This window comes from Trachypithecus francoisi, unplaced genomic scaffold, assembly GCF_009764315.1.
Source record: "Trachypithecus francoisi isolate TF-2019V2 unplaced genomic scaffold, Tfra_2.0 Lachesis_group6, whole genome shotgun sequence".
NCBI classification, from domain to species: Eukaryota; Metazoa; Chordata; class Mammalia; order Primates; family Cercopithecidae; genus Trachypithecus; species Trachypithecus francoisi.
Window position 1 is genome coordinate 61,304,560 of NW_022681471.1, and position 72,089 is coordinate 61,376,648.

A 72,089-nucleotide genomic window follows, 5' to 3' on the forward strand; every position below is an offset into this window, starting at 1 on the left:
GGTACTATAACCACCCAAATATCACTGAAATTTAAAATAACACTCTGCCTCTTATCAACAGGAGAGTATAGTTTTCACCCTTATTAGGTAGCTAACAACACTATGTAAAACAATTCACAACTTGTTGATCTTTGGCACATGGATATCATTCATAAAAGATGAGTCAATAAATAATTTTCAATACTTGGGAAAGCAGGTTTATCTGTTGAAACATGACTTTTGTCTCCGTTGCCTTTTATCTGAGTAAAAGCAAAAAAATAAAATAAAACATGGCTTTTTAACTACTGTTTCAATTCTGGTCACAATTTGGCATTGAACAGAAATTTATATCATGAAGTACTTTATGCAAAAGGTACAAGGAGTCTATCTATTTAATTTCAAAACAACAGATTTGCTGATTTGTAGCTATGAAGCACAGATGAATTAAAATTATATTTTAAAATTTATTCATTCTTACAGTGAATAAGTTATTTATTCCATATTTTCACTATAAGATTATTATTAAAAGCCAGACATTTGAATTACAGGAAATATGTACTTTTTACAGTATTTATTATTCTTTTTTTGAGTGAGCAGGTATTACTTTTGAAAACCACCCTTTAAATTGAAGCATACATTTTTAAAGTCTTATAGGAGGTGTAATTTCAGCCAAATAAGTATATAGGCATAAATATGTACATTTGTATCTCCACAGAAGGGAAATTAGCTTCCCAATAATAAAAATGTTTGTCACTGAACCTAAACCTAAAATTCCGTCTAATGACAAAGATCATTAATGTACTTCTCTCTAATTACCACTTTCTTTTGTTAATGGTAATAAATAATATGAATCCATATTTTAAAATTTATTTGTTAGAATATCCTTTCTGATGGATACATTATTTTATTGAGTATAATTCCTATGGTTTTCAAAATGTGTATCTTTTCAGGTGTATATTTCCGTATGTTGTCTTTTAATTCCCTTATTTTTATTTCTTACTATAGAAAGAAAACAAATAGTATGAAATTTACAATTTTAACCATTTTAAAATGTATAAATACTGTTAAGTACACGAATATTGCTATGCAACAACTTTGTATTCTTTATCTTGAAAACAAAAGGTCTAAACCCATTTAAAAAACTTATCATTTCCTCCTCTTCCCAGCCCCTAGAAACCACTATACTATTTTCTTTTCGAAAATTTGACATTAACTGTTTCATATAAGTTGAATTATAGATTGTATTTTGTGATTGGTTTATTTTATTTAACATAGTGTCTTTAAGGTTCATGCATGTTGTAGCACGTGACAAGATTTCCGCTTTGTCAAGACTGAATGATATTCCATTGTATGTATATAGCAAATTGTGCTTATCCATTTATTGGTCAAAGGATAGTGTAATTGTTTCTACTTCTTGAATATCGTGAATAATGCTAAAAAGGGTGGATGAATATATCATTGAGACTCTGCTATCAATTTTTTAGATATATATCCACAGTGGAATTGCTGGATTATATGGTGATTCTAATTTTAATTTTTTTGAACAACCTCCATATTGTATGCCACACACCCTGCACTGCATACATTCCCTGAAACACCATACAAGGGTTCCAATTCCTTCACATTTTCTATACAATTTCTGCATTGGTTATTTTCTTTATTGTTTTTAAGTCATTAGTTATTTTTAATTTAATGTTATTTCTGCATTTTTGTCATTTTTATTGATACATAAAAATTGTGCGTATTTATGGGGTATGTGTGATATTTTCATATATACATACAAACACAATAGGTACTAATCAAATCAAGGTATTTAGGATATGCATCACCTCAAACACTTATAATTTCTTTGTGTTGGGAACATTACTAATCTCCTAGAGTTATTTTGAAATATGCAATATATTGTTGTTAACTGTCACCTTACTATGCTACGAAACACTAGAATGTATTCCTTCTCTCTAACTGTATGTTTATACCAATTAACCAAATCGTCTTCATCCCCCCTACCCTTTCTAGACTCTGGCAATTATCTTTATACTCTCTTTCTCTAAGTGATCAAACTTTTTAGTTCCCATATATAAGTAAAAACATCCAATATTTTTCTTTCTGTGCGTCATTTATTCCTCTTAAGATAATTCCCAGGGCGGAGCAAGATGGCCGAATAGGAACAGCTCCAGTCTCCAACTCCCAGCGCGAGTAACACAGAAGACCGGTGATTTCTGCATTTTCAACTGAGGTACTGGGGTCATTTCTCTAGGGAGTTCCGGACAATCGGTGCTGGTCAGCTGCTGCAGCCTGACCAGCGTGAGCTGAAGCAGGGCGAGGCATCGCCTCACCTGGAAGCGCAAGGGGGAAGGGAATCCGTTTTCCTAGCCAGGGGAACTGAGACACACAACACCTGGAAAATCGGGTAACTCCCACCCCAATACTGCGCTTTAAGGGAACAGGCACACCAGGAGAATATATCCCACACCTGGCCGGGAGGGTCCCTCACTGCTAACACAGCCGTCTGCGGCGATCTATCCGCAAGGCAGCAGCGAGGCTGGGGGAGGGATGCCCGCCATTGCTGAGGCTTAAGTAGGTAAACAAAGCCGCTGGGAAGCTCGAACTGGGTGGAGCTCACAGCAGCTCAAGGAAGCCTGCCTGTCTCTGTAGACTCTACCTCTGCGGACAGCGCACAGCTGCAGTCCAACAGGGGAAAGAGCCGGGGCGGTGCAGACGCGAACGACTCTGTCTGACAGCTTTGGGGGAGCCGTGGATCTCCTAACGCGGAGGTTGAGATCTGAGAACGGACAGACTGCCTGCTCAGGTGGGTCCCTGACCCCTGAGTAGCCTAGCTGGGAGACATCCCCCACTAGGGGCAGTCTGACACCCCACACCTCACAGGGTGGAGTCACCCCTGAGAGGAAACTTCCAAAGAAAGAATCAGACAGGTACACTCGCTGTTCAGCAATATTCTATCTTCGGCAACCTCTGCTGCTGATACCCAGAAAACAGGGTCTGGAGTGGACCTCAAGCAATCTCCAACAGACCAACAGACAGTCCTTCTGACTGTCAGACGGAAAACTATCAAACAGGAAGGACACCTATACCAAAACCCCATCAGTACGTCACCATCATCAAAGACCAGAGACAGATAAAACACAAAGATGGGGAAGAAGCAGGGCAGAAAAGCTGGAAATTCAAAAAATAAGAGCGCATCTCCCCCTGCAAAGGAGCGCAGCCCATCGCCAGCAACGGATCAAAGCTGGTCAGAGAATGACTTTGACGAGATGAGAGAAGAAGGCTTCAGTCCATCAAACCTCTCAGAGCTAAAGGAGGAATTACGTACCCAGCGCAAAGAAACTAAAAATCTTGAAAAAAAAGTGGAAGAATTGACAGCTAGACTAATTAATGCAGAGAAGATCATAAACGAAATGACAGAGATGAAAACCATGACACGAGAAATACGTGACAAATGCACAAGCTTCAGTAACCGACTCGATCAACTGGAAGAAAGAGTATCAGCGATTGAGGATCAAATGAATGAAATGAAGTGAGAAGAGAAACCAAAAGAAAAAAGAAGAAAAAGAAATGAACAAAGCCTGCAAGAAGTATGGGATTATGTAAAAAGACCAAATCTACATCTGATTGGGGTGCCTGAAAGTGAGGGGGAAAATGGAACCAAGTTGGAAAACACTCTTCAGGATACATCCAGGAGAACTTCCCCAACCTAGTAGGGCAGGCCAACATTCAAATTCAGGAAATACAGAGAACGCACAAAGATACTCCTCGAGAAGAGCAACTCCAAGACACATAATTGCCAGATTCACAAAGTTGAAATGAAGGAAAAAATCTTAAGGGCAGCCAGAGAGAAAGGTCGGGTTACCCACAAAGGGAAGCCCATCAGACTAACAGCAGATCTCTGGCAGAAACTCTACAAGCCAGAAGAGAGTGGGGGCCAATATTCAACGTTCTTAAAGAAAAGAATTTTCAACCCAGAATTTCATATCCAGCCAAACTAAGTTTCATCAGTGAAGGAGAAATAAAATCCTTTACAGATAAGCAAATGCTTAGAGATTTTGTCACCACCAGGCCTGCCTTACAAGAGACCTGAAGGAAGCCCTAAACATGGAAAGGAACAACCGGTACCAGCCATTGCAAAAACATGCCAAAATGTAAAGACCATCGAGGCTAGGAAGAAACTGCATCAACTAACGAGCAAAATAACCAGTTAATATCATAATGACAGGATCAAGTTCACACATAACAATATTAACCTTCAATGTAAATGGACTAAATGCTCCAATTAAAAGACACAGACTGGCAAACTGGATAAAGAGTCAAGAGCCATCAGTCTGCTGTATTCAGGAGACCATCTCACATGCAGAGACATACATAGGCTCAAAATAAAGGGATGGAGGAAGATCTACCAAGCAAATGGAGAACAAAAAAAAGCAGGGGTTGCAATCCTAGTCTCTGATAAAACAGACTTTAAACCATCAAAGATCAAAAGAGACAAAGAAGGCCATTACATCATGGTAAAGGGATCAATTCAACAGGAAGAGCTAACTCTCCTAAATATATATGCACCCAATACAGGAGCACCCAGATTCATAAAGCAAGTCCTTAGAGACCTACAAAGAGACTTAGACTCCCATACAATAATAATGGGAGACTTCAACACTCCACTGTCAACATTAGACAGATCAACGAGACAGAAAGTTAACAAGGATATCCAGGAATTGAACTCATCTCTGCACCAAGCGGACCTAATAGACATCTTTAGAACTCTCCACCCCAAATCAACAGAATATACATTCTCTCAGCACCACATCGCACTTATTCCAAAATTGACCACATAATTGGAAGTAAAGCACTCCTCAGCAAATGTACAAGAACAGAAATTATAACAAACTGTCTCTCAGACCACAGTGCAATCAAACTAGAACTCAGGACTAAGAAGAAACTCAATCAAAACCGCTCAACACATGGAAACTGAACAACCTGCTCCTGAATGACTACTGGGTACATAACGAAATGAAAGCAGAGAAATAAAGATGTTCTTTGAAACCAATGAGAACAAAGATACAACATACCAGAATCTCTGGGACACATTTAAAGCAGTGTGTAGAGGGAAATTTATAGCACTAAATGCCCCAAGAGAAAGCAGGAGAGATCTAAAATCGACACTCTAACATCACAATTAAAAGAACTAGAGAGGCAAGAGCAAACACATTCAAAAGCTAGCAGAAGGCAAGAAATAACTAAGATCAGAGCAGAACTGAAGGAGATAGAGACAAAAAAACCCTCCAAAAAATCAATGAATCCAGGAGTTGGTTTTTGAAAAGATCAAAAAATTGACAGACCGCTAGCTAGACTAATAAAGAAGAAAACAGAGAGGAATCAAATAGACGCAATAAAAAATGATAAAGGGGATACCACCGACCCCACAGAAATACAAACAACCATCAGAGAATACTATAAATGCCTCTACGCAAATCAACTAGAAAATCTAGAAGAAATGGATAATTTCCTGGACACTTACACTCTCCCAAGACTAAACAGGAAGAAGTTGAATCCCTGAATAGACCAATAGCAGGCTCTGAAATTGAGGCAACAATTAATAGCCTACCCACCAAAAAAAAGTCCAGGACCAGATGGATTCACAGCTGAATTCTACCAGAGGTACAAGGAGGAGCTGGTACCATTCCTTCTGAAACTATTTCAATCAATAGAAAAAGAGGGAATCCTCCCTAACTCTTTTATGTGGCCACATCATCCTGATACCAAAGCCTGCAGCAGAGACACAACAAAAAAAGAGAATTTTAGACCAATATCCTGATGAACATGATGCAAAAATCCTCAATAAAATTATGGCAAACCGGATTCAGCAGCACATCAAAAGCTTATCCACCATGATCAAGTGGGCTTCATCCCTGGGATGCAAGGCTTGTTCAACATTCGCAAATCATAAAAACGTAATCCAGCATATAAACAGAACCAAGGACAAGAACCACATGATTATCTCAATAGATGCAGAAAAGGCTTTTGACAAAATTCAACAGCCCTTTATGCTAAAAACGCTCAATAAATTCGGTATTGATGGAACGTACCTCAAAATAATAAGAGCTATTTATGACAAACCCACAGCTAATATCATACTGAATGGGCAAAAACTGGAAAAATTCCCTTTGAAAACTGGCACAAGACAGGGATGCCTCTCTCACCACTCCTATTCAACATAGTGTTGGAAGTTCTGGCTAGGGCAATCAGGCAAGAGAAAGAAATCAAGGGTATCCAGTTAGGAAAAGAAGAAGTCAAATTGTCCCTGTTTGCAGATGACATGATTGTATATTTAGAAAACCCCATTGTCTCAGCCCAAAATCTCCTTAAGCTGATAAGCAACTTCAGAAAAGTCTCAGGATACAAAATTAATGTGCAAAAATCACAAGCATTCTTATACACCAGTAACAGACAAGCAGAGAGCCAAATCAGGAATGAACTTCCATTCACAATTGCTTCAAAGAGAATAAAAACCTAGGAATCCAGCTTACAAGGGATGTAAAGGACCTCTTCAAGGAGAACTACAAACCACTGCTCAGTGAAATCAAAGAGGACACAACAAATGGAAGAACATACCATGCTCATGGATAGGAAGAATCAATATTGTGAAAATGGCCATACTGCCCAAGGTGATTTATAGATTCAATGCCATCCCCATCAAGTACCAATGACTTTCTTCACAGAATTGGAAAAAACGGCTTTAAAGTTCATATGGAACCAAAAAAGAGCCCGCATTGCCAAGACAATCCTAAGTCAAAAGGACAAAGCTGGAGGCGTCACGCTACCTGACTTCAAACTATACTACAAGGCTACAGTAACCAAAACAGCATGGTACTGGTACCACAACAGAGATATAGACCAATGGAACAGAACAGAGTCCTCAGAAATAATACACACATCTACAGCCCTCTGATCTTTGACAAACCTGAGAAACAAGAAATGGGGAAAGGATTCCCTATTTAATAAATGGTGCTGGGAAAATTGGCTAGCCATAAGTAGAAAGCTGAAACTGGATCCTTTCCTTACCCCTTATACGAAAATTAATTCAAGATGGATTAGAGACTTAAATGTTAGACCTAATACCATAAAACCCTAGAAGAAAATCTAGGTAGTACCATTCAGGACATAGGCATGGGCAAGGACTTCATGTCTAAAACACCAAAAGCAACGGCAGCAAAAGCAAAAATTGACACATGGGATCTAATTAAACTAAAGAGCTTTTGCACAGCAAAAGAAACTACCATCAGAGTGAACAGGCAACCTACAGAATGGGAGAACATTTTTGCAACCTACTCATCTGACAAAGGGCTAATATCCAGAATCTACAAAGAACTCAAACAAATATACAAGAAAAAAAAAAACAACCCCATCAAAAAGGGCAAAGGATATGAACAGACATTTCTCAAAAGAAGACATCCATACCCAACAGACACATGAAAAAATGCTCATCATCACTGGCCATCAGAGAAATGCAAATCAAAACCACAATGAGATACCATCTCACACCAGTTAGAATGGCAATCATTAAGAAGTCAGGAAACAACAGGTGTTGGAGAGGATGTGGAGAAATAGGAACACTTTTACACTGTTGGTGGGATTGTAAACTAGTTCAACCATTATGGAAAACAGTATGGCGATTCCTCAAGGATCTAGAACTAGATGTACCATATGACCCAGCCATCCCACTACTGGGTATATACCCAAAGGATTATAAATTACTCTACTACAAAGACACATGCACACGTATGTTTATTGCGGCACTATTCACAATAGCAAAGACTTGGAATCAACCCAAATGTCCATCTGTGACAGACTGGATTAAGAAAATGTGGCACATATACACCATGGAATACTATGCAGCCATCAAAAAGGATGAGTTTGTGTCCTTTGTAGGGACATGGATGCAGCTGGAAACCATCATTCTTAGCAAACTATCACAAGAAGAGAAAACCAAACACCGCATGTTCTCACTCATAGGTGGGAACTGAACAATGAGATCACTTGGACTCGGGAAGGGGAACATCACACACTGGGGCCTATCATGGGGAGGGGGGAGGAGGAGGGATTGCATTGGGGAGTTATACATGATATAAACGTCATGCACATGTACCCTAGAACTTAAAGTATAATTAAAAAAAAAAAAAGATAATTCCCTCCAATCCCTTCAATGTTGATGCACATGACAAAATTTCATTCTTTTTTGTGTGAATAGTATTCCATTTTGCCTATATACTATGTTTTCTTCATTCATTCATCCTTACATGCACACTTAAGTTGATTCTATACCTGGGCTATTGTGAATAGTATTTAAAAAAACATGAAAAACCATCATTCTTAGCAAACTATCACAAGAAGAGAAAACCAAACACCGCATGTTCTCATCATAGGTGGGAACTGAACAATGAGATCACTTGGACTCGGGAAGGGGAAATCACACACTGGGGCCTATCATGGGGAGCGGGAGGAGGAGGGATTGCATGGGGAGTTATACATGATATAAATGATGAATTGATGGGTGCTGACGAGTTGATGGTGCAGCACACCAACATGGCACAAGATACATATGTAACAAACCTGCACATTATGCACATACCCTAGAACTTAAAGTATAATAATAATAAAAAAAAGAATAAACCCTAAACCCTAATGTAAAAAAAATTAAAAAAAATAAAAAACATGAAAATACTGGTATCCCTTTAATGTAATGTTTTTTTTTGGTTTTTTTTTTGTTTTTTTTTAAGATGCAGTCTCACTCTGTTGCCCAGGCTCTCACTCTGTGCAGTGGCACAATCTTGGCTCACTGTAACCTTCACTTCCCGGGTTCAAGCAATTCTCCTGCCTCTGCCTCTGCCTCTGGAGCAGCTGGGATTACAGGCGCATGCCACCACTCACAGCTAACATATATATATATATATTTTTTTTTTAGTAGAGTCGGGGGCTCACCATGTTGGCCAAGCTGGTCTCAAACTCTTGACCTCAAATGATCTTCCTACCTTGGCCTCCCAAAGTGCTGGGATTACAGGCATGAGCCACCATGCCCAGCCTAGTGTAATGATTTTCTTTCCTGTGAATAAGTACTCAGCGGCGAGATAATTGGATGGCATGACAATTCTCTTTCTGGCTTTCTGAAAACTTCCATATTACTTTCCAAAATAACTGTGCTAATTTACAATCCCAACAATTGTGTATAAAAATTCTGTGTCCTCTGCATCCTTGTCAACATTTGTTATTTTTTGTCTTTTTGATAATAGCTATTCTAACTGGGGTAAGATGAAATCTCGTTGTGGCTTTGATTTACATTTTTCTGATGATTAGTGATATTGAATACTTTTTCATATATCTCTTGGCCATTCATATGTGTTATTTTGAGAAATATCTATTGATATCCTTTGCCCACTTTCTAATGGGATCATTATTAGTAGTTATTATTTTGATATTGAATTGTTTAACTTTTTTGTGTATTCTTGGGTATTAGACCAGAATGTCACATGAGTTACCTGCAAATATTTTCTGCTATTCTACAGGTTTTTTCTTCATTCTGTTGATTGTTTTCTTTGCTATGCAAACTCTTTTTTACTTTAATACGGTACCATTTTCCTATTTTTGTTTTTGTTGTCTGTACATTTTAGGTCTTAGTTGTGAAATCTGACTATATCAATGCCCTTACCAACTTCCCTAATGTTTTCTTCTATAGTTCTATAGATTTGGATCTTAATTTTATGTATTTAATTTATTTTCAGTTCATTTTTGTATATGAGTGTAGGATACTTGTTTCATTTTTCTGCATATGAATTCCAGTTTCTCCAGCATGATTTATTGAAGAGGGTGTCCTTTCCTTGGTGTATGTTCTTGACACCAATGTCAAGAATTACTTGGTTATTAAGTACATGAATTTATTTCCAAGTTCTCTATTTTATTAGTCTATGTTTCTGTTTTTTTGTCAATATCATTTAGGTTTTGTTAAGATACTTTCTAGTATATTTGAAGGCAGCTAGTGTGATGCCTCCAGCTCTGCTCTTTTTTTCTATTACTCATGATTACATTCAGGCTTTTTTTTTTTTTTTTTTTTTTTTGGTTCCATATGAATTGTAAGATTGCTTTCACTATTTCTGTGAAAAATGACATTAGTATTTTGACAGAGGTTGCATTTAAGCTATAGACTGCTTTGTGTGGTATGGTCATTTTAACAATGTTAATTATTTCAGTCTATGAGCAGGGGATAATTTGCCATTTGTTTGTGTCCTCTTTAATTTTTTTCATCAGTATTTTGTAATTTTCCTTACAGAGGTGTTTCATCTTCTTTTAAAATTTTATTCCTAGATATTTTAGGTTTTAGTAGCTATTGTAAATGGAATTGCTTTTTTGATTTGTTTCTCAGCCCGTTTGTTATCAATGTACTGAATTTGTTTGTCAGTTCTAAGATTATTTGTGAAGTCTTTAAGTATGTGTGTATGTATGTGTGTTTGTGTATATATGTATATGTGTATATATGTGCGTGAGGGAAAATTTTACTTTCTCTTTTCCAATATAGGAGCCTTTTATTTCTGTTTGCTTGATTGCTGCAAGATTTCTTGTGTTGTGTTTAAAAAGGGTGGTAAAAGTAATCCTCCTTATCTTGCTACAGCTCTTAGAAGATCTTCAGTTTTCTCCATTTCATAAAATATTATTCATGGGTTTGTCACATATGGCCTCTATTATGTAAAGGTATGTTTCTTCTATGCCTAGTTTGCTGTGTGTTTTTATTATGAAATGATGTTGAATTTTATCAAATGTTGTTTCTGTACCTATTCATACAATCATATGATTTTTAGTCTGTATTTTGTTGATGTCATGTATCATATATATTAATTTACACATATTTAGTTACTTTTTGACTCTGGAATAAGTCCCACTAAATCATAATGTATTATCTCTTTGATATGTTGTTGAATTTGGTTGGCTAGTATTTTATTAAAGATTTTTGTGTTTGTGTCAATCATGGATACTGACCTGTAGTTTTCTTTTTTTGTTTGTTGAGTCTTTGTCTACCTCTGGCATCAGGGTAATGCTGGCCTTATAGAATATGTCAGGAAGAGTTCCTTCCTCTTCACATTTTTAAACTCATTTGAGTAAAATTGCTGTTAGGTCTTCCTTACAAATTTGGTAGAATCCAGCATTACAGTTATCTAGTCCTGGGCTTTTCTTTGTTGAGAAGATTTCTACCACTGATTCTATCTCATTATTTGTTATTGATCTATTCAGATTTTCTACTTCTTCCTAATTCAATTTTGGTACCTGCCCAGGAATTTATCAATTTCTCTAGGTTTTCCAGTTTGTTAGTGAGTGTTTGTTCATACTACTCTCTAATAATCCTTTGTCTTTCTGTGGTATCTGTTTTATTGTCACCTTGCGCATTTGTGATATTATTTGTGTGAATATTTTCTCTTTTTTCTTGTTTAGTCTAGCTAGTGGTTTATCAATTTTATCATTTCAAAAGAATAACTTTTCATTTTGTTGAGCTTTCATATTGCTTTTTTAAGTTTTATTTATTTAGTTCTGCTCTGATTTTTATTGTCCCTTTCCTTCTATTAATTTTGAGTTTGGTTGGTTCTTGATTTCCTAGTTTTTTGAGGTGCACCATTACATTATTTATTGAAACTTTTCTACTTTTTATGTAGGCATTTATTGCTACAAACTTTCCTCTTACCACTGTTTGTGCCATATGCCATAGATTTTAGTATGTTGTGTTTTCATTTTTATTTTTCTTGATTTTTTTTCATTGACTCAATGGTTGTTCAGGAGCATGTTGTTTAATTTCTATATATTTTTACACTTTTAAACATTTCTGTTGTATTGATATTTAGTTTTATTCCACTTTGGTCTGAGAAGAATCTTGATATAATTTTGATTTTTAAAAATTCCTTTTGAAGCATAGCAAAGGGCCTATTTGAGTAATTGCTCTATGTACTAATATAAAGAATGTGTATTCTGAAGCTATTGTATAAAATATTCTGTAAACGTTTATTGTTCATTTGGTCTAAAATTCAGTTTAGATTCAATGTATCTCCATTAATTGATGAAATCTGACGATTTTTTGTATAAGGATCTATCTAATGCTGAGAGTATGGTGTTGAGGTTCCCAACTATTACTGTATTCAAGGCTATCTCTCCCTTTGGATCAAGCAATATTTGCATTTTATATCTGAGTACTCCAGTATTTAATGCATATATATTTAGAATTGTAATATCCTGTTACTGAATTGATTCATTTATCATTAATGACCTTCTTTGTCTCTTTTTGTAGGTTTTGACCTAAAGCCTGTTTTATCTGATATAAGTATAGCTACTCCTACTACCTTTTGGTTTCCATTTGCATAGAATATCTTTCTCCATTCCTTCCCTTTCAGTCTATACATAAGTGACTCATCTCACTATACAGATGAGATGAGTTTCTTGTAGGCAGCATATAATAGGGTCATGTAATTTATTTAATTATTTCAGCCAGTCTATATATTTTGATAGGCAATTTAATGAATTTACATTCAATTTTGTTATTTATAGGTGAGGACTTATCCTATAATTTGGTTAGTTTTTGTCTAGCACTTTTCATGTTCTTTGTCCCTTTCTTTCTCTTTTATTGTTTATCTTTGCATTTTGGTGATTTTTTTTTTTTTTTTGTGAGACAGGGTCTCACTCTGTCGCCCAGACTGCAGTGCAATGGTACGATCTCAGCTCGCCGCAGCCTCCACCTCCTGGGCTCAAGCAATTCTCCTGCCTCAGCCTCCCAAGTAACTGGGATTACAGGCACCTGCCACCATGCCCAGCTAATTTTTGTACTTTTCATAGAGACAGGGTTTCACCATGTTGGCCAGGCTGTTCTCAAACTCCTGACCTCAGGTGATCCACCCACCTCGGCCTCCCAAAGTTCTGGGATTACAGGCATGAGCCACCCACCACACCCGGCCTACACTTTGGTGACTTTTTAGAGTGATCATATTTTATTTTTTACTCTTGCTGATTTGCCTCTACTGTACCACTGAGTTTTACACTTTTTTTTCATGATGGTAGATATCATTCCTTCATTCTCAGTTATAAGGCTCCCTTAAGCATTTCTTGCAGGTCTTTTATGATGGTGATGAATTCACTCAGTTTAGCTTATGTAAGAAAGGTTTTATTTCTCCTTAATTTCTTAAGAATATTTTTGCTGGGTATGTTATAAATGGCTGGCGTGTTATTTTAGTTTTTTTTTTTATTCAGTACTTTGAATGCACGCCCCCACTCTCTCCTTATCTATAAATTTTCTGCTGAGAAATATACTGTGAGTGTAATGAGGATTTTTTTATGTGTGACATATTTTTTCTTGCTGTTTTTAGAGATCTTTTTCTTTCTTTTTTTTACTTTTGACAGACTATAATATCCCTAAGTGAAAAACATTGTGGGTTTAATCTATGTTGGAATATCTAAACCTCCTTATCTGGATGTTCATTTTCTATACTTTTTCCCATTTCTTCTTCTGGGATGCCCAAAATTTGAATATTTGATCACCTTATCATATCCTTTATATCATGTTGGTTTTCTTCATTTTTATAAATTATTTTTTTCCTTTTTCTCTGTCTGGATTCTTTCAAAAGACCAGTCTTCAAGTTCAGAATTCTTTTCCTCCTGTTTGACCTAGCTTATTGTTCAAAACTTTTGATCGTATTTTATATTTTATGAGTTCTTAGCTTTAGAATTGACTTTTTTTATGAAATCTCTTTAACTTCTCACTCAGATCATGAACCATTCTGAGCTTCTTTAATATCATTATTTTGAATTCTTTTTCAGACATTTAGTAGATTTATTTTTCATTGGAACCTGTTGCTGGAGAATTATTATGTTTCTTTGAAGTTATGTATCCTTGCTTTTTAATTTTTCTTCTGTCCTTATATTGATATTTGTACATCGATTATAATGATGACTTTTTCCAATTTTATGGTTTGGCTTTCATGAGAAAAAACATTTTCCTAAATATGTATCAATAGTTTTGGTTGAATAGCGTACTTCATCTTTAATTCTTGGTGGGCACAGTAGTTTAGTCTCCACATAGTTTATTCAGCTCCAATCAGTATCAGTGGTGTTTGTGAGTTTCTTAGTGGCTTAGGCTGTGGTTCTTAGTAGAGGCTGTGGTGAGGCTTTGTTGAGGATAGGAATACAATGTGGGCAAGTTCTCACGTACCAGTGGTGGCAAAGGCTGGTTTTTGGGTCACTGGGTGGCATACATGGGCACCAACAGTAGTGTTTTCATGTGGTCCAATCATCATGTCTCCAGGCAATGTATACAGGTGCTAGCAGTGGCAGTGCAGGACTGGGTAGATGGGCAGATTTTTAAGCCCCTGGGTAGCACGCATGGTGTAAGTGATGGTGGTAACAGTAGCAAAGCAGCCCTTGGGTTCCTAGAAAGCACATACTTGTGTTACCAGTGGTTACAACAGGTTGAGTGGGCCAATCCCAAGACACCTAGTTGGTGCATTTGAGTGAGTGATAGTTATAGTAGCAGCAGGCTGAGTGGGTTCATTTTCAGGTTGCCAGAAAGCATGCATGGGTGGTGGTTGTAGTGGGCAGGATGGATCAATTTCTAGGTCCCCAGGCAATGTGCACAGTTGCAGGCAAAATAAATAGTCATATCCTCAAGCCTCTGAAAGCCATGTACAGTTGCTGGTAGTGGAAGATGGAGTAGATTGGTTGCCAGGCCTCTGGATGATGCATATGGGTACAGAGACAGCACAAGGCAGGGAAGAGTTGTTCTAAGGCTCCCCAATGGTGTTCAAGGGTGTAGGCTGTGTTGAGAAGGACCATTTGAACCCCAGGCCCCCAGACAACATGCATGGGAACAAGCAGGCTGAGTTGGCTTGTGCTCAGGATCCTAGAAAATATTCGCAAGTACTGGTGGCAGTGGGTGACATGGGTCAATCTCCATTTTTCTGAACAGCACACTCAGGCACAGATGATAGTGGCAGCGCATGATGCAAGCCTGCCCTCATGCTCCTCCACACCAAATTTATGAAGGTGCAGGCTGCAGTGTGTGATACAAGTTGATCCCCAGGCCCCCAAGCAGCATGCTCAAACACAGTGAGAGGGATAAGCATGCCTCAAGTCAAAGAATTGCATGCATGGGTGTTGGCATTGGGTACAGCATACCGGTTGTCAGGCTTCTCAGTGGTACATGCAGACAGCAGCTGTGGCAAGTAGGATGGGTTAGTCCCCTGTTCCCTTGATGCACACTCAGGTATTAGAGGTAGTATTGGTGGGTAAGGTGGGCCTGTCTTCAAGTTCCTCAATGCTACCTGTGAGCACCAGCAACAGAGGGCAGGGCAGGCCAGTCCCCTGCCTCTTGGACGTGGTGGACCTGTCTTCATGCCTCCGGATGGTGTGTACAAGTACCAACTCTGGTGAGTGGGATGCATCAATCCCCAGTTACCCATATAATGTGCTAATTCAGTGTCTGCAGTGTTAGTTAGCAGGGTAGCCCTGTCATCAGTTTATGAGGCAGTATCAAAGTGGGCTGGCCTCCAGTCTCCTTGAAGGCATGTATAGTTGCATGGGGGCACTACTGCTTGGGCCAGAGGGTGCTGTCATTGGCAGTGGCTCCAAACAGGCAGCTTTCAGTTTCCAGGGAGCATGTGCTTTGGCTCCCTTTCTCTTGAAAGCAGCATCCCTAGAGCACTGCTTAATTAGGTTATTAGTTTGATTCTTGTTTCTGAGTTGTAAGACATCTCTATATATATATATATTCTGTATATTAACCACTTAACAAATACATAACTTTCAAATATTCCATCCCATAGTTATCATTTTCCTCTATTGGTTGTGTTCTTTGATGCACAGAAAATTTTCAAATTGATGTACCGTCATTTTTCTCTTTTTGGATTTGTTGCATGTGATTTTGGTGTCATATGTGTGAAACCATTGCCAAATTAATGTAATGAAGCTTTCCCCCATGCTTCCTTCTAAGTTTACACATTTTTAGGTATTACATTTAGCTCATTAATTCATTTTGAGTTACTTTTTGTATATTGTATAAGGTAAGCATCTAATGTTGTTATTTTGCATGAAAATTTCCAGTTTTCCCAATACCACTTTCTGAAGAGATTGTCCTTTCACTACTGAATGGTCGTAGTATCCTCGTTAAAAATTATTAGAGGGGGGCGGAGCAAGATGGCCGAATAGGAACAGCTCCAGTCTCCAACTCCCAGCGCGAGCGACACAGAAGACCAGGGATTTCTGCATTTTCAACTGAGGTACTGGGGTCATCTCACTAGGGAGTGCCGGACAATCGGTGCTGGTCAGCTGCTGCAGCCTGACCAGCGAGAGCTGAAGCAGGGCGAGGCATCGCCTCACCTGGAAGCGCACGGGGGAAGGAAATCCGTATTCCTAGCCAGGGGAAATGAGACACAACACCTGGGAAATCGGGTAACTCCCACCCCAATACTGCGCTTTAAGGAAACAGGCACCCAGGAGATATATCCCACACCTGGCCGGGAGGGTCCATGCTCACGGAGCCTCCCTCACTGCTAACTCAGCAGTCTGCAGCGATCTATCCGCAAGGCAGCAGCGAGGCTGGGGGAGGGGAGCCCGCCATTGCTAAGGCTTAAGTAGGTAAACAAAGCCACTGGGAAGCTCGAACGGGTGGAGCTCACAGCAGCTCAAGGAAGCCTGCCTGTCTCTGTAGACTCCACCTCGGGGACAGCCCACAGCTGAAGTCCAATAGGGGAAGCAGCGGGGGCCGGTGCAGACGTGACCGACTCTGTCTGACAGCTTTGGGGAGAGCCGTGGATCTCCAACGCGGACGTTGAGATCCGAGAACGGACAGACTGCCTGCTCAGGTGGGTCCCTGACCCCTGAGTAGCCTAGCTGGGAGACATCCCCCACTAGGGGCAGTCTGACACCCCACACCTCACAGGGTGGAGTAGCACCCCTGAGAGGAAACTTCCAAAGAAAGAATCAGAGAGGTACACTCGCTGTTCAGCAATATTCTATCTTCAGCAACCTCTGCTGCTGATACCCAGACAAACAGGGTCTGGAGTGGACCTCAAGCAATCTCCAACAGACCAACAGACAGTCCTTCTGACTGTCAGATGGAAAACTATCAAACAGGAAGGACACCTATACCAAAACCCCATCAGTACGTCACCATCATCAAAGACCAGAGACAGATAAAACCACAAAGATGGGGAAGAAAGCAGGGCAGAAAAGCTGGAAATTCAAAAAATAAGAGTGCATCTCCCCCTGCAAAGGAGAGCAGTCCATCGCCAGCAAGGATCAAAGCTGGTCAGAGAATGACTTTGACGAGATGAGAGAAGAAGGCTTCAGTCCATCAAACTTCTCAGAGCTAAAGGAGGAATTACGTACCCAGTGCAAAGAAACTAAAATCTTGAAAAAAGAGTGGAAGAATTGACAGCTAGATTAATTAATGCAGAGAAGATCATAAACTAAATGAAAGAGATGAAAACCATGACACGAGCAATACGTGACAAATGCACAAGCTTCAGTAACCGACTCGATCAAATGGAAGAAAGAGTATCAGCGATTGAGGATCAAATGAATGAAATGAAGTGAGAAGAGAAAACCAAAGAAAAAAGAAGAAAAAGAAATGAACAAGCCTGCAAGAAGTATGGGATTATGTAAAAAGACCAAATCTACGTCTGATTGGGTGCCTGAAAGTGAGGGGGAAAATGGAACCAAGTTGGAAAACACTCTTCAGGATATCATCCAGGAGAACTTCCCCAACCTAGTAGGGCAGGCCAACATTCAAATTCAGGAAATACAGAGAACGCCACAAAGATACTCCTCCAGAAGAGCACCTCCAAGACAATAATTGCCAGATTCACCAAAGTTGAAATGACGGAAAAAATCTTAAGGGCAGCCAGAAAGAAAGGTCGGGTTACACACAAAGGGAAGCCCATCAGACTAACAGCAGATCTCTCGGCAGAAACTCTACAAGCCAGAAGAGAGTGGGGGCCACTATTCAACATTCTTAAAGAAAAGAATTTTCAACCCAGAATTTCATATCCAGCCAAACTAGTTTCATCAGTGAAGGAGAAATAAAATCCTTTACAGATAAGCAAATGCTTAGAGATTTTGTCACCACCAGGCCTGCCTTACAAGAGACCCTGAAGGAAGCCCTAAACATGGAAAGGAGCAACCGGTACCAGCCATTGCAAAAACATGCCAAAATGTAAAGACCATCGAGGCTAGGAAGAAACTGCATCAACTAACGAGCAAAATAACCAGTTAATATCATAAGGACAGGATGAAGTTCACACATAACAATATTAACCTTCAATGTAAATGGACTAAATGCTCCATTAAAAGACACAGACTGGCAAACTGGATAAAGAGTCAAGAGCCATCAGTCTGCTGTATTCAGGAGACCCATCTCACATGCAGAGACATACATAGGCTCAAATAAAGGGATGGAGGAAGATCTACCAAGCAAATGGAGAACAAAAAAAAGCAGGGGTTGCAATCCTAGTCTCTGATAAAACAGACTTTAAACCATCAAAGATCAAAAGAGACAAAGAAGGCCATTACATAATGGTAAAGGGATCAATTCAACAGGAAGAGCTAACTCTCCTAAATATATATGCACCCATACAGGAGCACCCAGATTCATAAAGCAAGTCCTTAGAGACCTACAAAGAGACTTAGACTCCCATACAATATTAATGGGAGACTTCAACACTCCACTGTCAACATTAGACAGATCAACGAGACAGAAAGTTAACAAGGATATCCAGGAATTGAACTCATCTCTGCACCAAGCGGACCTAATAGACAATATATAGACTCTCCTCCCCAAATCAACAGAATATACATTCTTCTCAGCACCACATCGCACTTATTCCAAAATTGACCACATAATTGGAAGTAAAGCACTCCTCAGTAAATGTAAAAGAGCAGAAATTACAACAAACTGTCTCTCAGTCCACAGTGCAATCAAACTAGAACTCAGGTCTAAGAAACTCAATCAAAACCGCTCAACTACATAGAAACTGAACAACCTGCTCCTAAGTGACTACGGGGTACATAACGAAATGAAAACAGAAATAAAGATGTTATTTGAAACCAATGAGAACAAAGATACAACATACCAGAATCTCTGGGACACATTTAAAGCACTGTGTAGAGGGAAATTTATAGCACTAAATACCCACAAGAGAAAGCAGGAAAGATCTAAAATTGACACTAACATCACAATTAAAAGAACTAGAGAGGCAAGAGCAAACACATCAAAAGCTAGCAGAAGCAAGAAATAACTAAGATCAGAGCAGAACTGAAGGAGATAGAGACACAAAAACCCTCCAAAAATCAATGAATCCAGGAGTTGGTTTCTTGAAAAGATCAACAAAATGACAGAACGCTAGCAAGACTAATAAAGAAGAAAAGAGAGAGGAATCAAATAGATGCAATAAAAAATGATAAAGGGGATATCACCACGGACCCCACAGAAATACAAACAACCATCAGAGAATACTATAAATGCCTCTATGCAAATCAACTAGAAAATCTAGAAGAAATGGATAATTCCTGGACACTTACACTCTCCCAAGACTAAACCAGGAGAAGTTGAATCCCTGAATAGACCAATAGCAGGCTCTGAAATTGAGGCAACAATTAATAGCCTACCCACGAAAAAAAGTCCAGGACCAGATGGATTCACAGCTGAATTCTACCAGAGGTACAAGGAGGAGCTGATACCATTCCTTCTGAAACTATTCCAATCAATTGAAAAGAGGGAATCCTCCCTAACTCATTTTATGATGCCAACATCATCCTGATACCAAAGCCTGGCAGAGACACAACAAATAAAGAGAATTTTAGACCAATATCCCTGATGAACATCGATGCAAAAATTCTCAATTAAATACTGGCAAACCGGATTCAGCAGCACATCAAAAAGCTTATCCACCATGATCAAGTAGGCTTCATCCCTGGGTTGCAAGGCTGGTTCAACATTTGCAAATCAATAAACGTAATCCAGCATATAAACAGAACCAAAGACAAGAACCACATGATTATCTCAATAGATGCAGAAAAGGTTTTTGACAAATTCAACAGCCCTTCATGCTAAAAACGCTCAATAAATTCGGTATTGATGGAACGTACCTCAAAATAATAAGAGCTATTTATGACAAACCCACAGCTAATATCATACTGAATGGGCAAAAACTGGAAAAATTCCCTTTGAAAACTGGCACAAGACAGGGATGCCCTCTCTCACCACTCCTATTCAACATAGTGTTGGAAGTTCTGGCTAGGGCAATCAGGCAAGAGAAAGAAATCAAGGGTATCCAGTTAGGAAAAGAAGAAGTCAAATTGTCCCTGTTGCAGATGACATGATTGTATATTAGAAAAACCCCATTGTCTCAGCCCAAAATCTCCTTAAGCTGATAAGCAACTTCAGCAAAGTTCAGGATACAAAATTAATGTGCAAAAATCACAAGCATCTTATACAACAGTAACAGAGAAGCAGAGAGCCAAATCAGGAATGAACTTCCATTCACAATTGCTTCAAAGAGAATAAAATACCTAGGAATCCAGCTTACAAGAGATGTAAGGACCTCTTCAAGGAGAACTACAAACCACTGCTCAGTGAAATCAAAGAGGACACAACAAATGGAAGAACATACCATGCTCATGGATAGGAAGAATCAATATTGTGAAAATGGCCATACTGCCCAAGGTGATTTATAGATTCAATGCCATCCCCATCAAGCTACCAATGACTTTCTTCACAGAATTGGGAAAAACTGCTTTAAAGTTCATATGGAACCAAAAAAGAGCCCGCATTGCCAAGACAATCCTAAGTCAAAAGGACAAAGCTGGAGGCGTCACGCTACCTGACTTCAAACTATACTACAAGGCTACAGTAACCAAAACAGCATGGTACTGGTACCACAACAGAGATATAGACCAATGGAACAGAACAGAGTCCTCAGAAATAATACCACACATCTACAGCCATCTGATCTTTGACAAACCTGAGAGAAACAAGAAATGGGGAAAGGATTCCCTATTTAATAAATGGTGCTGGGAAAATTGGCTAGCCATAAGTAGAAAGCTGAAACTAGATCCTCCTTGCCCCTTATACGAAGATTAATTCAAGATGGATTAGAGACTTAAATTTAGACCTAATACCATAAAAACCCTAGAAGAAAATCTAGGTAGTACCATTCAGGACATAGGCATGGGCAAGGACTTCATGTCTAAAACACCAAAAGCAATGGCAGCAAAAGCCAAATTGACAAATGGGATCTAATTAAACTAAAGAGCTTTTGCACAGCTAAAGAAACTACCATCAGAGTGAACAGGCAACCTACAAAATGGGGAGAACATTTTTGCAACCTACTCATCTGACAAAGGGCTAATATCCAGAATCTACAAGAACTCAAACAAATATACAAGAAAAAAACAAAACCCCATCAAAAAGTGGGCAAAGGATATGAACAGACATTTCTCAAAAGAGGACATCCATACAGCCAACAGACACATGAAAAAATGCTCATCATCCTGGCCATCAGAGAAATGCAAATCAAAACCACAATGAGATACCATCTCACACCAGTTAGAATGGCAATCATAAGAAGTCAGGAAACAACAGGTGTTGGAGAGGATGTGGAGAAATAGGAACACTTTTACACTGTGGTGGGATTGTAAACTAGTTCAACCATTATGGGAAAAACAGTATGGCGATTCCTCAAGGATCTAGAACTAGATGTACCATATGACCCAGCCATCCCACTACTGGGTATATACCCAAAGGATTAAAATTACTCTACTACAAAGACACATGCACACGTATGTTTATTGTGGCACTATTCACAATAGCAAAGACTTGGAATCAACCCAAATGTCCATCTGTGACAGACTGGATTAAGAAAAATGTGGCATATATACACCATGGAATACTATGCAGCAATAAAAAAGGATGAGTTTGCGTCCTTTGTAGGACGTGGATGCAGCTGGAAACCATCATTCTTAGCAAACTATCACAAGAAGAGAAAACCAAACACCGCATGTTCTCACTCATAGGTGGGAACTGAACAATGAGATCACTTGGACTCGGGAAGGGGAACATCACACACTGGGGCCTATCATGGGGAGGGGGGAGGAGGGAGGGATGCATTGGGAGTTATACATGATATAAATAATGAATTGATGGGTGGGACGAGTTGATGGGTGCCAGCACACCAACATGGCATAAGTATACATATGTAACAAACCTGCACGTTATGCACATGTACCCTAGAACTTAAAGTATAATAATAAAAAAAAATTATTAGAGCATTATGTAGGGCGTTTCTTGTGGGCTTTTTATTCTGTTCAATTTTTCTATGTTGTATTTATTACAATACTGCATCTTTTTTATTTCTCTAGTTTTCTAATAAGTTCAGAAATCAAGGAACACAATATCTCTAATTTTGATCTCGTTTTACGATTTTATTGGTGATGCAGGGTCACAAATTTGTTTATACATTTTAGACAGATTTTCTATTTTTTTCAAAATTTCTGTTGAGCTTTTGATAGATATTTATTAAATTTATCAATGACTTTGAATATTATTAGCAATATTGTTTTCAAATACATAAACATGGGATATCTATTCATTGTTTCTTTAATTTATTTTAGCACTGTTTTGTACTTTTCAGTGTACCAGGCTTTTACCTACTTGCTTAAGTTTATTTCTATGTATTTTATTTATTTGTATGCTATTGTAAATGAAATTTTTATTCCGCCATTTTTGTGCTCCTGTGAAGGATTACTTGAGACTCGATAATTTGCAAAGAAAGATGGTTTAATTGGTTCCTGTTTCTGTAGGCTGTATAAGCATGGTACTTGCATATGCTCAGCTTCTGGAGGGGCCCCAGTGAACTTTTACTCATGCCAGAATGTGTAGTGGGAGCAAGCACATTACACGACCAGAGCACGAGAAAGAGGGGTAGAGATGCCACAGTTTTAAACAACCAAATCTCATGAGAACTTGCACATTATTATGAGGAAAGCACAAAGACATGAGAGATCCTGCCCCATAACCCAAACACTTACCACCAGGCCCCACCTCCAACATTGGGGACTACATTCAACATGAAATTTGGGTGGGAACAAGTACCCAAACCATATTATCTGCCCCTGGGCTTCCAAATCTCATGTCCTCCTCATATTGCAAAATGCAATCGTGCCTTTTCAACAGTCCCCTGAGTTCTTATCCCAGTCTAGCATTAACTCAATCAAAAGTTCTGAGTCCAAAGTCCAAAGTCTCATCTGGAAATTAGTCCCTTCCACCTAAAAGCCTGTAAAATCAAAACAAGTTATTTATTTCCAAAATGTAATGGGTGTAAAGGCATTGGGTAAACATTCATATTCCAACAAGAAGAAATTGGCTAAAAGAAAGTGGCTACAGTCCCCATGTAGGTCTGAAACCCAGTAGGGCAGTCGTTAAATCTTAAAGCTCCAAAATAGTCACCTTTGATTCTGTGTTGCACATCCTGAGAACAGTGACATGAGAGATAGGTTCCCAAGGCCTTGAGCAGCACCACTCCTGTGGCTTTGCTAATTGCAACCTTAGTGGCTTCTCTCGCAGGTTGGAGTTGATGAACTGTGGCTCTCTAGGCACACTGCCAGTGGATCTACCATTCTGATGTCTAGAGGGCAGTGGTCCTACTCCCACAGATCCACTAGAATGTGCCCCAGTGGTGACTCCATGTGGGGACTCCAACCCCACATTTCTCCTCTGTACTGCCTTAGTAGAAGTTCTCTGTGAGGGCTCTGCCTTTGCAGCAGACATCTACCTGGGTAATCAGGCTTTCCATACATCCTCTGAAATTTAAGTAGAGATTGCCAAGCTTCCTTCACTCTTGCACTGTGTGTTCCCACAGGCTTAATACCGTGTGAAACTTGCCAAGGTTTATTGCTTGCACTCCAGACGTGAGACCTGAGTTGAACCTGGGCCCGGCTTACCCACAACTGGAGTTTGAGTGGCCATGACGGGAAGAACAGTCTCCTGGGGTGGTGCAGGGCAGTGGTGCAGCAGTGCACTGGACCTGGCCCCCAAAACCATTCAGTCTTCCTAAGCCTCAGGGCCTATGATGCAGCAGGCTGCCTAGAGGATCCCTAAAATGCTTTTGGAGGCCTCTTTCCCATTGTCTTGGCTATTAGCCCTTGACTCCCTTTCAGTTATGCAAATTTTTCTAGCAAGCAGTTGCTTCACAGCCTCCTTGGATTTTTCCCCTGACAATACTTTGTTTTTTCTTTGCTACAAGGCCAGGCTGTAAATTTTCCAAACTTGTATACTCTGCTTCCCTTTTAAATATAAGTGCCAACTTCAGAACATTTATTTGCTCCTGCATCTGAGCATAGATTGTTAGGAGCAGCCATGTTACTTATTATACAGTTTGATAATTAGAAATTTTTTTCACCAGATACCGTAAATTATCACTCTGAAATTCAAACTTCCACATTTCCCCAGTGCATGGACACAGTTTAGTCAACTTCTTCGCTAAGGCATAATAAGGGTGACCTTGCTCCATTTCTTATTAGGTTCCTCATTTCCATTTAAGAATTCATCAGCCTGGACTGCTGTCTATATCATTGTCAGCATTTGAGTCACAGCCATTTAACCAGTCTTTAAGAAATTGCAAGCTTTCCTTCATCTTCCTGTCTTCTTCTGAACCCTCCAAACTCTTCCAACATTTTCTCATTATCCAGTTTTAAAATCACTTTCATATTTTCCGAGGTCTTTATAGCAGTTCCTTACACATCTGTTTCAATTTTCTGTGTTAGGCCATTCTTGTGTTGTTATAAATACCTGAGATGGGGTATTTCATTTTTAAAAGAGGTTTAATTGGCTCACGGTTTTGCAGACTGCAAACATGGTCCTGGCTTCTACTCAGCTACTGGGGAGGCCACAGGAAGCTTTGACTCATGGACAAGATGAAGCTGGAGCAGGCACATCATATGGCCATACCAGGAGCAAGGCAGTGGGGGAAGATGCCATACTTTTAAAACACCAGATCTCATGAGAGCTCACTATTGTGAGGAAAGCACCAAGCCTGGAGAGATCCACCCCAATGACCCAAACACCTCCCACCAGGCCCAACCTCCAGTATTGGGGATATATTTTAACGTAAGTTTGGGTGGGAACAAATATCCAAACTGTATCATAATTGTCTTCTTAATTTTATTTCTAGATTTCTTCTTGCTAACTAATAGAAATGTAACGTATTTTTCTCTGATGATTTTTTTTATTTTGCAACTATGCCGTTTTATTATTTCTAACAATATTTTATAGAATCTTTACCATTTTAATACAACATGTCATATCGTCTGTGAGCAGAAGTAAAGATTCTTTTGCATTTCCAATTTGGAAGGCCTTTTATTTCTTTATCTTTCCTAATTGCTCTCACACCTCAGTACTATGTTGAGTAGAAGTAGCAAAATAAGGCATACTTGATTTCTTCTTGATCTGAGAGGAAAAACATTTGGTCTTTTGGCATTTAATATAATACTGAATATGGGATTTTCATAAATGACCTATATAATGCTCTAGTAGTTTAGTTTTATCCCTAATTTGTTGAAATTTTTTTTTTGGAAAAGCAACCATTTATTAGAACCAATACAAGAGTATGAAAAGAGGGAAAAGAGGAGGGTAGAAGAGGGGGAGAGAATGAGGTCTGCATCAGATGTCAGTGATGGAAACACATAAATGCCTATTTAATTTTTTGAGTGTTTTTATCATGAAATGATATAGAATTTGTCAAGTGATTTTTCTGTCTTAATTATAATGATCATAATAATTATAATGTTTTCGGCCTTTATTTTGTTAAAGAGTTGTATTAGATTACTTGGTTTTTATGTTGAGTCATCCTTGTACTCCAGGAATAAATTCTATTTGGTCATGGTTTACAATCATTTAATGTGCTATTGAATACAGTTTGCTAGTATTTTATTGAGGATTTTTACAATAGCAATCATCAGAAATATGAGTTTGTAGTCTTTTTTCCTTTTAGTGTTTTCAGTTGCATTATGTCTTTGAAAGATGAGGGGGAGTCTCACTCTGTCAGACAAGCTGGCGTGCAGTGGCATGAATATAACTCACTGAAGGCTCAAACTCCTGGGCTCAAGGGATCCTCCCACCTCAGCCTCCCAAGTAGCTGTTACTACCAGCATGCACCACCATGATCAGTCATTGTTTTTTAATTTTTTATAAAGACAGGGTCTTGCTATGTTGCCCAGGCTGATCATGAACTCCTGGCTTCAAGTAATCTTCCCACCTTAGCCTCCCAAAGTGCTGTGACTACAGGCATAACTCACCATTCCCAGCCTGTTTGCTTTTGGTAGCCAGCTTTATAGGGTAAGTTTTGGCATTTTCATTACTCTTCAATTTTTTTGGTAGGATTGAAAATGATTGGTATTAATTCTCCTTAAAAGGTTAATAAAAGTTTCCAGTAAAGCCATCAGGTTCTGAACTTTATTTTGTTGAGAGTTTTTTGATTACTGTTTCAATAACCTCATTAGTTATTGGTTGTTTCAAATATTCTGTTTTCTCATTATTTAGTGTTTGTAGGTTGTGTGTTTCTAGGAATTTACCAATTTGCCTAGATTACTAAAATTGTTGGTGAACAATCATTCAGAGTATTCTCTTATAATTCTTTTAATTTATGCTCTATTGTTTGCAATATCTTCTCTTTCATTTCTGATTTTTGTTTCTTGGCTCCTATCCATTTTCTTATTAACTAATCTAGCAAGGGTTTATAAATCTTGTTGATTTTATAAAGAAACAAAACAACTCTTAGTTTTATAGATTTATTTACTTCTATTTTTGATTTTCTACTTTGTTTACATCTGTGTTAATCTTTATTGTCACCATCCTTCTGTTAAGTTTGGGTTTTATTTGTTCTTTTTTTCTAGTTATTTTGGATTTAATGTAGTGTGCTTATTTAATTTGTATATAGAATATATTTTATTTTTATATATTATATATATTTATTTATTTATAATGTAAACATTTACAGTGGAAAACTTTTGTTTTCGCACTGTTCTGTTTTTATCCTACAAATGTGGATATTTGTGTTTTCATTTTAATTTTTCTCAACATAAATTCTAATTTATCTTTTGATTTTTTAACTGACACATGGCTTGTTTAAGCATGTTTTGTCTAATCTCCACATATTTATAGATTTTCCCATTTTCTTTCTGGTATTGATTTTAAGTTTTATTCCATGATGATTAGACAAAATACTTTTTATAACTTCAGTCTTTTAAATGTGTTAATAGTTTTTATGGCCTAATGAATGATCTATCCTAGAGAATGGTGTGTTTGCATTTGAGAAGTATGTGTGTTTTGTTGCTGTTGGGTAGAATGTTCTGTATATGTCTGCTAGTTCCAATTGCTCTATAGCATTGTTCAAATACTCTTTTCTCAGTGACATTGAGTCTGGTCATTCAATCCATTACTAAAAATGGGGTTTAAAAATCTCTGACTACTCAGAATAGCTATTACTAGATATTTTAAAATAACAGCTGTGGTGAGGTTGCAGAGAAAAAGAATGCTTATGCAATATTGGTGGATGTGTAAATTAGTTTAACCATAGTGAAAAACAGCGTGATAATCCTCAAAGAGCTAAAAACAGAACTACCATTTGATCCAGCAATATCATTACTGAGTATATACCCAAACCAATATAACTCATTTCATAACAAAGACACATGCACGTCTATGTTTATTGCAACACTATTCACATAGCAAAGACATGGAATCGATCTAAATGCCCATCAATGGTAGACTGAATACAGAAAATGTAGTGCATATACACAATGTAATACTATGCAGCCATTAAAGAGAACAACCTTATGTCTTTTGGTGGAACATGGATTGAGCTGGAGGCCATTATCCTTAGCAAACTAATGCAGAAGCGTAAAACCAAATACCACATGCTCTTACTTATAAGTGGGAGATAAATTATGAAACACATGGACACAAAAATTGGAACAGACACTGGGGCCTTTTGGAGGGTGGAGGGTGAGAGGAGAGAGAGGATTAAAAAAAAAGTAACTAATGGGTACTAAGCTTGATCTTAATCCTTGTGTAATTAAATAATCTGTACAACAACCCCTATGACACAAGTTTACCTATATAACAAACCTGCAAATATACCCTTAAACTTAAAATAAAAATTTAAAAAACATGACTACTATTTGTTGCCGTCTATTTCTCCCTTTAATTGTCAAGTTTTACATATTTAAGAGGTCTGATATTTGCTGCATATATTTAAAATTGTATGTTTTACAATAAATTGAGCTTTTTATCATTATGTAATGTCTTCCTTGTCTTTTGTTACAGTTTTCAGTTTAAGTTTATTTTGTCTGATATGAATATAGCCATCTCGGCTCTCCTTTCTTTACAATTTATATAAAATATCTTCCATTATTTTACTTTCTCCTATGCACTTTCTTAGATATAAAGCAGGTCTCTTATATACAACATGTAACTTGATTTTTTACATTTTATTTTATATTGACAAATAAAAATTAGATATACTCATGGTGTACAGCATAATGCTTTTATGTATGTCTACATTGTGGAGTGCCTATATCAATCTATTCATTTTGCAGTCTATGTATTTTGATTGAGTAGTTTAATTCTCATACATAAAAGTAATTACTGATAGAGAAAGACTTACTATTGCTACTTTGTTAATCCTTTTCTTTATGTTTGTACCTTTCTTGTTTCTGATTTATTTCTTTACTGCCTTTCCTTTTATATTGTTGGTGTTTTTTAGTGACATGCTGTATTATTCAGGGTTCTCCAGAGAGACAGATACTGTAAGATACATGTATATATGTAAAAGGGAGTTTATTAAGAATTGGCTCACAGGATTACAAGGTGAAGTCGCATATATTTGACCCAACTTTTGTAATTGTTTGTTATGTTTATTTAGTCTTAATTCCAGTTTAAATTCAATGTTTCTTATTAATTTTCTGTCTAGGCAATCTGTCTAATGCTTACAGTAGGGGGTTGAAGTCCTCCATTATTAATGTATTAGAGTATATCTCCTTTATTTGGATCTAATAATATGAATCTTGTCAATCCACTGTTGGGTGCATAATACTTAGAATTGTTGAATCATCTTCCTGGATTGATCCTTTTATTACTATATGATGACCATTTTATACTCTTTTTGACTTAAAAACTGTTTTACCTCACATTGGTATAGTTACTTCGGCTCAATTTTGTTTCATAGTTGCATGAAACATGTTTTCCTTTTTAAATTTTCTTTCTGTATGTGTCTTTACAGGAGAAATGAATTTCTTACAGGAGTATACAGCTAAATCAAGGGTTTTTAAAATTCATTCAGCTAGTCTATACCTTTTAGGTGGAGAATTTGACCTGTTTACCTTGAAGGTCATTATTGGATATGCAAGCTTTAGTTTCTGTCTAGGTAATTGCTTTCTGGTTGTTTTGCATATTATTATTATTTTTAATTTTCTCTTATTGTTTGTCAGTGTAGTTTTGTGGTTTTCTATGGTGGTATCATTTGTGTCCTTTTTCTTGCTCATTTGTGTTTTTGCTCTTCCCACGAGTTTTGTACTTTCATCTGTTTTCATGATGATAAATGTCATCCTTTCATTTCCAGGTTTAGGACTTTTTTGGGCTTTTCTTGTGGGGCTGGTCTACTAGTAATAGATTCCCTCAGCTGTTGTTTCTCTTGGAAATACTTTATTTCTCCTTCATTTATGAAAGATAATTTTGTTGTATATTGTATCACTGGCTAGCTTTGTTTTTCACTCAGCACTTTGAATATATCATCCCATTCTCTCCTCGCCAGTAAGGTTTCTGCTGAGAATATGATGTTAGTCTGATGGGTGTTCCTTTATAGGCAACTAGACATTTTTCACTTGGTGTTGCTAGAATTCTCTCTGTCTTTGACTTTACACAGTTTTACTATAAGGTGCCATGTCAAAGACCCTTTTGCATCGTGTATGTTTGTGGATCTCTGAGTTTTTTCCATCTAGCTGTCTAAATCTTTTGCCAGACTTCAGAACTTTTATCTATTATTTCATTAAATAATTTTCTAAATTTTTCATCCTTTCTTCACTTTCTTGGACACAGATAATCATACCTTTGATCACTTAGTGGTGTCCAGTGTGGCAAAAAGGCTTTAATCATTCTTTTTTATTTTTACTTTTTGCTTATTTCAAAAGACATGTCTTCACATTCTGAGATTACTTCTTCTGCTATATTTATTCTACCATTTAACCTAAAAAATGTATTTTTAAATTTTATTCAATGAATTCTTCAGTTCCAGGATTTCTTTTCTTATTGGTAATATATGTATCTTGATAAATTTCTCATTCATATCCTGAGTTTTTTTCTGACTTCTTGATATTGTTATTCAGAATTATTTTGTGTCTCACTTATCTTCATTATGAAAATTCTGATTTCTTTTTTGAGGGGAATTTGTGCATTTCTTTTTTATTTGTATCTGTTGTTGTAGAATTATTGTGTTACTTTAGAGGTGACGTATTTCTTTGATCTTTATGTTTCCTGTGTTCTTACACTGATATCCTTGCATCTGCTGTAACTCACTTCTTTGAGATTTTTGAATTTGCTTTCATGGGAAAGGAATTTTTCCTGAATATGTGTCTATGGTGTTGATTGGCAAGGGCCCACTGGCTTTGATTTTGGGTGCCTGCAGCAGTGTAGCCTGTGTATGATTTGCTTTTGCTGTAATCAGTGTCAGTGGTGTCTCTGATTTCTTTGTTGGATTAGGGAGCATTTATTAGGGAAGACTTATAGTAAAGTTGTGCTGGGGACTATGATCCCAAGTAAGCCGGTGTTCAGTCTCCAGTGTTGGCAGTGGTGGGCTGAGTGTGACTGTCCTTCAGACCCTGGGCAACACATGCTGACACCAGTGTTAGCTAATCTAAGCAGGCTGATCCTTGGGCCTTCAAGTGGCTTGCTTGGGTACCAGAAATGCCAGTGCTGGTACAGATGTGCAGGTGGGTTTTTGAACTTACGGCCAGTGGGTGTGGTGTGGCTGATGGCAGTTGCAGTGGTAAGACAACCCCCTGAAACCGAAGTTGTCTTCACTGGTATTGGCAGTGGCTGCAACAAGTTGAGTGGTCTGGTACACAGACCCGCAAATGGTGTGTGTGGTGGGGAGGCATCAGTGTGGTGGTTGCAGTGAGTTGACTGAGCATGACTTTAAACCCAGAAAAAAATGTTCAGGTGACATTGGTAGTGGATGAGGTTGAGCAACCTTCTGTGCCCTGTATGTTGTGCTCAGGTAGTGTGGGGTGAACTCGATCCAAGCCGTGCCCTCAGGCACTCCAATAGTGTACATAAATGCTGACTGTGGTATGCAGGAGAAGGTGAGCCCTGCTGGTGGAATGCTACAGTGGAGGAAACAATAGTTGCACTGCGACCCTGCTACTGGAGAGTGTAGGGTTGCTTTCCCTGAGAGCAGCTATAGGCAGGCATCTGAGGGGCACAGACTTTATTTGTGCCTTGGCCCACAGCAGTCTTCTGCTGCAGCTGTTGTGAGTAGTGAAATTTGTCCTCAGGGTGCATGAGTATGCACAGCTACTCTTCTGTTGGGGCTGGTGAGAATGCGCCCCATAGCTCTTACCTCGGCCTCAGTTGCTGAGTAGGACACATTATGGTCTAGGCTGGGCTCTTACGATAGTGCCATGTTGCCACTAGTAAGAACATAGGAGTTTGTGGGAAACAGTATGAGCTCTATCTCTAGACCAATGCCTTTATTCCGGTTCCACGGAGCTCCCTATGTCTGTCTCAGGGCCACAAGGATCAAGTGGTTTTCCCATGGTTAGAATTGTAAGCTTTTGTGGCAAGAATTTGGACCACTGGGGGAAATCTCACTTACCTTTTCCCTATCCTGAGGAGTGTCTCAGACTGTTTCACCTCTCCTCTCTCTTCTTTGCTTTGAGTATTTCCTGTTACTTCTTTTTTTGAATTTTAGCATGCTATCTTAGATGATTATCTGCTCACTGTTTTGGTTCTTTGTAGTGGAGAAAGTGTGCAGGAGATGCCTTTAATCAGACATCTAGAAGCCCCTCTCAAACTCGGTCATTTCGTTGCATTTCTTTACACTAATTACAACCTATTTGAAAAGAAATCAAGAAACTTATCCAATTTATAATAGTATCAAAAGAATAATATACTTATAAACAAGTTTAATCAAGAAGATTAAAGAGCTGTACACTGAAATCTACAAAATATTGATGAAAGTAGTTGAAGGCACAAATAATTGGAAAGATATGTTGTGTTCATGGATGGGAAAACTCAATATTATTAAAATGTTCACACTACCTAAAATGATCTCCAGGTTCAACGCAATCCCTATCAATAGTCCACTGATATTTCACACAGAAATACAAAAAAACAATTTTAAAATTCACATGGAACCTCCAAACAACCCAAATAGCCAAAAGAATACTGAGGGAAAAAAAGCTGAGTGAATGACATCATCTGTATTAAATTACACTACAAATCTGTAGTAATCAAAATAACACAGCCTTGGCATAAAAGCAGACTCATCAACTAATGGAACACAATAGACAACCTATAAGTAAATATAAACTTATATGATAAATTAATTTTTCACAAGAAAATCTGTATGACACAATGGGGATAAAACTGTCTCTTCAATAAATGGTGTTGGGAAAACAGGATAATCATATACAAAGTAATGAAATGGGACACGTCTTACACCATACACAACATTCAACTCAAAATGAACTAAAAATTTAAACTAAGACATGAAACCATAAAACTCCTAGAACAAAACTCAAGAAAAAGCTCCCTGATATTTGACATTTGCCTTAGCTATATATATATATGTGTGTGTGTGTGTGTGTGTGTGTGTGTGTATTTGTATATATACATATATTTGGGTAGAAAACCAAAATCATGTGCAGCAAAAGTAAAAATAGACATGTGGAAATTGAAATCCTTCTGCACAGTCAAAATCAATCACCAAAATGAAAAGGCATAGGATGTATTGAGAAAAAAGTGTTTGTGAACTGTATATCTGATAAGAGGTCAATATTCAAAATATATAAGGAATTCACATAACTCCATAGCAAAAAATCAAATAATCTGATTAAACATTGGGCAAAGCATCTAAATAGACACTTTTCCAAAGAAGACATAAATATGGCCAACAGCTGTATGAAAAGTTACTCATCATCAATAATCATCAGGGAAATGCAAATCCAAATCCCAGTGATGTCATTTCACACCTGGTAGGAAATATATTACCCAAAAGTCAAATATAGCAAGTGTTTCAGAAAATATGGAATAAAGGGAACCCTGAGCACTGTTGTTGGGAATGTAAATTAGTCATTATGAAAATCAGTATGGGTGCATTTCAGAAAATGGAAAATAGAACTTCATATGATCCAGCCATCCCACTTCCATGTATATATTTTAAAAAATCACTTTCCTGAAGAAATATTTTCACTTTGCTGTTCATTGTAGCATTATTCCCAATAACCACAATACGAAAATATGCTAAGTGTTCATCAACAGATGAATGGATAAAGAAAATGTGACAGATGCATACACAGACACACACACACACAAAGCAGATACAGAAAGACAAATACTAAATTAACTCACTTACTGTGAAACGTAAAGCGAAATTTAATTCCTGGTAACAGAGAGAATAATGGTGGTTACCAGGGTCTGGGAGGTGGGAGAAAAGGGGTAATATTTATCAAAGGGCACAAACTTTCAGTTATAAGATAAATAAGTTCTGGAGACCTGATATACAGCCTGGTGACTATATTAATAACAATATATTGAGTACTTAAAATCTGATAAGAAACTAGATTCTAAGTGTTCTGACCGCTAAAACATGGTAACTATGAGTAGCGATGAATATGTTAACTTTATGGTGAAAATCATATACAATGTGTGCATCATGTTGTAAACTTTAAATATATATAATTTTTGTCAACCAAACTTCAGTAGGGCCTGGAGAAAACAAATATGTCTTATTTTTATGTCAATTTCTTATCAATAAAGTATAATTCATTATGTTAACTGCAAAATAAATGTTACATGAACATCAGAGATGAAGAAAACTTGTTAGATTAAATTCATACCCATTTATGATTCACACTAAGCAAACTAGGCGTACAAGGGGATTTACTCAATCTGATAAAGATCATTCACATAAGACACAAAGTTATGTTGATACTTAATGATGAAAGACTATTTTACTGATGACCTGAATAAGACGAAGTTGTCTACTCTCATCATTCCTATTTAACATGACACTGGAATTTTTGGAGACTATTATACAATGATTCAAGAAAATAATATAAAACATATTTGTGGTAAAGCTTATTCACAAACATAATCATGTCTTTAGAAAAATATTAAGCAATCAACAAAAGTTACTAAATTTAATAATTGAGTTTAGAGTTTAGCAAAGTCATAAGAAACAAATAGTATTATAAACATTTATTATATTTCTATAAACAATTCATATTTGAAAATTTAAATAACAGGAATCATTTATAAGAACATCAGAAAGATAAAATATTTAAACAAAAGAGATCTAAGATCATACATTGACATTTTAAAATCACTGCTTAGAGAAGTTAATAATATACAAATGAATGAAGAGATACTCAGCTTAAGTGTAGGAAGCCTCGAAGTTCTTATGATATAAATTTTCTTAAAAATAAATATAAATAGCAAACATAATCTCAATCATAATTCCAATAGACATTTGTGCTGAAAATAATTTTTTAATATAATTTCAAGTCTTATTTTAGATACAGGGGATACATGTGCAGGTTTGTTACATTGGTATATTGATTGATGCTGAGGTTTAGGGTGTAGACTTCATCACTCAGGTAGTGAGCACAGTACCTAATAGGTAGTTTTTCAGCCCATGCCCCTGCTCCCTGATTCTAAAATGTATATGTGTATGTAAAGGATAAAGAATAGTCAAAACAATTTTGAAAAACAAAAAAGAGAACTTTGCCTGATTCCAACATTTATCATAAAGCTATAGTAATCAAGAAAATATAGTATGTGTATAATGGTAAACATATGGACCTATGAGACAAGATCAAAATCCAGAAATAGACCACACCTATAAGATCAACTTATTTTACAGAAAGTTACGAAATTTACTTAATACAGAAGGAATAATCTTTCAACAAGCCATGTTCTAACAACTTCACATTCAAATAGAAAAAAATGAACCTTGACCCATTCCTCCAAATCTGCAAAAAAAAAAAAAAAAAAAAAAAAAAAATACTTTGAAAATGGATCATAGATCTAATTTATAGAAGAAAGTATAGAAAAAATTGTTACAATTTTTGGGTATGTATTCGTCTGTCTTCATGATGCTGATAAAGACATACCTCAAACTGGGCAATTCACAAAAGAAAGAGGCTTGATTGGACTTACAGTTTCACGTGACTGGGGAAGCCTCACAATCGTGGGGGAAGGCTAGGAATAACAAGTCACATCTTACGTGAACTGAAGCAGGCAAAAAGAGAGCTTGTTCAGGGAAACTCTGCCCTATAAAGCCATCAGATCTTGTGAGCTTTATTCAGTATCACGAGAACAGCATGGGAAGGACCTGCCCCCGTGATTCAATTACCTCCCACCAGGTCCCTCCCACAACATGTGGGAATTCTAGATGAGATTTGGATAAGAACAAAGCCAAACTATATTAGGGTATGATATAACTTCTTAGACATATCACAAAACCACTAACAAAAAAAATTTACATTGATTTCTTCAAAATGTATATAACTCAGTCATTATTAAGAAAATGAAAATCCAAGGCAAACATTGAAAAATATTTACAATTTATCTGTCTGACAAAGAAATTATATTCACAACATACAAAAGAATGTTATAACTTAACAGAAAGATAATGCAACTTTAAAAAGTAAACAATTTTTTTAAAAAACTTCACAAAAGAAGATATAAAAATTCCAATAATCCCCCCAAAATGCACAACACAATTAATCATCAAGGAAAGTAAAATATTTAAAAAAAAAAAGCCACACCAAAATACAACCATACATATGTTACAATGGTTAAGAAGAGTCTGACACCCCTAAATGTTGACAGGATTATTGAATTCCTGGAATTCTCTTAAACTACTAGTGGGAATGCATAGTGGTAGAAACAGTTTTTAACGCACCTGGCAGATTCTTATAAGGTTAAAAATGAACTTGCCATAAATCTCAATGATTTCACCCTAACATATTTATCAAAATATAAGAAATGTCTATATAAACAATTGTACATGACTCTTCATAGTAATTTTATTCACAATAGATATGAAAGCAAATATCAATCCATAGGTGATATGGGTTGGCTCTGTGTCCCCACCCAAATCTCATATTGAATGTAATTCCCAATGTTAGGGGAAGGGCCTGGTGGGAAGTGATTGGAACATGGGTATGGAATTTCCCCCATGCTTTTCCCGTGACAGTGAGTGAGTTCTCGAGATCTGATGGTTTAAAAGTAGGTGGCACTTCCCCACTCGCTCTCTCTCTCCTGCCACCATATGAAGAAGGTGCTTGCTTCCCCTTCACCTTCTGCCATGATTGTAAGTTTCCTGAGGTCTTTCAGTCATACTTCCTGTTAAACCTGTTAAACTCTAAGTCAGTTAAAACTCTTTTCTTCGTAAATTGCCCAGTCTCAAGTAGTTCCTTATAGCAGTGTGGAAATTGACTAATGCAATAGGTGAATGAACCAACAGATTGTAATATAACCAAGAAATGGAATACAATTTAGTAGTAAAAAGGAAACTACTGCTGATCCAAACCAAACTATGAATGAATCTCAGAAACATTTGGCTGAGTGAAAAAAAAAGTCAAGTGCAAAAATATGTGTATACTATATGATTTCACTTATATGAAATTCTTTTTAAAAAATCTACATTTTCTTTTTCATGATTTTTATTGATACGTAATTGTACATGTTTATGGGATACATGTTATATTTTGATACATACATACAATTTGTAATAATCAAATCATATCAAATAATTAGAATAGCCATCACCTCGAGGATTTATCATTTCTTTGTGTTGGATACATTCCAAATCTTCTCTTCCTCCTATTTTGAAATATAAAATAAATTATTCTTAGCTATAGTCAATGTACAGTGCTATCAAACACTGTAATGTTTTTTCTCTAACTATATTTTTGTATTCATTAACCAATACCTCTTCAACTCCCTCCTCTCGCACTTCTCCACCTCTGGTAACCATCATTCTACTCTCTACATTCATGAGATAAATGCTTTCAGCTTCCACATGAGTGGGAACATGTGATATTTGGCTTTCTGTGTTTGGCTTATTTCAATTATATATGTGATTTCCAGTTTCATCCATGTTGCTTCAAATAACAGGATTTCATTCTTTGTTGTGGCTGAATAATATTCCATTGTGTGTATGTGTGTGTGTGTGTGTGTGTGGTGTGTGTGTGTGTGTATTTTATATATATATATTTACCATATTTTTAATAAGTGTATCTGTTGAAAGACACTAAGTTTGCTTTCATGTATTGGCTGTTGTAAATAGAGCTGCAATAAACATGGAGGTGCAGATATCAGAAAAATTATTTTCAGACGTTTTAAATTTATTTTTTATTGATACATATCAGATATACATATTTTGGGGGTACATGTGAAAATTTCATGCATTTAAATAATCAAATTAGGATAATTGGAATATTTATCACCTTAAGTATTTATCTTTCCTTTACACTAGGAACATTCAAATTATTATTTTCTAGCTATTTTGAAATGTACAATTGATCAATATTAACATTTGCTGGCAAATGGCCAGCAAAAGGTCAGCTCAATCCGTAACAAACACGAACCAGAAGAGTGCAGTTTCAAGATTTAATAGAGTGAAACAGCATGAAAACAGAGCTCGCAAACAAAGGGAGAGGACCCAAATTGGGTGCCGTTGCTGGCTGGAATGCCTGGGTTTATATCCCGATCATTGTCCCTCCCGCTGTGCTCTCAGGTTATAGATGATTGGCTATTTTTTTTACCTCTTGTTTTTGCCTAATTAGTATTTTAGTGAGCTCTCTGATTGGTAGGATATGAACTAAGTTGCAAGACCCAAGTTTCAAGGTGAACTCGGTCACCTTCCCAGCTAGGCTTAAGGATTTTTAGTTGACCTAGGAAGTCCAGCTAGTCCTGTCTCTCAGTATGAAACAAATAGAGTAGTCTGCTACATTGAGATCATGAAGCATCCTTACAAGTTTTGTATTTTTTTAACCACCTCCCTAAAAGTGTCATGTCTATACTATTTTTCATAATGTTCAATTTCCTCTGATTCTTCCTCTTTCTTTCCCTCAATTCCTGCATTCCAATGCACTGTTAAATTGAACACAGCCCATATTTCCCTGCTACCGTTCATTTGTTCATGTTGTTCTTCCATCAGTGGTGAACAGGCCGGGTGCGGTTGTTCACGCCTATAATTTCAGCACTTTGGTAGGCCAAGACAGGTGGGTCACTTGAGGTCAGGAGTTTGAGACCAGCCTGACCAACATGGTGAAACCCCCTCTCTACTGAAAAAAATACATAAATTAGTTGGGCATGGTGGAACGTGCTTGTAGTTTCAGCTACTTGAGAGGCTGAGGCAGGACAATTGCTTGAACCAGGGAGGCAGAAGTTGCAGTGAGCCGTGATCACATCACTGCACTGCAGTCTGGGAGAAAAAGTAAGACCATGTCAAAAAAAAAAAAAAAATGCATACACAAAAGGTGAACCATCTATTTTCAGTGCTCTTAAAATTGCATCTACTATTTATCTTTTGTAATTGTGTTTACATTTTTATCTCTCCCACTAAAATATGAGCTCATCAAAACATTTTAATTTTGATAAAGAGAAAGGAGATTGAACCATTGTTGAAAGTTAAAATAATCTGTAACTGAAAATTTGATGATTAACTTAGCAATGTGCTATGTAATTTATGTTAAGAAGGAGAAAATGCAACATATCCTTTGTCAGGCCTCTGAGCCCAAGCTAAGCCATCATATCCCTGTGACCTGCAGGTATACATCCAGATGGCCTGAAGCAACTGAAGATCCACAGAAGTGAAAATAGCCTTAACTGATGACATTCCACCACTGTGATTTGTTTCTGCCCCACCCTAACTGATCAATGTACTTTGTAATCTCCCCCACCCTTAAGAAGGTTCTTTATAATTCTCCCCACCCTTGAGAATGTACTTTGTGAGATCCACCCCCTGCCCCCAAAACATTGATCTTAACTTCACCGCCTATCCCCAAACCTATAAGAACCAATGATAATCCCACTCTTTGCTGATTCCTTTTTTGGACTCAGTCCGCCTGCATCCAGGTGAAATAAACAGCCATGTTGCTCACACAAAGCCTGTTTGGTGATCTCTTCACACGGACACGTGAAACATTCTTTACTCTAGTTCTAAAGCTAATGATTAGACAAATTCCTGGAGATTATATTTGTAAACAGGCACACAGTGTGTTCATTTGAAACATAAACAAATTTTCCAACCAAGTTGTCAGTGATTTACTTCTTACTGAAAAAGAGCTAAGTTCTTTTCTTTTTAGTCATTTGACAAACATTCCATGCAGAGTAACAATAATTCACTAAATAGTCCCCCTGACCCATTTGTCCCTTCCAAAGTACTAAATATTTATATGACATAACATATACACTAGGGAAACCTAGTACAATTTAAATGTAGAATATGATACAGAAGCTGCTGAAAACTTCACTCGATTTCTCAGCTCTTCATTTTTCTCCAGAATTATATGAATGCATGGTGCCTTCTTTCTAGGCTTCATATGGCCTTAGATCACAGACATTTTTGGTTTTTTAAAGAAAATGATCATTTCAATAAAGATCATTGAAAAAACAAAGAGAGCAGAAAATGATGTTCAAAATGATTTATTACCTGAAACAAACTGATAGAAAAAAATTAATTCAAATTCCCCAGAAGCAATAATTTTTTTATTTCAAATTCTCCAAATACAATTTTGCCTATGGCCCAAGTTTTACTTTCATTCCATTTTCCATGCTTTTGTGTTCTCTCTCCTCCTTGATGTTCTAATTGGTACATCTTCCTAATTTTGTTAATATATCAATTTTGGAAGGGCACCATTGCAATGAAATATTAGGAGTACTGAACTTGCAAAGTTACATAAAGGATGGTTTTGACCAGTGATCAATCTATCCCATTGTCCCTTAATTCCCTCTGTAAAATAACTTAAGCTTCCTACAAGTGCTTTTTTTGTTGTTGCTGCTTACATCACTATGGCAGGCTATTTCATCTATAATCTCAAATACTTATCATTTCTTTGTGTTGAGAACGTTTGTTAGTTGGCCTAGCGGCAGTACATACCTCACTCCAAAAAATTTGTTTCTTCTTCTGTCAATTACAACTTTTGAAAAGTTAAATTTACGGCAAAATAAACCATTGAAAAACTTTTCGAGAAAAAAAAATCTGTTTTACAGATTTAACATTAATACCTTGGAGGTATTCGGAGAAAATGCACAGTAAACGTGTGTGTGTGTGTGTGTGTGTGTGTGTATGTATATGTGTGTGTACAGGTAACATTTTGTGAAAAAAAATAAAATATTTTGAAATAACATGCTTAGCAAAATTTGATAGATCCATTAATATATTCAAAACCTATAAAAACTTGTATACTACACAGCATGGTGACTATAGTTAACAATGTATGAGAGGGCGGAGCAAGATGGCCGAATAGGAGCAGCTCCAGTCTCCAACTCCCAGCGCGAGCAACACAGAAGACCGGTGATTTCTGCGTTTTCAACTGAGGTACTGGGGTCATCTCGCTAGGGAGTGCCGGACAATCGGTGCTGGTCAGCTGCTGCAGCCTGACCAGCGTGAGCTGAAGCAGGGTGAGGCATCGCCTCACCTGGAAGCGCAAGGGGAAAGGAATCCCTTTTTCCTAGCCAGGGGAACTGAGACACACAACACCTGGAAAATCGGGTAACTCCCACCCCAATACTGCGCTTTAAGGAAACAGGCACACCAGGAGAATATATCCCACACCTGGCCGGAGGGTCCCACGCCCACGGAGCCTCCCTCACTGCTAACACAGCAGTCTGCGGCGATCTATCCGCAAGGCAGCAGCGAGGCTGGGGGAGGGGCGCCCGCCATTGCTGAGGCTTAAGTAGGTAAACAAAGCCGCTGGGAAGCTCGAACTGGGTGGAGCTCACAGCACTCAAGGAAGCCTGCCTGTCTCTGTAGACTCTACCTCTGCGGACAGCGCACAGCTGTAGCCCATTAGGGAAAGAGCGGGGCGGTGCAGACGCGAACGACTCTGTCTGACAGCTTTGGGGAGAGCCATGGATCTCCTAACGCGGAGGTTGAGATCCGGGAACGGACAGACTGCCTGCTCAGGTGGGTCCCTGACCCCTGAGTAGCCTAGCTGGGAGACATCCCCCACTAGGGGCAGTCTGACACCCCACACCTCACAGGGTGGCGTCACCCCTGAGAGGAAACTTCCAAAGAAAGAATCAGACAGGTACACTCGCTGTTCAGCAATATTCTATCTTCAGCAACCTCTGCTGCTGATACCCAGGCAAACAGAGTCTGGAGTGGACCTCAAGCAATCTCCAACAGACCAACAGACAGTCCTTCTGACTGTCAGACGGAAAACTATCAAACAGGAAGGACACCTATACCAAAACCCCATCCGTACGTCACCATCATCAAAGTCCAGAGACAGATAAAACCACAAAGATGGGGAAGAAGCAGGGCAGAAAAGCTGGAAATTCAAAAAATAAGAGCGCATCTCCCCCTGCAAAGGAGCGCAGCCCATCGCCAGCAACGGATCAAAGCTGGTCAGAGAATGACGTTGACGAGATGAGAGAAGAAGGCTTCACTCCATCAAACCTCTCAGAGCTAAAGGAGGAATTACGTACCCAGCGCAAAGAAACTAAAAATCTTGAAAAAAAAGTGGAAGAATTGACAGCTAGATTAATTAATGCAGAGAAGATCATAAATGAAATGACAGAGATGAAAACCATGACACGAGAAATACGTGACAAATGCACAAGCTTCAGTAACCGACTCGATCAACTGGAAGAAAGAGTATCAGCGATTGAGGATCAAATGAATGAAATGAAGCGAGAAGAGAAAACCAAAAGAAAAAAGAAGAAAAAGAAATGAACAAAGCCTGCAAGAAGTATGGGATTATGTAAAAAGACCAAATCTACGTCTGATTGGGGTGCCTGAAAGTGAGGGGGAAAATGGAACCAAGTTGGAAAACACTCTTCAGGATATCATCCAGGAGAACTTCCCCAACCTAGTAGGGCAGGCCAACATTCAAATTCAGGAAATACAGAGAACGCCACAAAGTTACTCCTCCAGAAGAGCAACTCCAAGACACATAATTGCCAGATTCACCAAAGTTGAAATGAAGGAAAAAATCTTAAGGGCAGCCAGAGAGAAAGGTCGGGTTACCCACAAGGGAAGCCCATCAGAATAACAGCAGACCTCTCGGCAGAAACTCTACAAGCCAGAAGAGAGTGGGGGCCATATTCAACGTTCTTAAAGAAAAGAATTTTCAACCCAGAATTTCATATCCAGCCAAACTAAGCTTCATCAGTGAAGGAGAAATAAAATCCTTTACAGATAAGCAAATGCTTAGAGATTTTGTCACCACCAGGCCTGCCTTACAAGAGACCCTGAAGGAAGCCCTAAACATGGAAAGGAACAAGCGGTACCAGCCATTGCAAAAACATGCCAAAATGTAAAGATCATCGAGGCTAGGAAGAAACTGCATCAACTAACGAGCAAAATAACCAGTTAATATCATAATGACAGGATCAAGTTCACACATAAAAATATTAACCTTAAATGTAAATGGACTAAATGCTCCAATTAAAAGACACAGACTGGCAAACTGGATCAAGAGTCAAGACCCATCAGTCTGCTGTATTCAGGAGACCCATCTCACATGCAGAGACATACATAGGCTCAAAATAAAGGATGGAGGAAGATCTACCAAGCAAATGGAGAACAAAAAAAAGCAGGGGTTGCAATCCTAGTCTCTGATAAAACAGACTTTAAACCATCAAAGATCAAAAGAGACAAAGAAGGCCATTACATCATGGTAAGGGATCAATTCAACAGGAAGAGCTAACTCTCCTAAATATATATGCACCCAATACAGGAGCACCCAGATTCATAAAGCAAGTCCTTAGAGACCTACAAAGAGACTTAGACTCCCATACAATAATAATGGGAGACTTCAACACTCCACTGTCAACATTAGACAGATCAACGAGACAGAAAGTTAACAAGGATATCCAGGAATTGAACTCATCTCTGCACCAGCGGACCTAATAGACATCTATAGAACTCTCCACCCCAAATCAACAGAATATACATTCTTCTCAGCACCACATCGCACTTATTCCAAAATTGACCACATAATTGGAAGTAAAGCACGCCTCAGCAAATGTACAAGAACAGAAATTATAACAAACTGTCTCTCAGACCACAGTGCAATCAAACTAGAACTCAGGACTAAGAAACTCAATCCAAACCGCTCAACTACATGGAAACTGAACAACCTGCTCCTGAATGACTACTGGGTACATAACGAAATGAAAGCAGAAATAAAGATGTTCTTTGAAACCAATGAGAACAAAGATACAACATACCAGAATCTCTGGGACACATTTAAAGCAGTGTGTAGAGGGAAATTTATAGCACTAAATGCCCACAAGAGAAAGCAGGAGAGATCTAAAATTGACACTCTAACATCACAATTAAAAGAACTAGAGAGGCAAGAGCAAACACATTCAAAAGCTAGCAGAAGGCAAGAAATAACTAAGATCAGAGCAGAACTGAAGGAGATAGAGACACAAAAAACCCTCCAAAAAATCAATGAATCCAGGAGTTGGTTTTTTGAAAAGATCAACAAAATTGACAGACCGCTAGCTAGACTAATAAAAAAGAAAAGAGAGGAATCAAATAGACGCAATAAAAAATGATAAAGGGGATATCACCACCGACCCCACAGAAATACAAACTACCATCAGAGAATACTATAAACACCTCTACGCAAATCAACTAGAAAATCTAGAAGAAATGGATAATTTCCTGGACACTTACACTCTCCCAAGACTAAACCAGGAAGAAGTGAATCCCTGAATAGACCAATAGCAGGCTCTGAAATTGAGGCAACAATTAATAGCCTACCCACCAAAAAAAGTCCAGGACCAGATGGATTCACAGCTGAATTCTACCAGAGGTACAAGGTGGAGCTGGTACCATTCCTTCTGAAACTATTTCAATCAATAGAAAAAGAGGGAATCCTCCCTAACTCTTTTTATGAGGCCAACATCATCCTGATACCAAAGCCTGGCAGAGACACAACAAAAAGAGAGAATTTTAGACCAATATCCCTGATGAACATCGATGCAAAAATCCTCAATAAAATACTGGCAAACCGGATTCAGCAGCACATCAAAAAGCTTATCCACCATGATCAAGTGGGCTTCATCCCTGGGATGCAAGGCTGGTTCAACATTCGCAAATCAATAACGTAATCCAGCATATAAACAGAACCAAAGACAAGAACCACATGATTATCTCAATAGATGCAGAAAAGGCTTTTGACAAAATTCAACAGCCCTTTATGCTAAAAACGCTCAATAAATTTGGTATTGATGGAACGTACCTCAAAATAATAAGAGCTATTTATGACAAACCCACAGCTAATATCATACTGAATGGGCAAAAACTGGAAAAATTCCCTTTGAAAACTGGCACAAGACAGGGATGCCCTCTCTCACCACTCCTATTCAACACAGTGTTGGAAGTTCTGGCTAGGGCAATCAGGCAAGAGAAAGAAATCAAGGGTATCCAGTTAGGAAAAGAAGAAGTCAAATTGTCCCTGTTTGCAGATGACATGATTGTATATTTAGAAAAACCCATTGTCTCAGCCCAAAATCTCCTTAAGCTGATAAGCAACTTCAGCAAAGTCTCAGGATACAAAATTAATGTGCAAAAATCACAAGCATTCTTATACACCAGTAACAGACAAGCAGAGAGCCAAGTCAGGAATGAACTTCCATTCACAATTGCTTCAAAGAGAATCAAATACCTAGGAATCCAGCTTACAAGGGATGTAAAGGACCTCTTCAAGGAGAACTACAAACCACTGCTCAGTGAAATCAAAGAGGACACAAACAAATGGAAGAACATACCATGCTCATGGATAGGAAGAATCAATATCATGAAAATGGCCATACTGCCCAAGGTGATTTATAGATTCAATGCCATCCCCATCAAGCTACCAATGACTTTCTTCACAGAATTGGAAAAAACGGCTTTAAAGTTCATATGGAACCAAAAAGAGCCCGCATTGCCAAGACAATCCTAAGTCAAAAGGACAAAGCTGGAGGCGTCACGCTACCTGACTTCAAACTATACTACAAGGCTACAGTAACCAAAACAGCATGGTACTGGTACCACAACAGAGATATAGACCAATGGAACAGAACAGAGTCCTCAGAAATAATACCACACATCTACAGCCATCTGATCTTTGACAAACCTGAGAGAAACAAGAAATGGGGAAAGGATTCCCTATTTATAAATGGTGCTGGAAAATTGGCTAGCCATAAGTAGAAAGCTGAAACTGGATCCTTTCCTTACCCCTTATACGAAAATTAATTCAAGATGGATCAGAGACTTAAATGTTAGACCTAATACCATAAAAACCCTAGAAGAAAATCTAGGTAGTACCATTCAGGACATAGGCATGGGCAAGGACTTCATGTCTAAAACACCAAAAGCAACGCAGCAAAAGCAAAATTGACACATGGGATCTAATTAAACTAAAGAGCTTTTGCACAGCCAAAGAAACTACCATCAGAGTGAACAGGCAACCTACAGAATGGGAAAAAATTTTTGCAACCTACTCATCTGACAAAGGGCTAATATCCAGAATCTACCAAGAACTCAAACAAATATACAAGAAAAAAGCAAACAACCCCATCAAAAAGTGGGGAAAGGATATGAACAGACATTTCTCAAAAGAAGACATCCATACAGCCAACAGACACATGAAAAATGCTCATCATCACTGGCCATCAGAGAAATGCAAATCAAAACCACAATGAGATACCATCTCACACCAGTTAGAATGGCAATCATTAAGAAGTCAGGAAACAACAGGTGTTGGAGAGGATGTGGAGAAATAGGAACACTTTTACACTGTTGGTGGGATTGTAAACTAGTTCAACCATTATGGAAAACAGTATGGCGATTCCTCAAGGATCTAGAACTAGATGTACCATATGACCCAGCCATCCCACTACTGGGTATATACCCAAAGGATTATAAATTACTCTACTACAAGACACATGCACACGTATGTTTATTGCGGCACTATTCACAATAGCAAAGACTTGGAATCAACCCAAATGTCCATCTGTGACAGACTGGATTAAGAAAATGTGGCACATATACACCATGGAATACTATGCAGCCATAAAAAGGATGAGTTTGCGTCCTTTGTAGGGACATGGATGCAGCTGGAAACCATCATTCTTAGCAAACTATCACAAGAAGAGAAAACCAAACACCGCATGTTCTCACTCATAGGTGGGAACTGAAAAATGAGATCACTTGGACTCGGGAAGGGGAACATCACACACTGGGGCCTATCATGGGGAGGGGGGAGGAGGGAGGGATTGCATTGGGGAGTTATACATGATATAAACGTCATGCACATGTACCCTAGAACTTAAAGTATAATAAAAAAAAAAATAAATAAATAAAAATAAAAATAAAAAAAAAACCAAAAAAACAATGTATTGTACACTTCAAAATAGGTAAAAATGGATTTCAAATATTCTCACTATAAAGAAATGATAAGTATTTGAGATTACACATGTGTTAATTAGTCTGATTTGATCATTTCACAATGTATAGATGTATCAATCTATCACATTTTACCACATAATATGTATAATTATTATTTAATTGAAAATAAAACTTTGAAAAAAACCTAGAAATTGGCCAAATGATACCAAAGACCAATTTAGAAAATATTATAAGCCTTATTTAAGGAAGGACTCACATATTCTAGGTCATAATAAACTGAGAAAATCAAGTAATTTGAGCAGTTCCTTAGAGCTCATTTTACTGAAATGTTACAGTTTAAACACTGAGAATTTTCTTATAATTTCAAAGTAATATATAAATTTTATATTATATAAATATGTATATATTTTGTTTCAGACTTTAGAATGTATTTTCATTATCTGAGCTTCTCTTTAAATCCTTAATAAATAAATAGGCAAAAATTGTGGCTCAGGAAGATAAATTGACTTAGCCAATGGCAGAAAACAAGCAATTGGAAAAGCTTTATGATACCGTTCTCTTGACTTCTAGTCCAGTGGTCTATTGCTTCTCTGTTTCTCCAACAAATATGAGAAAACAGAACACTGGTGACTCCCACTCAAGAAAATTTGTTATGCAGTAATTCTTTTAAGTCAATATTATGAAAACTATATGCCAAATGCTATGACCTGTGGTTAAAATTGGCAGCTGCTGATTTGGATATAACAAACAATTAAATAATGCACTGAAGGAAAACACACACAAATACAACATCTAATCCAAGCATGTTCCCCTTCATCCCTTAAAATTTGACCTATTCTTTTTTCTCACCCTGAACCTTTGTTTAACTGCACTGTATAACCCTCCTTCATGCTAAAATAGCAAGTGCCTGTCACACTACATCTATTCCCTTAAAGTAAAACTAGAAGTCATTATTTCTGACAAAATTTTTATTTCAAATATGTATCAGTAATTTCTTAGATCCTTGGCACAATGCCCATATTGCTTTTATGGCATTCACAGTTTGCATTGTATTAGAGTAATTTACATATATTCGTATCTTCCAATGGACTATAAGCAGCATGATAGCTTATTAGTGATCAGTACAATATTTGCATATATGATTGATAAGTATTTCTTAAATTAATTTATTTTTATTTTTATTTCTGTGGGTACATAGAATGTGTATATATTTATGAGATACATGAGATATTTTGATATAAGCATACAATGCATTATAATCACATAAGGGTAAATGAGGTATTCATTACTTCAAGAACTTATTCTTTCTTCATGTTAGAAACAATCCAATTATACTATTGAGTTATTTTTAAATGTACAACAAATTATTTTAGCTGTAGTCACCCTGTTGTCTTATCAAATACTAGATCTTGTTCATTCTATTTTTGTACGCATTAACATGAAAAGTCACATAACTTTATCTCTCCAGGATTTCTCCCTGGTACCTTATTTAGTTCATTTGGTGAGGTCATATTTTCTTGGATAGCCTTGATGCTTGTGGATTATTGCTGGTGTCTAGGCATTGAAGGTATTTGTTTCACTCATTACAGTCTGGGCTTGTTTATGCTTGTCCTTCCTGGGAAGGATTTCCAGGTATTTGAAGGGAACTGGGTGTGATGACCTAAGTTTTTGATAACTTCATCCATATATGCACTCAGGGACATCACAAGAGCAGTAACTCTGTGGCTCTTGCAGACGCACAAGACACTACTACCTTGGTAGTCTCAGATAAGATGTGCAAGGATTATCTGGATTACCAAGGAGAGACTCTTTTTTTTCTTCTCCTACTTTCTTCCAGTAAAACAGAATCTCTCCTGTGCTAAGCTGCCTGGAGCTAGAGGAGAAGTGACACAAGCACCCCTGTGGCCACCACTACTGGGACTGTGCTAGGTCACGCCAAAACCAGCCCACCACTCCATCTCACCCAAGACCCATGCTAATCACTGCCTGGTTTGTATGTTTGCTCAAGGCTCTAGGGTTCCACAATGAGGAGGTGGCAAAGCCAGCCAGCCTTGCATCCTTCCTTTCAGGGCAGCCAGTTCCCCCTAGTCCCAGGTGGGTCCAGAGATGCCATGCAGGAGCCAGGGCATGGAGCCAAAAGCCTGAGGAATCTACCTTGGTGCAGCTAAGCTGGCACTCAAACCACAAAAGAAAGTCCTTCCCATTGTTCCAATCACTTTTCACAAGTACAGGAGTCTCTGTCCATGGCGGCCACCACTCCAGGCCTGTGGTGAGTACTGCCTGAATACCATTGTTCATTCAAGAACCAAGGGCTTTTTAGTCAACTTGTGATTAACACTGCCAGACCTGGGACTCTCCCTTCAAGGCAGTGGGCTTCCTCCCCTCTGGCCTAGGGTAGATCCAGAAATGCATCAAAGAGTCAAGGTTTGAAATCAGAAACTCAAAGAGCCCACTTGGCGCTCTACACCACAGTAGCCAAACTGATACCTATGCTGCAAGACTAAGTCCCCTTTACTCTTTACTCTTTTTTCTCAAGCAGGAAGAGACTCTCCTCGTAGCCATCACAACTGGAAATATGCTGGGTCATACCTGAAGCCAGCACATCTCTGAGTCTCATCCAAGGCCCATGGTGAGTACTACCTGGATACTATTGCTAATTGTTGAGGACCTAAGTCCTCTTTAGTCAGCAGCTGATTAATCATGCCAAGACTGGGTCTTTCCTTCCAGGCAATGGATTTCTTTTGTCCCAATGTGTCTAGAAAGGACATTCAGAAGCTAGGGAATAAAAGGAGGGCCTCAGGGCTCTGCCTGTTGCCCTATCCTACTGTGGCTGAGCTGGTATTCAAGTAGCAAGATAAAGTCCTCTTTAGTCTCCCCTCTCCTCAAGTAGAAGGAAGGCGCTATAAGCTGTGGTGCCTAGGGTTGGGAGAAGGGTGGCACAAGCACTCCCTTGGTCTCCCTGGCTGGTGCCACTAGATCACATGCATCTCAAGTACACTGACTTTGAGCTCAACACAACACTAGAACTTGAATGGGAACTGTAGTCTTTGTGGTCTAGACTGCCTTTCAAGTGTGTTTAGAACACCAGAGCACATTAGCCTGCAGTAGCGAACCTTGCCAGAACTCAGGTTCCAACGTGGAACTATGAAATTCCTTTTTGATTAAGGCTGATCTAAATGCACTATCTATGGGTGCTGTCTAAATTTTGCCCTGTGTTGCTTTTCTCTGTGTCAGGGCAACACCAAATTCCAATGTGAAGTCCCACAATCACTTCATTTTCTTTCCCCTAAGCACAGAGATTCTCTCTCAGCACCATATGGCTGCTGCCAGGGGATGGGGCCAAGGGTTGCATTAGCAGTTTAAGACTGTCTTTCCTACCCTCTTCAGTGCCTCTTTTAGTAACATGAAGTTAAAATCAGGTACTGTGATCACTCGCCTAATTTTGGGTTCATATATAGGTTTTTTTTTGTGTGGATAGTTGTTAAATTTGGTGTTCCTGTGGGGAGGACGATTGTCGGAGGCTTCTATTCAGCCATCTTGCTCCATCTCCTAGTAAATGTTTGTTTTTTAAAATATCAGACTTGAGGAGATAAGATGGCTGACAAAATACAGTCAGAAAGCACTGCTCCCACTGAGAGAGCCCACATTATCAAGTAAATCACCATACTTTGAGCAGAACTTCAGATAAAAAAACACTGAGAATGAACAAAAAGGCAATGGTGAAGCCCAGGCTGAAGGAAGAGGAAGCTGAGAACCTTGTGCAGGATACCCAAATGGCAGGGCTAGTTCCTGGCACTGAGTAAATCTTGGGAAAATGGTGAGTGAGAGAACTGAGGGAAAGCTGGATTTCACCATGGACCTCTGAGATCCTAGTCACAATGGACCCTGTGTCCCCCATGGGCACATGATCTGACAGAGACAGGACTTCAGATAGCATGGAGCCTGGGAGCTTTTGTGCACTGATAAGCTTCAGTGGAGAGCAGCCATAGACATACATACCCAGGGCTTCCTATCTACCTCCAAGAGGCACAGGGCCCAGCTGACCCTTGAGACAGCAAGGGTGGATCCAGCTTCCCTGTGGGACTGTGGCATATCTGTTCTGGAAGCCCTGCTGCTCACTGGTCCCTCCTAGGTTCTATGCCTCGCTGTCTTGCAGGAATGGGTGCACAGCTCAGCTTCAGCAGCACAGACTGAGTGCACTGCTATACCTGAGTACTTTCTTGGTGAGCCAGGAGTAAATCAGATTACACCGTAGCAGCCTGAACTCAACCCAAGCTATGAGACATCCATTACTCCAGGGCTGCAGCAAAAAAACTCAGAAGTATGGAGCGGAAATCTATAGCCAGCACTTGGGCATGGGAGGAACCTTACCCTTATAGCACTGAGAGAGATGAGACACACTGGCTTCTGAACTGGGTGGGAGCAGGGCATACTTCCTTCCACAGGGCCAGTCCAGTCCACAAAAAGTGTGGCATATTTCCCAACCACAGCCTCTGCCCAAGGGATACATGCGGACTTGAACACCTAATGAAAGAAATGTGGGTAGACCACTAGTGATTGAAGGGGGTTCCCCTAAGTCACAGGAGCAGACCTGGTGAGGGATTGTCTTTCTCTCCCAACCTCATAGCAGAGCATACCTGTGAACACTAGCAAGTACAAAACAGCCCCATGGTTGGGTATTAACTTAGATACTAGCCATTACTCTTAAGTGCCATCTACCGGGACACAGACCAAACTGTAGCACGAGAAATTTATCCTGCTAAAATATACACCTGTGAAAAACAAGTGCAAGTATTCACCCACACATATTCTGTACAGTGCCCTTGCTCCCTGAAAGCATCCAAAATGAAGCCACTGACTATAATCAATTTGTGCCACCATTAAGAACATCAGTCTTCCAATTAAGAATCATTGCACCAGAATGACTACTGGTCATAACGAATGAAAGCGAAATAAAGATGTTCTTTGAAACCAATGAAACAAAGATACAACATACCAGAATCTCTGGGACACATTTAAAGCAGTGGGTGTAGAGGGAAATTTATAGCACTAAATGCCCACAAGAGAAAGCAGGAAGACCTAAAATTGACACTCTAACATCACAATTAAAAGAAAAACTAGAGGGGCGGAGCAAGATGGCCGAATAGGAACAGCTCCAGTCTCCAACTCCCAGCGCGAGTACACAGAAGACCGGTGATTTCTGCATTTTCAACTGAGGTACTGGGGTCATCTCTCTAGGGAGTGCCGGACAATCGGTGCTGGTCAGCTGCTGCAGCCTGACCAGCGTGAGCTGAAGCAGGCGAGCATCGCCTCACCTGGAAGCGCAAGGGGAAAGGAAATCCGTTTCCTAGCCAGGGGAACTGAGACACATAACACCTGGAAAATCGCGTAACTCCCACCCCATACTGCGCTTTAAGGAAACAGGCACACCAGGAGAATATATCCCACACCTGGCCGGGAGGGTCCCACGCCCACGGAGCCTCCCTCACTGCTAACACAGCCGTCTGCGGCGATCTATACCAAGGCAGCAGCGAGGCTGGGGGAGGGGCGCCCGCCATTGCTGAGGCTTAAGTAGTAAACAAAGCCGCTGGGAAGCTCGAACTGGGTGGAGCTCACAGCAGCTCAAGGAAACCTGCCTGTCTCTGTAGACTCCACCTCTGGGGACAGCCCACAGCTGAGGTCCAATAGGGAAAGCAGCGGGGGCGGTGCAGAGGCGAACGACTCTGTCTGACAGCTTTGGGGAGAGCCGTGGATCTCCCAAACGGAGGTTGAGATCCGAGAACGGACAGACTGCCTGCTCAGGTGGGTCCCTGACCCCTGAGTAGCCTAACTGGGAGACATCCCCCACTAGGGGCAGTCTGACACCCCACACCTCACAGGGTGGAGTCATCCCTGAGAGGAAACTTCCAAAGGAAGAATCAGACAGGTACACTCGCTGCTCAGCAATATTCTATCTTTGGCAACCTCTGCTGCTGATACCCAGGCAAACAGGGTCTGGAGTGGACCTCAAGCAATCTCCAACAGACCAACAGACAGTCCTTCTGACTGTCAGACGGAAAACTATCAAACAGGAAGGACACCTATACCAAAACCCCATCAGTACATCACCATCATCAAAGACCAGAGACAGATAAAACCACAAAGATGGGGAAAAAGCAGGGCAGAAAAGCTGGAAATTCAAAAAATAAGAGCGCATCTCCCCCTGCAAAGGAGCGCAGCCCATCGCCAGCAACGGATCAAAGCTGGTCAGAGAATGACTTGACGAGATGAGAGAAGAAGGCTTCAGTCCCTCAAACTTCTCAGAGCTAAAGGAGGAATTACGTACCCAGCGCAAAGAAACTAAAAATCTTGAAAAAAAGTGGAAGAATTGACAGCTAGACAATTAATGCAGAGAAGATCATAAACGAAATGACAGAGATGAAAACCATGACACGAGAAATACGTGACAAATGCACAAGCTTCAGTAACCGACTCGATCAACTGGAAGAAAGAGTATCAGCGATTGAAGATCAAATGAATGAAATGAAGCGAGAAGAGAAAACCAAAAGAAAAAGAAGAAAAAGAAATGAACAAAGCCTGCAAGAAGTATGGGATTATGTAAAAAGACCAAATCTACGTCTGATTGGGGTGCCTGAAAGTGAGGGGGAAAATGGAACCAAGTTGGAAAACACTCTTCAGGATATCATCCAGGAGAACTTCCCCAACCTAGTAGGGCAGGTCAACATTCAAATTCAGGAAATACAGAGAACGCCACAAAGATCCCTCCAGAAGAGCAACTCCAAGACACATAATTGCCAGATTCACAAAGTTGAAATGAAGGAAAAATCTTAAGGGCAGCCAGAGAGAAAGGTCGGGTTACCCACAAAGGGAAGCCCATCAGACTAACAGCAGATCTCTCGCAGAAACTCTACAAGCCAGAAGAGGGGGGCCAATATTCAACGTTCTTAAAGAAAAGAATTTTCAACCCAAATTTCATATCCCCAAACTAAGTTTCATAGTGAAGGAGAAATAAAATCGTTTACAGATAAGCAAATGCTTAGAGATTTTGTCACCACCAGGCCTGCCTTACAAGAGACCCTGAAGGAAGCCCTAAACATGGAAAGGAACAACCGGTACCAGCCATTGCAAAAACATGCCAAAATGTAAAGACCATCGAGGCTAGGAAGAAACTGCATCAACTAATGAGCAAAAACCAGTTAATATCATAATGACAGGATCAAGTTCACACATAACAATATTAACCTTAAATGTCAATGGACTAAATGCTCCAATAAAAGACACAGACTGGCAAACTGGATAAAGAGTCAAGACCCATCAGTCTGCTGTATTCAGGAGACCCATCTCACATGCAGAGACATACATAGGCTCAAAATAAAGGGATGGAAAGATCTACCAAGCAAATGGAGAACAAAAAAAAGCAGGGGTTGCAATCCTAGTCTCTGATAAAACAGACTTTAAACCATCAAAGATCAAAAAGACAGAAGCCATTACATAATGGTAAAGGGATCAATTCAACAGGAAGAGCTAACTCTCCTAAATATATGCACCCAATACAGGAGCCCCAGATTCATAAAGCAAGTCCTTAGAGACCTACAAAGAGACTTAGACTCCCATACAATAATAATGGAGATTTCAACACTCCACTGTCAACATTAGACAGATCAACGAGACAGAAAGTTAACAAGGATATCCAGGAATTGAACTCATCTCTGCACCAAGCGGACCTAATAGACATCTATAGAACTCTCCACCCCAAATCAACAACAGAATATACATTCTTCTCAGCACCACATCGCACTTATTCCAAAATTGACCACATAATTGGAAGTAAAGCACCCTCAGCAAATGTACAAGAAATTATAACAAACTGTCTCTCAGACCACAGTGCAATCAAACTAGAACTCAGGACTAAGAAACTCAATCAAAACCGCTCAACTACATGGAAACTGAATAACCTGCTCCTGAATGACTACTGGGTACATAACGAAATGAAAGCAGAAATAAAGATGTTCTTTGAAACCAATGAGAACAAAGATACAACATACCAGAATCTCTGGGACACATTTAAAGCAGTGTGTAGAGGGAAATTTATAGCACTAAATGCCCACAAGAGAAAGCAGGAAAGATCTAAAATTGACACTTTAACATCACAATTAAAAGAACTAGAGAGGCAAGAGCAAACACATTCAAAAGCTAGCAGAAGGCAAGAAATAACTAAGATCAGAGCAGAACTGAAGGAGATAGAGTCACAAAAAACCCTCCAAAAAATCAATGAATCCAGGAGTTGGTTTTTTGAAAAGATCAACAAAATTGACAGACCGCTAGCTAGACTAATAAAGAAGAAAAGAGAGAGGAATCAATAGACGCAATAAAAATGATAAAGGGGATATCACCACCAACCCCACAGAAATACAAACAACTATCAGAGAATACTATAAATGCCTACGCAAATCGACTAGAAAATCTAGAAGAAATGGATAATTTCCTGGACACTTACACTCTCCCAAGACTGAACCAGGAAGAAGTTGAATCCCTGAATAGACCAATAACAGGCTCTGAAATTGAGGCAACATTAATAGCCTACCCACGAAAAAAAGTCCAGGACCAGATGGATTCACAGCTGAATTCTACCAGAGGTACAAGGAGGAGCTGGTACCATTCCTTCTGAAACTATTCCAATCAATAGAAAAAGGGGAATCCTCCCTTACTCATTTTACGAGGCCAACATCATCCTGATACCAAAGCCTGGCAGAGACACAACAAAAAAAGACAATTTTAGACCAATATCCCTGATGAACATCGATGCAAAAATTCTCAATAAAATACTGGCAAACCGATTCAGCAGCACATCAAAAAGCTTATCCACCATGATCAAGTGGGCTTCATCCCTGGGATGCAAGGCTGGTTCAACATTCGCAAATCAATAAACGTAATCCAGCATATAAACAGAACCAAAGACAAGAACCACATGATTATCTCAATAGATGCAGAAAAGGCTTTTGACAAAATTCAACAGCCCTTTATGCTAAAAACGCTCAATAAATTCGGTATTGATGGAACGTACCTCAAAATAATAAGAGCTATTTACGACAAACCCACAGCTAATATCATACTGAATGGGCAAAAACTGGAAAAATTCCCTTTGAAAACTGGCACAAGACAGGGATGCCCTCTCTCACCACTCCTATTCAACATAGTGTTGGAAGTTCTGGCTAGGGCAATCAGGCAAGAGAAAGAAATCAAGGGTATCCAGTTAGGAAAAGAAGAAGTCAAATTGTCCCTGTTTGCAGATGACATGATTGTATATTTAGAAAACCCCATCGTCTCAGCCCAAAATCTCCTTAAGCTGATAAGCAACTTCAGCAAAGTCTCAGGATACAAAATTAATGTGCAAAAATCCCAAGCATTCTTATACACCAGTAACAGACAAGCAGAGAGCCAAATCAGAATGAACTTCCATTCACAATTGCTTCAAAGAGAATAAAATACCTAGGAATCCAGCTTACAAGGATGTAAAGGACCTCTTCAAGGAGAACTACAAACCACTGCTCAGTGAAATCAAGAGGACACAAACAAATGAAAGAACATACCATGCTCATGGATAGGAAGAATCAATATCGTGAAAATGGCCATACTGCCCAAGGTTATTTATAGATTCAATGCCATCCCCATCAAGCTACCAATGAGTTTCTTCACAGAATTGGAAAAACTGCTTTAAAGTTCATATGGAACCAAAAAAGAGCCCGCATTGCCAAGACAATCCTAGGTCAAAAGGACAAAGCTGGAGGCGTCACGCTACCTGACTTCAACTATACTACAAGGCTACAGTAACCAAAACAGCATGGTACTGGTACCACAACAGAGAAATAGACCAGTGGAACAGAACAGAGTCCTCAGAAATAATACCACACATCTACAGCCATCTGATCTTGACAAACCTGAGAGAACAAGAAATGGGGAAAGGATTCCCTATTTAATAAATGGTGCTGGGAAAATTGGCTAGCCACAAGTAGAAAGCTGAAACTGGATCCTTTCCTTACCCCTTATACGAAATTTAATTCAAGATGGATTAGAGACTTAATGTTAGACCTAATACCATAAAAACCCTAGAAGAAAATCTAGGTAGTACCATTCAGGACATAGGCATGGGCAAGGACTTCATGTCTAAAACACCAAAAGCAATGGCAGCAAAAGCCAAAATTGACAAATGGGATCTCATTAAACTAAAGAGCTTTTGCACAGCAAAAGAAACTACCATCAGAGTGAACAGGCAACCTACAGAATGGGAGAAAATTTTTGCAACCTACTCATCTGACAAAGGGCTAATATCCAGAATCTACAAAGAACTCAAACAAATATACAAGAAAAAAACAAACAACCCCATCAAAAAGTGGGGAAAGGATATGAACAGACATTTCTCAAAAGAAGACATCCATACAGCCAACAGACACATGAAAAAATGCTCGTCATCACTCGCCATCAGAGAAATGCAAATCAAAACCACAATGAGATACCATCTCACACCAGTTAGAATGGCAATCATTAAGAAGTCAGGAAACAAAGATGTTGGAGAGGATGTGGAGAAATAGGAACACTTTTACACTGTTGGTGGGATTGTAAACTAGTTCAACCATTATGGAAAACAGTATGGCGATGCCTCAAGGATCTAGAACTAGATGTACCATATGACCCAGCCATCCCACTACTGGGTATATACCCAAAGGATTATAAATTACTCTACTACAAAGACACATGCACACGTATGTTTATTGCGGCACTATTCACAATAGCAAAGACTTGGAATCAACCCAATGTCCATCTGTGACAGACTGGATTAAGAAAATGTGGCACATATACACCATGGAATACTATGCAGCCATCAAAAAGGATGAGTTTGCGTCCTTTGTGGGGACATGGATGCAGCTGGAAACCATCATTCTTAGCAAACTATCACAAGAGAAAAAACAACACCGCATGTTCTCACTCATAGGTGGGAACTGAACAATGAGATCACTTGGACTCGGGAAGGGGAACATCACACACTGGGGCCTATCATGGGGAGGGGGGAGGGGAGGGATTGCATTGGGGAGTTATACATGATATAAACGTTATGCACATGTACCCTAGAACTTAAAGTATAATAAAAAATAAAAAAAATAAAAATAAATAAAAATAAATAAAAATGAAAAAAAAAAAAAAAAAAAGAACTAGAGAGTAGAGCAACACATCAAAAGCTAGCAGAAGGCAAGAAATAACTAAGATCAGAGCAGAACTGAAGGAGATAGAGACACAAAAAACCCTCCAAAAAATCAATGAATCCAGGAGTTGTTTTTGAAAAGATCAACAAATGACAGACCGCTAGCTAGACTAATAAAGAAGAAAAGAGAGAGGAAAAATAGACGCAATAAAAATGATAAGGGGATATCACCACCGACCCCACAGAAATACAAACAACCATCAGAGAATACTATAATGCCTCTACCAAATCAACTAGAAAATCTAGAAGAAATGGATAATTTCCTGGACACTTACACTCTTCCAAGACTAAACCAGAAGAAGTTGAATCCCTGAATAGACCATAGCAGGCTCTGAAATTGAGGCAACATTAATAGCCTACCACCAAAAAAAAGTCCAGGACCAGATGGATTCACAGCTGAATTCTACCAGAGGTACAAGGAGGAGCTGGTACCTTCCTCTGAAACTATTTCAATCAATAGAAAAAGAGGGAATCCTCCCTAACTCTTTTTATGAGGCCAACATCATCCTGATACCAAAGCCTGGCAGAGACACAACAAAAAAAGACAATTTTAGACCAATATCCCTGATGAACATCGATGCAAAAATCCTCAATAAAATACTGGCAAACCGGATTCAGCAGCACATCAAAAAGCTTATCCACCATGATCAAGTGGGCTTCATCCCTGGGATGCAAGGCTGGTTCAACATTCGCAAATCAATAAACGTAATCCAGCATATAAAGAACCAAAGACAAGAACCACATATTATCTCAATAGATGCAGAAAAGGCTTTTGACAAAATTCAACAGCCCTTCATGCTAAAAACGCTCAATAAATTGGTATTGATGGAACGTACCTCAAAATAGTAAGAGCTATTTATGACAACCCACAGCTAATATCATACTGAATGGGCAAAAACTGGAAAAATTCCCTTTGAAAACTGGCACAAGACAGGGATGCCCTCTCTCACCACTCCTATTCAACATAGTGTTGCAAGTTCTGGCTAGGCAATCAGGCAAGAGAAAGAAATCAAGGGTATCCAGTTAGGAAAAGAAGAAGTCAAATTGTCCCTGTTTGCAGATGACATGATTGTATATTTAGAAAACCCCATTGTCTCAGCCCAAAATCTCCTTAAGCTGATAAGCAACTTCAGCAAAGTCTCAGGATACAAAATTAATGTGCAAAAATCACAAGCATTCTTATACACCAGTAACAGACAGCAGAGAGCCAAATCAGGAATGAACTTCCATTCACAATTGCTTCAAAGAGAATAAAATACCTAGGAATCCAGCTTACAAGGGATGTAAAGGACCTCTTCAAGGAGAACTACAAACCACTGCTCAGTGAAATCAAAGAGGACACAAACAAATGGAAGAACATACCATGCTCATGGATAGGAAGAATCAATATCGTGAAAATGGCCATACTGCCCAAGGTGATTTATAGATTCAATGCCATCCCCATCAAGCTACCAATGACTTTCTTCACAGAATTGGAAAAAACGGCTTTAAAGTTCATATGGAACCAAAAAAGAGCCCGCATTGCCAAGACAATCCTAAGTCAAAAGGACAAAGATGGAGGCGTCACGCTACCTGACTTCAAACTATACTACAAGGCTACAGTAACCAAAACAGCATGGTACTGGTACCACAACAGAGATATAGACCAATGGAACAGAACAGAGTCCTCAGAAATAATACCACACATCTACAGCCATCTGATCTTTGACAAAACTGAGAAAAACAAGAAATGGGGAAAGGATTCCCTATTTAATAAATGGTGCTGGGAAAATTGGCTAGCCATAAGTAGAAAGCTGAAACTGGATCCTTTCCTTACCCCTTATACGAAAATTAATTCAAGATGGATTAGAGACTTAAATGTTAGACCTAATACCATAAAAACCCTAGAAGAAAATCTAGGTAGTACCATTCAGGACATAGGCATGGCAAGGACTTCATGTCTAAAACACCAAAAGCAACGTCAGCAAAAGCAAAAATTGACACATGGGATCTAATTAAACTAAAGAGCTTTTGCACAGCAAAAGAAACTACCATCAGAGTGAACAGGCAACCTACAGAATGGGAAAAATTTTTGCAACCTACTCATCTGACAAAGGCTAATATCCAGAATCTACAAAGAACTCAAACAAATATACAAGAAAAAAACAAACAACCCCATCAAAAAGTGGGCAAAGGATATGAACAGACATTTCTCAAAAGAAGACATGCATACAGCCAACAGACATGAAAAAATGCTCATCATCACTCGCCATCAGAGAAATGCAAATCAAAACCACAATGAGATACCATCTCACACCAGTTAGAATGGCAATCATTAAGAAGTCAGGAAACAACAGGTGTTGGAGAGGATGTGGAGAAATAGGAACACTTTTACACTGTTGGTGGGATTGTAAACTAGTTCAACCATTATGGAAAACAGTATGGCAATTCCTCAAGGATCTAGAACTAGATGTACCATATGACCCAGCCATCCCACTACTGGGTATATACCCAAAGGATTATAAATTATTCTACTACAAAGACACATGCACACGTATGTTATTGCGGCACTATTCACAATAGCAAAGACTTGGAATCAACCCAAATGTCCATCTGTGACAGACTGGATTAAGAAAATTGGCACCTATACACCATGAATACTATGCAGCCATACAAAAGGATGAGTTTGCGTCCTTTGTATGGACATGGATGCAGCTGGAAACCATCATTCTTAGCAAACTATCACAAGAAGAGAAAACCAACACCGCATGTTCTCACTCATAGGTGGGAACTGAACAATGAGATCACTTGGACTCGGGAAGGGGAACATCACACACGGGGGCCTATCATGGGGAGGGGGGAGGAGGGAGGGATTGCATTGGGAGTTATACATGATATAAACGTCATGCACATGTACCCTAGAACTTAAAGTATAATAAAAAAAAAAAAAAAAAAAAAAAACCGTAGAAAAAATAAAAAAAAAAAAAAAAAAAAAGAATCAGTGCTAGACACCGGCAATCCAACAAGCCAGAGCGTCCACTTACCTCAAAACGCAGAGTGTCCATTTACCACCAAACGAGCCACTGGCTTCCCAGCAATGGTTCTTGACCAGTCTAAAATGACTGAAATGACAGAGAATTCAGAATACGGAAACCAAGGAAGCTCACTGAGATTCAAGAAAAATTTGCAACCCAATTCAAGGAATCCAAAATATCAAGTAAAATGATCCAAGATCTGAAAGATAAAATAGTCATTCTGAGAAAGAGCTAAACTGAAATTTTAGATCTAAAAAAGTCACTACAAGAATTTTATAATATAATCAGAAGTACTAACAGTGGAGTAGACCAGGCTGAGGAAAGAATCTCAGAGCTTAAAGGCCAGTTCTTTGAATCAACTCAGTCAGACAAAATGAAGAAAAAAAATTAATGAACAAATGAGTTAAGGTCAAGTGGGTTGACTAGAAGCAGCTAGTGTGCACTGTTCTCATGCAGAGGAAATAGGGTGGCCAGTAAGCACTAGCTTTTCAATAGGATCATCCAGGAGGACTCATTGGGATTCATCAAGGCAGTATCATGACTCACAGAGATCAGAGAAGATGAAGACCGGATAGTTGCCTATCCAGGAATGACATGAAGCCCGGGGAGGCTCCTGACCACGGGGAAATGCTGAGTGAGCAAGAGAACCAAGAGACTCACACTTCTATCATAGACCTTTGCAATGCTGGGAACAGGAGATCTCCCCGACCCCCTTTCCCTGGTGGGAACAGGAGATCTCCGCGAACCCCTTTCCCTGGGACATCCAGACTAACGTGGAAAACTGTGTGGAGTCTGGGAAAGGTCACCACTCAGGCCCACATAAAGTACCAAGGGTCTTAGACTCTTATTCTGGCATCTGCTACCATAGCTTCTCTGACAAGGGAGGCCAGGCTTCTGCATGGTCCAAAGATAGGAGTTGCATCCACAGTACTAAGAAGAAGACAGACTATAGGCCTTGTCTCTGCTACATATTTCCAGGCAAAGCCCACTGTCCTGAAACCCAGCATGGCCACCACACCTTATCGGAATCTTGAGTCAGTAGCAGCTCTGCATTTCTCTGGGACCGAACTCCAGAAATAACCAACTGGTCTGCCATTTTTGCCACTGCCACAGTCCCACCTTTACTGCCTTCAAGCTGGGAAGAGAGTGAAGAACCCAAGAACTATCATGGGCCTCTAGCACACCACAGCTGCATTATGAAAAGGTAGCCAAACTATTTTCCTTGCAGGTTCCTGCCCCCGTCTGCTCCTCAATGGGCATGACCTTCTGACCACAACATAGCAGCCCTGCATCGAGCTTATCACTTCAGTTAGTGGCACCTCTGCATTTCTATGGGAGGAAATCCCAGAGACAATCTATAGACTCTGCCATCGCCACTGCAGTGGTACTGCCCTTGCTGTCCTCGGTCTGGGGAAGGAACAATGAGCCTGATGGCTTTGTTTGCGCTGACAGCATGCCACAGCTCCCACACTGGAGGCCAGTCTCTCTTCTCTCTGAGCCTCTGAATCCCTGCTCTTCATTAGGCAGGGCCCCTGGCTTGGGTCAGCAGTGCAGATGCTCAGATCCTTCAGCTGAACATTTGCATTAGTAGTGGCTTCATGTCTCCCTGGGTTGGAGTTCCCAGAGATAACTGAGAGCCCCTCTGTCACTGACACTGAAGCAGTATCCACCCTTTCTGCCTCCAGGTTGGGGAAGGGACAAAGAGTCTGAGTTCTTTACTCAAAACCCATATGCCACAGCCATCCTATAGAGAAGAGACCAGACTCTCTTCCCCATGAGTCCACCACCCCACATTATTTTCACCAGGCAGAGTTCCCCATCTTGGGCCAACAATACAGACACTTCACCCCAAGCTGATTATTCTAATTGGCAGCAGTTTTGCATTTCTCTGGCGTTAAGTCAATGTGCACCCAACACTGGAGTACCCAGAGTCATAAAACAGACTCTTAGAGATTTATGAAGAGACTTAGATAACCACACAATAATAGTGGGAGATTTCAACAACCCACTGACAATATTGGAAAACCATTGAGGAAGAATATTAAGAAAGATATTCTAGACCTGAACTTGATATTGACAAAATGGATTCAAAGTTCATCTAAAGAACACTCTACCCAACAAAAGCAGAATATACATTCTCATCTGAGAGAGACAAGAGACAAGTGAAAGGGTCTCTGTCATTGCCACTGCCAACGTCCCAACCATGCAGCCCTTAAGATGAGAAGTGAATAAAAAGCCTGAGCCTGATCCAGGGCTGAAATGTGCAGTCTGGGAGTACCAAGTCAAGATGTGTGGCCAGCACTTGAGAGAGAGAGGAGCCTACATGGTCAGAGCACTGAGAGGGTGCTGGGATGCAAACATGAAGTAACAAGGAGTCACATGGCTGAGTAAGAGCCTATCTACCAGAAATTACACTGAAGTGCCAGCTACTAAGTAGCAGCTCAAACTTCAATAATGAAAATACCATGTTAAGACATCATCCCTGTCAGACCAAGGGGAAGAATTCAGCCACAAATAAAGAGCCTATACAAAGCCTCAGCCCTCTGAAAACATCCAGAAATGAATCCAACTGAGTATAATCAAATTACATCACAGTTAAAAGGACATCAGCCCACACAGATGAGAAACAACCAGGGCAAGAATTCTGGCAACTAAAAACCAATGTGTACCCTTACCTCCAAACAACTGCACTAGATCCACAGCAATGCTTCTCAACCAGAATGATATGGCAGATATTACAGACATAGAATTCAGAACCTGAATGACAGCAAAGATAATTGATATCCAGGAGTAAGTTGCGACCCATTCCAAAGAAATATAAGGAATCCAATAAAATGATTCAAGAGATGAAAAACAAAATAGTTATTTTAGGAAATAACAGATTTGAGCTCATGAAACTGAAAAACACTACAGTAATTCCATAACACATTTATAGTGCTAGCAACAAAATACACCAACTGAGGAAATAATCTGTATTCAAATGCCAGTTTTTTGCATTAACTCAGTCAGACAAAAATGGAGAAAATATAATTTGAAAAAAATGAACAAAATGTCTGAGAAATATTGCATTATGTAGAGACCAAATCTGTCACTCATAGGGATCCGAGAGAGAAAGCAGAGCAGAGAGAGAGATTGAAAGCAACTTGGAACAAATATTTGAGCATATTGTCCATAAAAATTTTTACAACGTCACTAGAGAAGATGGCACTCAAATTCAGAAAATTAGAGAAACCCTGGGAGATACTAAACAGGAAAAGCACCCAAAATACACAAAGACCCATAGTCATCAGATTCTCCAATGTCACAGTGAAAGAGAAAATATTAAAGGCAGCTAGAGAGAAGGGGCAGGTCACCTACAAAGGGAGCCGCATCAGGATAACAACAGACCTCAATCCCACAAGCCAGAAAAGATTTAGGGCCTATATTCAGCATCCCTAAAGCAAAGAAATTCCAACCAAGAATTTCATATCCAGTGAAACTAAGCTTTATAAGCCAAAAAGAAATAAAGTTTTTTCACACAAGCAAATGCTGAAGGAATTTGATATTGACAGACCTATCTTACAAGAGTTCCTTAAGTGTTTGTTAAATATGAAGAAAAAAAGACCGTTACTGTCCACCCCCTAAAACATACTCAAGTACATAGACAATTGACACTATAAAGCAAATACACAAGCAAGACCACATAACAATCAGCTAACAACATGAGGACAGAATCAAATCTGCAAATATTAATATTACCCTTGAATAAAAACAGGCTAACCACCTCTCTGAAAAGGCACAGAGTGGAAAATTGAGTAAAGAAGCAAGACCCAACTGTACACTGTCTTCAAGATACCCATCTCACATGAAAGAACAACCATAGACTCAAAGTAAAAGGATGCCAAAAGATTTATCAACCAAACTGAAAACATAAAAGTGCATAGGTTGCTATTCTAATTTGAGAGAAAACAAACATTAAACCACAACAATCAAAAAAGGTAAGGAAATGCATTACTTAATGATAAACGGTTCAATGCAACAAGGAAACTTAAATATTCTAAATATATATGCACCCAACATAAGAGCACCCAGATTCATAAAACAAGTTTTTTGAGACCTATGAAGAGACTTAGTCACGTAATAACAGTGAGACACTCTAACACCCCACTGACAGTATCAGACAGATGATTGATACAGAAAGCTAACAAAAATATGTGGGACTTAAGGTCGACATTTAACCAAATGGACCAAACAGACATCTACAGAAATCTCCAGCCCAAAACAACAGAATATACATTATTCTCATCTGAATATAGCATATACTCTAAAATCAAACTCAAACTCGGCCATCAAGCAGTTTTTTTTAAAACTTTTACTTCAGACCCACAGCCAACATCATACTGAATGGATGAAAGCTGTAAGCATTCTCTTGGAGAAGTGAAACAAGACAAAAGTGCCCACTCTCACCATTCTTCTTAAACATAGTACTGATGGCCCTAGCCAGAGCAATTGGTTTGTTACATAGGTTTGTTACATAGGTAAACTTGTGTCATGGGGGTTTGTTGTATAGAATACTTTATAACCCAGATATTAAGCCTAGTAAGCGTTAGGGTTTTTTTTTTTTAATTATCTTTCTCCTCCCAACCTCCTCCCTCCAAAAGGCAGCAGCGTGTGTTGTTCCCCTCTGCGTCCATGTGTTTTCAATATTTAGCTCCCACTTAGAAGTGAGAACTTGCAGTATTTTGTGATCTGTTCCAGTGTTTGTTTACTAAGAATAATAGCCACCAGTTCCATCCATGTTCCTGCAAAGGACATGATATCATTCTTTTCACAAAGCAATTTTCTACAAATTAAAAAAAAAAATGAAATCATACATACCATGCTCTCAGACTAAAATCATACAATCCACACTCTCAGCTCAATAAAAATAAATAAATAAATAAATAAATACTAAGGTTTCTCAAAATCATATGATTAAATGGAAATCAAACAAACTGTTCCTAAATGACTTTTGGGTAAACAATAAAATTAAGGCAGAAATCTAAAAATTCTGTAAAACAGATGATAAAAAACATAAAGCATTCAGAATATATGGGACACAGTTAAAACACTGTTAAAAATAATGTTTAAAGCACTAAATGCCCACATACAAAATTTACAAATGCCTCAAATTAACAATCTAACATCACACCTAAAGGAACTGGAAAAACAAGAGCAAAGTAACCTCAAAGCAAGCAGGAGAAATGAAAAAACTAAAATCAGAGCTAAACTGAACAAAATTGAGATGTGGAAAAGCACAAAAAAGATCAACAAAACCAAAAATTGTGGTTTTATAGAAAAAAATAAGATTGATAGAATTCTAGCTACACAAATAAAGAAAAAAAAGAGAATATCCAAATAAACACAATCAGAAATGAAATAGGGGACTTTACTACTGACCCCACAGAAATACAAAATACACTCAGAGACTATTAGGAACACCTCTATGCACTCTAATTAGTAAACCTAGCAGAAACGTATAAATTTCTGTGGACACACAATCTCCCAATCATGAAGCAGGAAGATATTGAACCCATGAACACACCACTAATTAGTTTTGAAATTGAATCTGTAATAAAAAAAATCCTACCAACGAGAAAAGGAGATGGACCAGACAGATTCACAGCCAAACCCTACCAGACAAATAAAGACCTGGTATCAATCCTGTTGAAACTATTCCACAAAATTGAGAAGGAGGGAATCTTCCCTGACTCATTCTATCAGGCCAGCATCATTCTGATACCAAAAAACTGGCAGAGTCATAATGAAAGAAAAATTCAGGTCAATATCCTTGATAAAAATATATACAAAAGTCATCAAGAAAATAAAAGCAAACTGAATCTATCACCACAACAAAAAGCTAATCCACCATGATCCACTAGGCTTTATCTCTGGAGTGTAAGGTTGGTTGGACATACCCAAATCAATAAACGTGATTCGTCACAGAAACAGAACTAAAAAAAAAGAAAAAGCAATATGATAATCTCAATAGATACAGAAAAGGCTTTCCATAAAATTCAACATCCATTCATACTAAAAATGGAAAATCCTAGGCATTGAAGGTACATACCTCAAAACAATAGGAGCCATCTATAAAAAACCCACAGCCAACATCATACTGAATGGATGAAAGCTGTGAGCATTCCCTTGGAGAAGTGAAACAAGACAAAAGTGCCCACTCTCAGCATTCCTCTTAAACATAGTACTGATGGCCCTAGCCAGAGCAATCAGGCAAGAGAAAGAAAGCAAAAGCATCCAAATAGAAAGAGAAAAAGTTGAACTGTCTCTCATGGCATATAATTCTATATCTAGAAAACTCCATAGTCTTTGCCCAAAGGCTCCTAGATCTAATAAAGAACTCCAGCAAAGATTCAATGTACAAAATACATGTAAAAAGTCGGGCCAGTTACAGTCGCTCACACCTGTAATCCCAGCACTTTGGGAGGCCAAGGCAGGTGGATCACCTGAGGTTGGGAGTTTGAGACCAGCCTGACCAACATGGAGAAACCTCATCTCTACTAAAAATACAAAATTAGCCGGGTGTGGTGGTGCATGCCTGTAATCCCAGCTACTCGGGTACCTGAGGCAGGAGAATCATTTGAACCTGGGAGGCAGAAGTTGTGGTAAGCTGAGATAAACCCATTGCACTCCAGCCTGGGCAACAAAAGCGAAACTCAATCTCAAAACAAAATGAAGTCAGTAGCATTTCTATACACCAATGATGTCCAAGTTCAGAGCCAAATCAGGAATGCAATCCCATTCATAATAGACACAAAAAGAATAAAATACCTAGAAATACAGTTAAATTGAGATGTGAAAGATCTCTCAAACAAAAATGACAAAGCAACACTGCTGCAAGAAATCAGAAATGACACACACAACTGGAAAAATATTTCAAGCTAATGGATAGGAAAAATCATTGTTGCAAAAGTGATCATACAGCCAAAAGCAATTTACAGATTCAATTCTTGTCCTATCAAACTACCAGTAACGTTATTCGCAGAATTAGAAAAAAAATTCTAAACTTTATTTGAAACCCAAAAAGAGCCCAATAGCCAAAGCAATCCTAAGCAAATAGAACAAAACTGGAGGTATCACACTACCCAGCTTCAAACTGTGCTACAAGAATATAGTAACTAAAACAACTAGCTACTGATATAAAACAGACACGTAGAATTATGGAACAAGTTAGAGAACTCAGAAATTAAGCCACACACCTATAACCATCTGATCTTTAACAAAGTTGACAATAACAAGCAATGGGAAAATGAATCCCTATTCAATAAATGGTGGCGTGATAACTGGCTAGCCATATACAGAAGATTGAAACTGGACCCTTACATTTCATCATATGCAAAATCAACTCAAGATGGATTAAAACATTAAATGTAAAACATAAAACTATAAAAACCCTAGAGGAAAACCTAGAAAGATCACTCTGGATATCAGCCCTGGCAAAGACCTCATGACAAAGACTACAGAAGCAGTTGCAACAAAAACAAAAATTGAGAAGGCATAATTAAAAAGCTTCTGTAAAGTAAAAGAAACTATAAACAGGGTAAAAAGACAACCTACAGAATTTGAGAATATATTTGCAAGTTACGTATCTGAAAAACATCTAATATCCAGAATCTGTAAGTAACTTAAGGAAATCAACAAGGAAAAAAAAGAAAAAACAAAAAGGAAAGAAAAATCACTAATGGGCCAAGGACACGAAAAGAGACTTCTCAAAAGAAGATATTCACGTAGCCAATAAGCCTATAAAATAATATGCAACATCACTAATCACAAAACCATAAAAATATATTGCTTCACACCAGTCAGTATAGCTATTATTAAAATGTCAAAAAATAACAGATGATAGTAAGGTTACAGATTAAAAGAAATATTTATACACTGCTGGTGGGAATGTAAATTACTTCAGCCACTGTGAAAAATAGATTTCTCAGAGAACTTAAAACTGAACTACCCTTAGACCCAGCAATTCCACTGCTAGCTGCTTACCCAAAGAAATATAAATCATTCTACCATAAAGACACATGCACATATATGTTCCTCACAGCACTATTTATAATAGCGAAGACATGGAATCAACGTAGATGTTTATCAACAGTGGACTGGATAAAAAAAATGTGGTACATATACACAATGGAATACTATGGATTCATAAAAAAGAATGAAATTGTGTCATTTGCAGCAACAATGGAGCTGGAAGCCATTCATCTAAGCAAATTAACACGAAAACAGAAAACAAATACTGCATGTTCTCACTTATAAGTGGGAGCTAAACATTGAATTACATGGACTCAAAGGGAACAATAGACATGGGGGCCTACTTGATGGTTGATGGTGGAAAAAGGGGGAGGTTTGAGAAACTACCTACGGGGTACTATGCTCATTACCTAGGTGACAATATTTTCTGTACACCAAAACCCCATGACATGCAATTTACCCATGTAACAAACCTGCTCATGGACCAGTTAAATCTAAAACAATAGTTGCAATGAAATAAAAAAAAAAAATAAACAAATACTGAGATGTATGGGATACATAAAGAGACCAAATCTATGACCCATCAGCATTTCAGATGGAAGGAAAGAAAATCGCCAACTTGGAAAATGTTGAGGACATAGTTCGTGAATATTTTGCTAATCTTCATAGAGTCTGACATGCAAATCCAGCTAATAGGGAGAACTCTGGCTAGACACTATGTAGGATGACCATCCACAAAGCAAATAATCATCAGATTCATGAAAGAGAATGCAAACAAACAAACAAAAATCTTAAAGGCATCTAGAGAAAGGGCCAGGTCACATAAAAAGGGAGTGCCACCAGGACAGGAGCAAATCTTTCAGCAGAAACCTACAACCCAGAAGACGTTAAAGGTCAATTTTCAGTGTCCTTAAGAAAATAAATTCCAACTAAGAGTTTCATATCCTGCCAAACTAATTTCATAAGTAAGAGAGAAATAAAGCTCTTTTCACACAAGCAAATGCTGAGGGAATATGTTTCAACTAGACCAGCCTTACAAGAGGTTCTTAAGAGAGTGCTAAACAGGGAACAAAAATAATGGCACCTGCTACCACAAAAGCACTCTTAAGCACATAGCTCACAGGCACTATAAAGTAACTGTGCAATCAAGTCTACATAACAGCCAGCTAACAACATGATGACAGGATTAAAATCACACATATCAATACTAACCTTAAATGTAAATGGGCTGAATGTCCTACTTGAAAGACATAGAGTGGCAGGCTAGAAAAAAAGGAAAGACCTAACCATCTGTTATTTTCAAGAGACCATCTCACTTGTAATGATACCCACAAGCTAAAAGTAAAAGGATGGAAAAAGATCTACCATGCAAATAGAAAACAAAAGGAGCAGAAGTTGTTATTATATAAGATAAAATAGGCTTTAAACCAATAAAAATTAATACAGATAAAGCAGAGTATTACATAATAATAAAGGGTACAATCCAACAAGAAACTCTAACTACCCTGAATATATAAACATCCAACATTGGAGCATCCAGATTTACAAAACAAGTTCTTGCCCTACAAAAGGAATTAAAGAACCACAATAATAGTGGGAGACTTCAACACCCCACTGATAGCATTAGACAGATCATTAAGGCAAAAGAAACTCTAGATTTAAACTCAACACTCGACCAATTGGACCTAATAGACATCTATAGAACACTCTATCAAACAACCAAAAAATATACAGTCCTCTCAACTGCATATGGAACTTATTCTAAAATTGACCACCTGCTCAGTCATAAAGTTTTTTAAAAATCAATAAGTTCAAAAAGATTGAAATCATACCAAGCATACCCTCAGACCACAATGCAATTAAAATAGAGATCAATGTCAAGAAGATATACCAAAACTACAAACCTACATGGAAATAAACAACTTGTTCCTGTGTAACTCCTTGGTGAACATCAAATTAATGTAGAAATAAAAAAATACATATTTGACAATAATGAACATGTGATCATAAGTTACCTAAATATGAGGATACAGCAAAAGCAGTGTTAATTTGGAAGTTTATAGCTATAAACACCTTCATCAAGAAGATAGAAAGATCTCAAATTAACAAGCTACCTTTTCACTTAAAGAAACAAAAATAAAAGAACAAATCAACCTCAAAGCTAGCAGAGGAAAAGAAAGAACTAAAATTAGAGAACTGAATGCTATTGAGATGCAAAAATCCCTATAAAAGACCAATGGAACCAAGAGTGGGTTCTTTCAAACATGAATAAGATTGATGATTTATGTCTAGTTAGATTAAGAAAGAAAAAAAGAGAGAAGACGCAAAAAGTACAACCAGAAATGACCAAAATGACAGGACAACTAATCCCACAGATATACAAAAGATCCTTCTAGAAAACTATTAACAAACTTGTGCATAGTAATTAGAAAATCTATGAGAAAGAGATACATTCCTGAAACACGGTCTCTCCAGATTGAATCAGGAAGAGACTGAAACACTGAATAGACGAATATTGAGCTCTGAAGTTGAATTAGTAATAATAAAAACCTACCAACCTAAAGAAGCCCTGGAACAGACAGATTCACACCAAAATACTAACAGGCATACAAAGAAAAACTGGTCCAAATCCTACCAAAACTATTCCAAGAAATGGATGAGGAGGAACTCCTCCCAAACTCCCATGAAGCCAGCATCAGCTTAATACCAAAATCTAGCAGAGATGCAATGAACAAAGAAAACTTTAGACCAATATCTCTGGTGTACATGGATGCAAAAATACACAACAAAATACTAGCAAATTGCATCCAGAACCACATTAAAAAGCTAATTTCCCATGATCAAGTAGATTTTATTCCTGAGATCCAAGGTTGTTTCAGCATATGCAAG